General features: G+C 41.1%; 1 protein-coding gene across 2 annotated transcripts; it reads right to left on the bottom strand.

Annotated features, from left to right (window-relative positions):
• Positions 1-20893: 20893 nt before the first annotated feature.
• LOC147889560 (uncharacterized) lies at positions 20894-22140 on the bottom strand. 2 transcript variants are annotated; one of them, XM_087391983.1, is made up of 3 exons: positions 22032-22140; positions 21189-21603; positions 20894-21086 (listed from the first exon to the last, which is right to left on the bottom strand). In XM_087391983.1, the coding sequence occupies exons 1-3, from the start codon at positions 22032-22034 to the stop codon at positions 21034-21036; spliced, it is 471 nt and encodes a 156-aa protein (XP_087248109.1). In that variant the 5' UTR covers positions 22035-22140; the 3' UTR covers positions 20894-21033. The 2 variants fall into 2 exon arrangements, with proteins under 2 accessions (XP_087248109.1, XP_087248110.1); XM_087391984.1 differs by having other exon boundaries at positions 21189-21606; positions 22044-22140.
• Positions 22141-72089: the final 49949 nt, after the last annotated feature.

Genomic DNA, 72089 nt, shown 5'->3' with positions numbered 1-72089 from the left:
TGGAGGCGGTGGATACATCCCTGATGGGGGGTGGGGGTATGCCCTTGAGTTAGACCCCCTAGGTTGTTGTTGCAAGAATTGAGGGGGTTGTGGAGGGACAATCATCTTCTTTGAAGCGGGGTCAGACTAAACTTTATCAAACTTTTGAGTAATCTCATGTGCTAGCACCATAGTTTCTAGATTCTCCCATTTAAGCTTGAGGTGGAATTCGTCACTTGCTCTTGCTACAAGGTAGCCCAACACATGCTAAGTCATTCCAGCTCAAAATCCGGCATTGTCCTCCTATGTGGCAAGTAAGCAGTCCAGGAGCATGGCCGCTCGATCCACATATCGACGTGCCATCTCACCTTCTGACTGCTTCGAGTTTGCCACCTACAGGTACACATTCTTCGGCTCCTCTTCTTTGCCGAAATACTCAATCATCGCTGCTGTCAACCTTGGCCAGCTTTGGCAAATGTCTTCGGCCTGCTTCTCATACCACACTTGAGCCAAACCCTCTAGAACCAATAGCAATCTGTCTTCAGTGAGAAAGTTGAGAGAAACACGATGACGCTTGAAGGCCACAAGTTACCCATTTGGATTTTCTTCAACCCATCCACAAAACACAGGAATGTCAGCCATGCTTGGAAAATGGAAAAGAGAGAGGTGAAATGAGGCTTATCTATGGGCAAACAATGGAAAGAGGTAGCTTGAACTGAAAATCAGGTGAAGATACATCCACAAAGCACACATAGGCAAGGTAGGGTGTGACTGGTGTATTGTGGAATACTACCCGAGAATAATTTTTAGCATAGACTAGCTCATAGACAATCTTAAAAGGACCAACCCTCATGATATCACAGCCATCTTTACAAGTGAGGGTTAGAGACACGGTGCTGCATGAGGTTGTTCATCAAGGCAAACAAGAATGCCATGACAAATGTCAATAGTTGGAGAGCTTGCACATCACCTTCCTTCTAGTTCTTGTAGTCACCATGCTATTTCTTCAAGGGGTGTGCAGTCTGGCATCCTTCTTTTGAGCAATGTCCTTGAGGACCTTTCTGATGATCTGTAAACTCGTATCAAAATATGCCCAAAACTTAGTTTCATGATGATGACAACCTTTGCATTCCTTACAAATGATCACCCTCCTTGAACGTGGCTTGTAGCTCTGTTGGGGTGGTGCTTCCACTCGCGTCATGCGTGATTGAAGTAGAAGCTTCACGTGCCAAGAAATCAGCAACTATATTTTGAGCTTGAGGGATATGTTGAATTTTCACCTCTTCAAATTGTTGGCACAGTTCCAATGCTTGTTGATGTTGTGGAACCAAGCCTTTGCTCCGCACCTTCCACCTTCCACTAACTTGTTCACACACTAGTTGAGAATCTCCTTGCACCTCAAGTTTCTTGACGTGATATTCTTGTGCCTTTTGTAGCCCAAAAATGAGTGCCGAGTACTAAGCTTGGTTGCCAGTACTTGCAGGTACAGACTCGCTATAACAATACTCCTCACCACCCGATGTAGTGAGCTCCACACCCATGCCAGTAGCCTTGGTTGAAGGTTTGTAAGCTCCATAAAATTGAAGGATCCAAGATGTCATCACACCAAGACTAAAATCCGGACATCCCAAGTTTCTCGGTAGTCCAAGATAGGTAGAAGGAGAGGGTGGGGAGAATTCAATACTTGAGCCAAACATTCAACATCAAATAAACTTGCAATCCTTTGTTGATAGTTTATCTTTAGACTAAAAAGAATTACAACTTAAGCTCAAAATGAGGCACAAAAGGTTGATTATGTACAAATGGATTCCTTGGTCGAAACATTCCCAATCATAGCCGAGCCCTAGAAACCTTTGTAGTGAGATTGAGAATAAACCATTCAAGACGAGCTTATCCATAGGAATTAATAAGCAGATGCGCCAAATCTCCCCCCAAGCTTGGGGAGCATCCCACCCTTCGAAGAAGGACACCCTTTTCATTACCTCTGAAGCAGCAAATAGCTCGATCACTGCACAATGAGTAGAATTAAAATCAAAGTTCTCCCAGTGTATCACTAGTTCTTCACCTTGAATCACCCACGGCATATCATCCCACCCGTCGTCTCCTTGAACAATGCACTGGACAATCAGCCGTTGAAGTTTGACATGAAGATCAAGAAAGAGATCTCGCCCATTGGTAGTCGTAAGACGCAGAGGACCAGGCACCAAATCCTTAAACTCGTCGAGAAGTGACATAAATATCCACCCTCCTCATGTGGCTTGCATCCGTGAAGTGGACTTGGAAAAGTTCCAAATCGGCGGTCTAGTAGAAGATGTGAATAGAGCACATGAAATGAAGTACTTTTGCTTTTTATAGCAAGAGTAAACTCCCCACGGTTAGAGAGTTACTGTTCCCGAGATTTCAATATATAAACAAAAATCATTACATTTTCATCACTTCCAACTTGTTGGCCCAATGATAAGTCTCCCTTTTGTGAAGGGGGAGGTCTTCCTACTCTTTAATAAAAAGAGAGGAGAGGAGAGGAGAAAGAGAAGAAGAAGAAGAGAAGAGAGAGGGGGGCGCGGGATCTGTTACAGTTTTGCAGAAACCCAAAAAAACTGTCCGTGACCATCCGCGACCAGAAGATGCAGGAGCCCAGAAAACTGTTGCAATCTGTTCGCGATGCGTGCGGGTGTACACAGTGGACACGCGAATGCACACGCAGGAGCTCAGAGGGAGCACCGATGTTGTAGTTCTGCAGATGCAACCGGTATGAGCATAAGATTCGCCAGCCAGAATACACGTAGGAACCGTAAGCAGAAAAAGCAAGCCGACTGGAAGCGCAAAAGCAGGGAGGTTTTGCAACCGTAGAGACAGGGAAGGCACACAGTTTGGAGGTGCAAAAGTAGAGAACTGCACACGGAAGAGGCCGCAGAGCTGCACCCAATCATAGGAGTAACAGATTTTACAACACTAGCCATGGAGATTTCGATCCCAGCAGCCACACCATTTCTGCTAGCTGGAAAAGAAATCAAGACGAGAGGCTAGAGGATAGGTATGGCGACGCTCGAGGGCCATAGAGAAATAGGGAATGTGAGGGGAGGAGCGTTAACCTGGGTGGGGAAAAGAGACTAAGAGGGGAGGGAATGAAGAGGGAGACTATGGCACAAGGGGAGAGAGAGAGAGGGGAAAGAAGAGCATGTACATGATGGGAGGAGGAATGTAGAGATGGAGACATCAAGGGAAGAGGGTATTGCTTTATTTGAAAGGAAGGGAAGGGGGAAATCAAAATACTAGCTAGGTGGCTTTACAAGAATGAGCGTGTCTCATCAAGGAATAGCCCCCTCCTTTTATAGCCAAGAGAGAGGGTCTCTCCCAATAAATGCATCCTCTTACATGCATGGTGTGTGTGGGAGATTCTCCCATGTGGGCTAGGTGGTTACGCACTCTCAATTGTATGCGATAATGCTTGGCCACATTTCTCCACATATATCAACTCCCATATCCCAAGTCTATGATACTTCCTTGGTCTCTTCCCAATTTTATAATACGTTCAAACATCTAGGAGGACAAGTGGAGGGTTGGCACAAGGAACCTTCCCACCTCATCCTACTTTCCCCATTATTTAACTTGCACTCTTGGACTATCTACACCTCCCCCACATGGGCCTATCCTACATGGAGGGAATAATCCAACATAATATCCATCTCCACCTATCTGCATCGACTACCGAGCCCTCAACAAGCTCACTTTAAAAAACAAGTATCCATTGCCTCGCATCGATGACCTCTTCGATCAACTTCTACACGCAACACAGTTCTCAAAGATTGATCTTGGTTCAGGTTATCATCAAATTCGCATACAAGAAGGTGATGAGTACAAGACAGCTTTTTGAACAAAGTATGGACACTATGAATGTTTTGTCATGGCTTTTGAGTTTACACATTGCCCCGGCCACATTCATGACACTAATGAACGACATCTTTAGGCCTTTCCTCGATAAGTTCATCATCGTTTACCTCGATGACATCCTCGTTTTCAGTAGAACCCTACATGAGCACAAACAACAACTTCACCAAGTTTTTGAAGTTCTTCGTGCAAATTCTCTCTACATCAACGTTGAGAAGAGAGTTCTTCAAGACCCAACTCGAATATTTGGGACATGTTATTTCAGCTCAAGGCATCTATGTGGATCCCAAGAAGGTCGAGGTAATTCGAAACTAGCCTACTCCTAAGAATGTTCATGATGTCCACTCTTTTCTCGGATTGGCAAACTTCTACCATACAAAGGTCTATTAGTTTTCCGAGATCGCAACTCCTATGTCCGAATTATTGAAAAGCACAGTTGTTTTTCACTGGCTTCCCGAAACAGAGTATAGTTTCCAACAACTCAAGCACACACTCACTACCACACCAGTTTTGGCAATTGCTGACCCAAACCTTCCATTTAAGGTCATGACCGACACTTCTGACATCGCTACAGGAGCACTCTTGATGCAAGAAGGCAGAGTTATTGCTTTTGATAGCCATAAACATTCTGATATCCAAACCCAATACCCGGTTTATGATAAGGAGTTTCTTGCCATTGTACATGCTTATCGCTCTTGGAAACATTACCCCATGGGAGCCGACTCAGTGGTCAAGACAGACCATCATTCTCTAAAGTATATCTTTACTCATCCAGTCATCAATGCTCGACAAGCACGCTGGGTTGAGTTTCTGGCCAACTTTCACATGAACATTGAGTACATTCCAGGACTACGCAATGTAGTTGCAGATGCTCTCAGTAGGTTAACTCTAGCATCAGCTATGGTAATCTCTACATTGTATGTGGATGTTTCGAATTCATTCAAAGGTAAGTATCTCAATGATAAAGACTTTGGCACAGTAGTACAAGTTCTTTCGAAAGATCAACCTTTGACTTCTGAACAGAAGATTTTCTCATCCTATTCTTATACGGACAACCTTCTGTATTATCAAGATCACGTCTGTGTACCACATGACAAGGATGTTCAATGTCTTTTGTTAAAAGAGCATCATGTAGTTCCTTATGCTGCCCTTCCAGGCATCAACAAGACTTACAAGTTACTTAGTGCAACATACTACTCGCCTCAGATGAAAAGAGACGTCATCAAAATGGTTACATCTTGCTTATCTTGTCAACAAATGAAAGTAAGCCGATGACTTCTAGCAGGACTTCTTCAACCTCTTCCAGTTCCAACTAAAAGGTCGGAAAGTATTTCCATGGATTTCATTACAACACTACCACGATCCTCTAGAGGTAACACTCAGATTATGGTAATTGTTGATCGATTGTCCAAAATGGCACACTTTGTTGCTTGCAAAAGAAGTGCATAGGCTCCAGACATCGCCAAACTCTTCGTACAACACATCTTCCGACACCATGGATTGCCCAAGAATATCGTATCTGACAGAGATCCTAAGTTTAATTGTTGATCGATTGTCCAAAATGGCACACTTTGTTGCTTGCAAAAGAAGTGCATAGGCTCCAGACATCGCCAAACTCTTGGTACAACACATCTTCCGACACCATGGATTGCCCAAGAATATCGTATCTGACAGAGATCCTAAGTTTACCAGTCACTTTTGGATTTCACTGTTCGAATCTTTGGGTACAAGTCTACTGTTCAGTTCAGACTACCACCCAGAATCAGATGAACAGACTGAAAGAGTCAACCAAGTTCTAGAAGAAATGCTCCGACATTATATTCAGTCATGCCTAGCAGCTTGGGAAGAGTATCTACCACTCCTTGAGTTTGCTTATAATAACTCTTTCCATAGTGCCATAAGCATGACTCCATTCCAAGCAGCTTATAGACACACTCCAATTGTACCAACGAATTTTGTACTTCAACATCGAGTGGCCCTAGCTGATCAACCGGTTCAAGAAATGCAAGACATTCTACTCCAAGTCAGGGATCATATGTGAAAAGCACAAGAGCGGTATCAACGGTCTGCTAACAAACATAGCCGTCACCTGGAATTTGAAACCGGTGACATGGTGCTCTTATTTGTAGCCCCACATCGCTACAAGATGGTTAAGTCTGTGTTTCCTAAGTTGCCACCAAGATACTATGGACCTTTTCGGATCGTCAAGAAAAATTCACCTTTAAGTTATAAATTGGAATTACCACACGATTATGTTCTCCTTATTCCTGAGCGTATTCTGGACCATCGATAGCGAGAGACTCGACATCAACTTATCATAGAATTCCTTGTTCTTTGGCAAGATCTAGACGACTCCAACGCTACTTGGTAATTTGATGAAGACTTACAGTAGTACCCTGACATTTTACAGTAGTATTTTCAGAATTTACCATGATATTTTCTACATCAATTCATTATCTCCACTAGGGTCTTATTTTGAGTGGGAGGGGATCTCACGATATGTGACGTATTCCTTTATCTATACCTTAGACTTATGGATGGTTTAATGAATGGACACTTGTGGAAGGGTATGCCCTTTCGACGGGACACTTCCTATGAGGCACAACCCTTCACAAGAGACATTCTATTGAAGAGACACTACCATTGTAATGTACCCTCTCATCAAGGGTCACACCCTTCACAAGGGGTACACACCTCTTCATGCACATACACTTTGGAGTAAACACCTTTTCATGTGTCTTCACTCTCTATATAAGAGAGGCCCAACTGTATGGATGACACACTACAGACACTCAAGCAATAGAAATATTCCTTGTTCTCTGCTATTTCAGTCTGTTTTCTGTTCCTTAGCACATTTCTAAATATAGTAAATCTAGGATTTCTAACATAACATAAGCATGAGCTTCTTGCAAAAGGACATCATTGCTAGATATATATAGAGAGAATATATTACAGTTAAGGTTTTGTGTTTGTTTTCGAGAATCATTTTAGTGAGAACAAGTGGTATATTGACACTTGTACACAAATGTGAATTTGTTCATCCTTTATTGAAGATATTTATTACTCTCACTTGTGTATAGATATCCAAGCTCTTTGAGCTCACATTAGTTTGAGTGGATTCTTGTGTGGATAGATCTTCTTTTTACATATATGTGTACGTGGGTGTGGTAATAGAGTATAAATTGAGTGGATGATGATCTTCCAAGGCCAAAGGATTGACCTTGGTCTTCATTCTTGCATCTGAATTTGAGCAACAAGCTTCCTTCCTCCTCTTGCCTCCTTGAGTTCTTGATTCTTGGTTACCTGCTTGTTATGGAGTTTCGTCTATACATGCCATGCCTACGTTCCCCTTCCAATTCACGATTGGCGTAGCAACACCATTTATCTTAGAAAGGATAAGAGCATCATTAGAGTGGATCTCCACAATTGGAAATCTAAACCTATGACTAGACACTTGTTTGCACAGAGTCAGGCACAACAAATAGAACATGATGTGGAACGCCTTGGCCATTTTCTTGAAGAATTTGTTTCTTTTTGGACCCCTTCTAGGAGTCTGTCGGTCTTGAAACCTATGATTCTTCCTGAGTTTCTTCATCTGTTAGACAACACAAATAGTGCATGCAAAGTCATATGAAAACACATGTATGCACACATATAACATTCTTTAGATGACGATGGCACCTACCAAAGAGCCACGCAGTTGCATTTTGTTGAACGAAGGACGATGCACTTCCCTGTAATGCATCCTTGTGTTTGATTTGATCGATCTGGATTGTGCTAATCATTGCTGGGAAATTTCAAGGTCTCCCAAAGGGTGCTTCGAAGGGACTAATGCTGAAGGATACATCTTATTGGCATATCCTCATGAAGCAATAGAGTATGAGGATCTTGGAAGTGATCATCTTGGAATTAGTATCTCTAAAATTTTCGCAGACCTTTCAATACATCAAATGGACAATGTGGCCCATGAAGTCAATGAAATGGAAAATTTTAATGTTCAGCTCATAAAATGGCCAATCATGCAAAGTGACCTTGCAGGATGGTAGTAGACTCATAGAGGATGACATCTTTTTTGAGTTACATGAACAAGATATGTTATCATCTATTTACAAAGATCCTACTAAACCTATGGAAGGCATGAGAAAAAGAAAATATTGAATGATAAAAAGAAAGCCATTGCTCAAGGATAATCTCTTGGAGTTGTCAAAATTTCCATGCCTTTTAATGTCTGAAAGCATCCATGCAGTTTCTACTATTGATTGTTATAATAAAAATTGTTGCCAGCATGTCGAGAGGAAAAAGATTGAAAAAGCTCGACAACAATATTGGGTACAAAGCTCATTTGATAGAGTTACCTATGTTTACGACATGATTCAAGCCTCACAAAAGCTAGAAGGAAAAGAAAGGCACATATTGTATGTGGGAAAGCATGGTACACAATAGATGGGATATCCAAGGCATCCTTTTATAGGTACAAAGATACCTACGAGCAAGGGGTTAGGAAAGCAATGCATGGAAACAAGAGGATAATACGTAGATCATGGGAACATGTGGATATGGCCAAAGCAATTATCCAAGAGTATGTGGACAACAATGTAGAGATTATATTATGCCTCATAGAACCTGAACAGCATTTGAGGGAGATAAAGACACTCAACATGATTTGGCAGGAGTTTATAAGCAACAAGATATTTTGCGTGAAGCCAACTTCACACTCTCAATGTTGGAGTACAAAAGAATTTCACACTCTACACTTAGTACAGTTTGGAGAACAGATTTTAAGCGTGTCAATTTGCAAATCGAGCTCACTTTTAAAATGTGACATTTGTACTTCAATACAGATGAAGTTGGCATCAACCAAGGTGGTACAAGATTGTGCAATTTTATTCAAGGAAAAGAGGAAACACATGCTAGCACAAATGACATGTCGTAATTTGTACTATTGTTGGAAGCAAAAATCACTTTGTGAACCTGGTAAGTATGTGTGCATTATCCATGACAAAATGGACCAAGTTAAGACATGCATACCTCAGCTAGAGCCCCATCCAAAACATTTGAGTCATGTAGCGCAACTTCCAATTTCCCTGACAATGCTAGTTTACACTTGCAAGATGCTTAAGGCATCTAGAGCTTCTAGATGAGGATATTAAGGGAGATCTTAATTTGAAAAGGAGGCCACAAAAAAACGTTTTTGGCAATCTTCTATGCAAGGATGCATTTGATAATCATCAAAAGCTACAAAAGAACCAAAAAATGGAGGAAACATTGAAGTAGCCATGAGTGTAGAAAAAAATTACTTACTTGATGGTAGGGATGTAACCACACATGCAGAGTGTTCCTCTCAAGTTGAAAGGGATAATATACCAAAAATTTCTCAAGGATGCTCTCCACTGCAAATTGATAATGCAGTTGGGAGTGGACACGTTGTCTTTTCCATGGTAGCATTGCATTGACTTCCTTACAGGTGATCTTGCCTAGAGAGTGTGTGTGCCACCCCATGTTTTCGTGCCTTGCCACTGCTTTGTATATTGCTCCAACTCATATTGTTGTGTCACTGTGAGCATGTTGGTCGGCCATCCCTCTTTAGTGTAAATCTTGACTGACCGGTATCATCTTCGGGAGCGTCGAGCATGTTGGTGACGGTTGTACCTATACTTGTGTCGATAGGCTCAGCTGGCAATTGCACCATGTATGTGGAAGCTTGTGAGATGGTGGGTGTTGTGGTGTGTTGTGTTATGCCAATGTGGCATGGTGGGGGTGGTGGTGGGGGGTTAGGAGAACCTAGGGAAGGGGATGGGGGATTGGGTGGGTTATCAGGTTGGGACGGGGGTCAGTTAGTGGGGCTAGTGGATTGGAAAGAGTTTGATTGCCTCACGCCATTCATCATTTGTTAAATTTTTCGGGTATTCGACATGGATAGTCGAAGATGAGATTACCTGTGAGAGTTGGGATTGGCGGAGGTTTTCGATTATTCGATTGTAGAGTACATAGATGCCTGCAGGGTGGTACATTTGTGCATAATAGCAGAGAGGATATTATATGTAACTGTTGCCTCCTCTCGACCTATTTTGTTCATCCACTATAGGGCATCTTGGACTATAGCTCCTATTGTTGGGTAGTCGGGGAGATCCAGAAGTTTAAATAGGTCAAGGCGATCATCGTCGTCAGGCATTGTTGACTCATTCAAAACACGGTTCCACATCGCAAAATTGAGCATGAGGAGAAGGCAGAAGAAGCACTACTCTTCGTCCGCTTGTTGTTGAGCCAGAGACACCAATTTGGCTCAGCAACAAGCAGACGGAGAGTAGTTAGTAGTGCTACACTATCACAAGGATGCTGATTGATGACCCCACAATGGTGTTGGATTGCGACGTGACTTGACACAATCTACTAGTCATCGTTGTGCTAGTAGGATTGTGGATTCATTCTTCGGTGACCTATGTTCCCTTCCCTCCCATCTCCCTTTCTGATATCTCCTCCCATCCACCACATAATAACCTACGAGAAGGGAGAGAAGGAGCAAAACAAGAGCCAGTGGTTTGGTGGGTGCAAGATCACCCTATATCTTCTAAATTGAGTCCTTGTGGCAGCAGGAGCATTCAAGGTGCAAGGTTTTTTAAATTATGCATAGAGCGGGTGATCTTATTTAGCATAAGGTATATACCTTAAATCTACTACAAACTACACATACGGGCTGAATCCTGATTTTGGGCTGATATCCACCCAATCATTACTCGCTGAATTTATATCTTGTGGTACTAACATCTCGCTATTCCCATTCATGCTTGCTTCAAATTTCTCGCTTGCATCTCTTGCGTTTTCTTCCAACGTAGTTTAGAAGATATGTGAAAAACCTCGCAACTAACCAACAAGCCCGCCTCTTCTCCACAAACACTTGACACCATTTCGTAGTGAGAAACATACATAGAGAGAGAGAAATAGACAGAACCAAGATGTTAGATTCAATTTGATGAAGCCTCTATATGCTTGCATTGATGCCCACATCGTTGCATTTTCTGAGTGCTCTGTGTGAAGCTTGTTGGGCGAGCGCAGGCGAACATGAGGATCGACCAATCCACCACCAAAATGCAGCACGTGGCTACCCACACACACATCAAGGGCCTGGGCCTAAAGGTGCCATCTTTGCTGTCTATTAGGACAAGGCATTGTCTCGTCCCTCTTTAAAGCTAGTGGTATGCCAACCCCTCATAACTGTGCAGGATCCCTTGCAAAGACTTCGTACTAAGCAGAGTCCCATTTTATTAAAAATTTTGGAAAAATGGTTAGTGATTAGCCTTGTAGTGAATTGTTTCTCAAAGAAAGGGCATGCACGATTTCTGCCATCAACAAATTATCTCTTTCTTTTCTTGCGAGAAAAAGGAGTTTCTTACTTATCAAAAAAGGGGGGGCCCCGGGGGCGGGGGGGGAGAAGGTAAAAAAGGGAGGAAATACAACCTTAAACATGCAACAGACCGGTGATTGCTTTAGCAACAATTCCTACAGCAAGTGACTTCTTAGCAATGTTAATTAAAACTAACACTAGTTCCGTGTATACATATCTTTCAAGGCTATTCGAACTCAACACTTTGTTGAAGGCTAACCTGTTCTTGTGGCTCCAGATTTGTTGAAAGATGACTGCTCTTATGAGGCTCTGCACTTCATTAAGCTTCCCCTTGTCTCCTAGGTAGCAATGAGTGTTTCCACATAGATCCCAAGAGTATTTGGCATTCACAACGTGTAGCATTATCTTCTTCCATATCGAGTTCACTATGGGGCAATCCCAGAGGGCATGTAAGACTGTCTCTATCTTGAACTTACATCATGGACAGAAGGAGGAATTGACATAAATCGGGATAAACCATCATGGGTGGGAAGCTTTCCACGTAGTACTCGCCATAGCAAAAAGTTGAGCTTATTTGAACTCGTTGCTTTCCAAATCTTTTTGAATCTATGCTTCCAAACCTGAGTGCTATCGTAAGGGGCTACTTGGGGCCATGCTTTACGAGCGATATCAAATGCTTCAGTCTAAGGTGCTATGTCGAGTAACTAGATGCTTGAGTCTAAGTAGTTGTCACCTATTATCCACGTGCAATTCTAAAATATTGTTTTCCATAGGTTTATTAGCTTAGCTAGAAACTTTGATTGCTGAATTTTAACCTTACATTCGATCATCAGGGCATCCTGCCAACATATTGGTCCCTTGAGATGCACCATTAATCTTGAGCTAGAAGTGGGTTATGATAGCCCATGGTTGGCTATTTCCAATCTTTAGCATCCACTTAGCACATACTTGTTGATTTTTAGATTTGAGCGATTTTAACCCCAATCCCCGCTGATCCTTCCGGGTGGTAAGGGTTCGCCAACCTATTGCATGCTGCTGGTTGCCCCAGAAGTAATCTCTGATGTCTGCCTCGCAACTAGCTATACCCTGTTTAGAAAAGGGGATGATCATCATTGTGAACACTAGCATGGAGGAAAGCACATGCTTAGTGACCGGGCATCTGTCCACCAGCGAAGTCTTCTTGTTCTTCCAGTTTTTGAATTTATATGCCTTTACGAAATGTCGAGCTTTATGGCAGAGGTAGAGTAGAAGCGATCTTCTCGAGTTCGCTGAGCAGCAACTACTCATTGATATTAAGGAAAGAACACCCAAACTGGGCATTCCTATTGCAAGACTTCCCAAGACTTCGTCTGGGGAAAAGGTGGCGCTCCATGCAGGGATTGTGTGCCACAGTCTCTTTCTGCCAGTGAGGTGCGTGTTGCCTTGGAAGAAGCCTCTTCCAATGAAACGAAAAACACGAAGTTTACATTGTATGGACGACTTTAAGTTTCAAATTTTGCTAGTTGGGCCACGATTTAGCAATTAAAACACAGTTAGGTAGCGAGCTGCTTGAGTGTGAGCTCCTTGGGCTCTGTGCTTTTCGGAATGCCTGCTGATAGGCGCAGACAGCTGGAAGCAGACAGGTCCGAGACAGGCGCAGGCAGCTGGAAGCAGACAAGTCCCAGACCGCTGGTGAGGATGGGTCCCGCAAGGTGCAGCGCTGAGCGAACTTGCTTAGCTTCTTTGAGCGATGAAGAGAAGAGAAGAGATGTCAGGAGCCTCAGGCTCCTTTGCTGAAGTAGCTAAGGTGGGAAGACGGTGTGCGTGCAGATCGACGGTAGTATTGAAGGCCATAGCGATGAAAAGATTTGTCAGAATGCGATTCCTAAGAAGGGCGAAGAAGAAACCATGCATGCTGAAGAAGTTGACAAAGGCCAGGTGTTGGTCCAAGAAAAGAGCCCGGACGTGCTGCAAATGGACCCAGGCCCTAGGCTAAGTCTGGCTCGAAAGCTCAGCAGAGACCTGCGAAGGAGGGCGAAGGGACGGCGGTCGTGCGCAAGACGAATGGTAAGTCGTTTACGAGGAAGATTGACTCTTTCAGATCTATTAAGGGTAGAGCTCGGAAGGGGCTCCCTTTTGTTAACATCTATGCGCCTCTGTCAGAAGATATGGAGCAGGAAGTTGAGGAGGAGGACGATGAACAGTAGGAGGGAAGAAATGTTTGATATGAGTGTGATGACATGGAACGTCAGGGGTATATGTGCAAAACGGAAAAAGGCTTCGGTGAAGAAAGTGTTACTTTCTCTCCAAGAGCTGAAGCTTGGAGCGCACAACCTTGAAGGTTTGCAGATGCATGAATAATTGCCCGTTTGCAGGCAAGGGCGAGTCTGCCCTGGTAGTCATCGTTCGCACCCTGGACCTAAAATGTCTGGACCAGAAAAGAATGCCTGGGATGACATGATTGCAGAGTGTGGGCTCCTTGATCTAGCCAATTTTGACGACTTGAAGGAATTGCAGGTCTTTACCTGGCATAATAAGCACGCAGACAACACACGGAGGGCTGCAGTTTTGACAGAATATATGTCTCGCAGGATGGATGGTGGTTGATGCCTCATCTGAAAGGAAAGGTTCTAACGGAACGCTTTGATTCTAATCATTTCCCTTTGTATGTAGACATGAGCTTTGCTTCGGTGAATCCCACAAAGAAAGGGCCAATCCCCTTTAAACTGAATATCTCTTTGCTGGAGTCAAAACCTTTCAATGAACTGGTGGCTCAGAGGTAGAGAGAGATTGCAAGGGGTCAAACCCATCTGCTAAGAAAGTGGTATGCTTGTACAGATGTAGTTATCAACACAGCAAAGGAGTTTGGCCTGTTGCAGCGCGTATTAGTCTTATACAGGGACTCCAGGAAGGACCCCGTTCTAGCAGCTCTATTAAGTGAAACCGAAGCCTTTTTGAGAAGGCAAGAGCATAGAAGACTGCCCACAGCCCGAGTACAGTCAGGGCTGAAATGGTTGGATGAAGGCGACCGCCCTTCAGCCTTCTTTTTCGGGGCTGTTAGAGAGAAAGTAAATAAAGGAGATTCGGGATGAAGAACGGGTGATGTGAATATAGCTCAAGTATTTGTAAGACACTTGGCTAGCCATGCAGAAAACAAACCTAATGTCCCGGTGGATTACAAGGGTAGAATGAGGGAGTTACTTTCCAAAATGCAAAGAAGGGTGTTGCCCCACGAAGCTATGCTGCTGCAGAGACCCTTTTCTGAAGACGAGGTGAAGTACACTGTTATGAGCATGGCCAAATGCACATCTTGCGTATCCACAGGCTTAGCATCTGCACTTGTACCTGCTGCTGCAAATTTAGGATTTGAGCAGGCATATCAGCCCCTGCATCCAAGGCTCTTGCATATTTTGTGATGACGTCGTCAAAGAAGATGTCAGTGCTATCTGGCTGCACCAACTCTAGTTGTGCCATGTGCTTTAGTAGGAGTGTCTTGTCTTCAATTGGATTTGTGTTTATGTATATGAATTCTCTTATCGCGTTAGTGAGTGGGAGCGAAAGGCATAGGTAAACTGCTTGTTGTGCACTGATATGTTGCGTATTCAAAATTGTGTTGCCGACTTCATGGATACATTCCTCTATAGCTCCATGTCTTTGAAACTTTGGGCCATCGTTGTCTTCATAGCGTTGTTTGTTTCTTTGTTAATGTTTGTTATCTTCGACGTGCAGTAAGATGTTGCTCCGTGAGGATTTAAAATGAAATGAATATCAATGTTTGCTCCCCAAAGTCTCGTCAAAGTTGGGTTGACATTGCTTGTGTAGACATCCTTTGGGTCTCTTTTCATGAAATTTTTTGCTTGCAAACTGCGAGTTCGTATTCTTCCTCAGACATTGAAATTGTGTGAAGGAACACATTGAATGTCAATGTAGGAATTAATGTCTTGCAAAGTTTCCTTTATGTATGGTCTTGATCATTTCATCCGGCAAAGGCCTTAAAACACGTGTTTGTCGCACGGGTGGTTTTGGAAATCCAAATTTGCAGTCTGTTTGTTTTTTTTTGCATGTTTGTCTATGTTTTTGGGTTTTGCAAATCACTTTGTTTGATGTCGAGTTTGGCGCTGTTGTGATGCATTTGTCAATGAATTGTTCACAGCCGTCATCACAATTGTTGCAAATGGGCGCTTCGTCAATCCATATTAGCCCATGATCATGTTGGTTGCCTTTTGTTTTGGAATTCTGTCACGAAGTAGAAATCCATTATTGGTTCCAAAATGCTATCATCTTGTCGTAGCAACATCTTCAAAGCTCTAAATTTGTGTACATAATATTGCACGGTTGTGATAGGATCAGACTTGGTTAGCTCTTGGTTGTCGGTGTCTGTTATTAGTGTTGTGTGGAAAGCTTGCTTTTTACAATTCGTGAAGGCATCACAATAGTGGTTCCCACCGTTTCTCAGTCGCAAATAAGGTGATGAAGAATATGGGTGTCCCAAGTTGTCTCACCATGGCAAAAACATCTCCTTCCAATGTTGATAATCAGTTGATGTTCTTAGGCAAATGAAGTCATGGAAGCCAATTTTGGATTGTAATAGCCTCTCAATGTTTGTCCCCACAATTGCTGCTCTTGCATCAAGCATTCTTCCTTGTAGTTGACCTTTTCTCATGCGTATCCAAGTGGACGACATTACTTGCCACACCATGCAAGCCTTCTGTCCTCATTACACAACTCTCATTTGACTATGTCTTAGTAGCTCATTCGGGTTGGTATGTCGTATGCATGAGTGTGTCCATAAAACAAACTTCGAAAAGCCAACTCTTCGTAGTGCTCGTCCTTGAAGAGACTCAAAGGGTATAACTCTTTCGAAGGTGTGACGACAATTGGTCCGGCCTCAAAGTCAATAACTCATTGGCTTGCGTAAATGCCATGGAACAAGGTGTTTGTTTCTTCGCTAATTTGTGGAGACGTGCCCTTAAAGCTTCCAAGGATTGTTGGGGGATCATCCTCATCACATTGGAGACTGCAGCATGACACACGAGGCATTGAGGGGACACACAAATCACTATGAGGGACGTCTTGTCATTGTTTAAACTCGGGACACGTCCCACGAGAGTCACGGTGGCTTTGGTCTTGCGTCAAGCCTTCTCCAAGAGACTGAGACGCACGACATCCCTTGACGGACGCCAACGTCCCATCACCGGCTACGCACCAACCAGGGCGACATGACATACGGAGGATTCCGCTCCACTCCAATCTTTTTTCTTTTCATTGTTACACCCAGATGTATTTGACTATGTATGATCAGACTTAGGACTCAGCACGGGTGATGATACTAGTTTAGTAGCTCCACCCTTACTGTGGTTTGTATCAGGTTTTCTTTCAGTCTATAGACCCATCAGTCTTCTGAAGACTCTAATAAAATTTCTTTCCTTCTTTCTTTCTTATGTAGGGTTACATTCCTTTTTCGGTTATTATACCTACATAGGGGGTGTATATTCACACACTCATGTGGGCACACATGTACACGGGATGTACACACATACACATGCACTCACTACATATATGCATGCACACGCTTATGCAACACATACACATATATATACATGCAAGACAAACATATACAGATGCTTGAGAGAGTCTTTTTTGCATGCAATATGTGACATTCCACGTAAATCAAGCATGAGTGGCTGTGAGATATACATATGGCCATGTGTAAGATAACAATACAAATATAGAATTTTTGTGAGTAGGAAAACTTATAGACAGTGTGCATACATATGCTTAATAAGCATGCATGCGTTTGAATATTAGAGAGAGAGAGAGAGATTTTGTTTGAGTGGTTGTGCATGTACACAAGAAAGAGGAGGAGAAGACACCTTTAACCTCATAAAGACATTCACTTTGGGGCAATCAGCTAAACTATATAACTAGGTGTGGGTCCCCAGTCATCTCATCTTATTATCTTACTATATCTTAACAAAGGGTGGACACAACGAGGTTCTTTCTAGAACAACAAGCTCAAAATCTGAAATGGCGTAACATCTATCTCATGGATCTGCCACGCCGTGTGTAGCAGCTGGCTGCAAGCATGAGAGTGAAGGCTGCAAAGTCGAAACTTGAGGGGGAATTTAGAAATCAATATTGCCGCCCATGCAAAGTGTCTATCGGTCGATGCGAAGGCTTTGAAGAAGTTATGGTGATCATCGTTGTCTCTTGGTAGATCAAAGTGTTGATCAACTTAGTTCCCAGGGTGAGTGTTTGCTTGCTCCAAGTGTGCTTACTATGGAAGGTGATTTGTTTGGACTCCATTTCTCAAGACTTGACTTGGAGTGAACTCTCCTCACTGTGTTGGAATTCTTACACTTGGATGGAATCTTTTTTGTCCCTGCACATGATTTCAATACTCCTTTCCGCAAGTTAACACAAAAGTTGCTGGTTTTTGAGGTTTTTTCTTACAAGCATGAACAAGTTAATCTAGGAAACTTTCTTGGAGGATAGCAAAAGAGAGGTGAGGAATTTCTTAGAGGATAACAGAAGAGGGTTGAGGAGTTCTCCATCGAGGTATTTCAACTCCCAGGAGCAACGTCTACATTGGTTATGCTCTTACTTTCACCCATTGAATCAAATCGTGAATGTGCAAAAGACACAATCAAGGTGTCGTTTCGACTTTGAATAAGGTTCTCTAATCCGTTGCTGTCTGACAAGAAAATTCAACCCAAAATTCAAAAGCGCCAAAGTGGGGTTGGACATCTTGCTTGGGAGGAGCTTGCGGCTCTTGGCATCGCAACTCATAACCCTGCTTCCGATTGTGGATGGCTTCGGAACTCTTGACCTTAAAAGCTTTGCAAATGTATTGCTATGGGTAGATTGATACTCCAATCACAACCTTGGAAAGCATATGCTAGATTGTTGCGCTTCCTTCCCTCAATCCAAACCAAACCATTTTCCGCGCAGATGACACCTATGCAGATGATTCAGCCAATCTATACAACTCATCGGGTGAAATAAAAGCACTTTGGTATGTCTCCATAGATGGCCAATATTGTTGGAATGGTAGAGCTACAAAGAGGACATTTCACTAGCCGTGTTGGACATGGACAAAGTGCGTTTGTGGGATGTAGTTGCAAGGGAAGGTTCAGCTCTGCACGAAGCATGGGCTGTGCCTTATTGGCTGGTCCAAACTCTCCAGAAGAGTAGGTTTCTGCTCCTTTATTTGGCAGGACTCGCAGAGATACAGCTGAGGCAGAGGGGTCACAGTTTTTAGAGTCAGCTAGGATGGGTACCCTCATCGATGAGGAAGAGTATGAGTGCTTTGAGAATGCATGTGATAATGTGCATTGGATGCAGGCCATGCAGGATGAGTTGAGCTCCATTCAGAAAATAATATATGTACATTTGTAAGACTAGAATATATCTGCTCTTACAAATTCAGATTTTTGTTTCTAAAAACCAAAGTTCTACAAAGCAAAAAGAAAACTAAAAAGGAGAAAAATGAGCTAACAAAAAACAAAAGGTAGACATACTTAGTAAGCAAAGCAAGGCTTATGTCGTCATCAGTGCCCAAGAATAAGCAGCTATATTAGGTTTCTAAAGACTCGCGAAGATAATACCTGAGATGTGGTAAACTTGCCTCCAGAGAAGAGCGCTATTGGAACAAAATGGGTCTACAAGCTGAAAAAGAAGCCTGATGATACTATTGATAGGTACACCGCTAGGCTGGCAGCAGGCAGTTCCCCTGCAGTTCCTCATGGAGCATTTAGCCATCCTTTGCTAGACAACTGAAAACCTAAATGAAGTGGAAGTACAACCTATATAGAAAATTCTCAAGATCACCCAAAATTGAAGGTGTCCTGAACTGGCCCATTGCAGGCACAGACCCTTCTAACCTATTTTACATATCATTGGGATCCTAACCTCCCAACACCATCATGGGATAGCATTCAAAAGATTGCTTTTATATATGATTTTCCAAGGTTAATGCCCTCTCATGATGCAAACTTGAAGTAGTGGTGTGCATAGGTGACCCCTCAACCTAGGTGTGATGAGTCCTGCAGAATCCTTTGCAAATTTCCTGATGTAAAAATCTGCCAGACCAACTCCATCACATCTAGAATGTAAGGTCTACAATCACACGTCTGCGCTTTACTCAAAAATATCTACTACAAGAATTGTCACGCATCCTAACTAAGCGTCTAAGCGTCTCAATGTAATGTGCAATTTATCACCAAAATTAAGCAAGTCATCGGCAGCTTCTGCTGCTGCTGTGACCATGGTGCCTTTACTCACCTTTTGTTACACGTCCATACAGTCCTCTGCTTCTGCCTGCTTACACAACAGAAGATTAACTACAAGAATTGTGACACATCCTAACTAAGCATCCTAACTAAGCGGTCTGTGCAACTTATCACCAAAATCAAGCAAGTCATCAGCAGCTTCTGCTGCTGCAATGACCATGATGCCTTTACTCCTCTTAGTTACACGTCCGTAGAGTCCTCTGCTTCTGCCTGTTCACACAACACAAAAAGTCTCACCCAACAACGTTTCTTTTACAAAAAAAAGAGTAACCCAATGTTTTCGTGATATCGTCAAAATAAAACATAAGTAGTGTCTACCTCGGTCCACTTGTCTGCCCACCACCAATCATGGTCCTGCTGTAAGGGCTTCCCGGTTCCCACATATTTATGCCAGAGCAGATCCGTATTTATGAAGGAAGGATATATTGTAGATTGAACAGCGCCAGCCCAATCAAAATCCAAAAACTTGATCTCAAAAGAATCTTCCACTGATCTCGCCATGATGTTGGGAGCCCGCACGTCACCATGCGCCACTTCCATCCCCTCACATGTACAAGTATGTGCCTCCTTCAATGCATTGTGAACTGCTGATCGCAATTCAGACTTTTTAGTTTCATCCAAATGCTTGGCCCACTCATGTACAGTTTTCCAATCTGGACGAGGCAGGTATTCCATCTCAATGGCGACCCAGCCACCTGCAATTTTTTCAGATTTGAAGAGCTTAGGAGCGAGGCCATTACCTGCCCATGTGGCATGCACGGTGTCCCCGTACCTCTTGCAATACTTGACCAACATCAAATCCTTAGACTGGTCCACCTCCACCACAAAGAGAAGTTTGGTGCCAATCCTCTCGACAAATTGAACTGGCTTTGCCTGTAGAGGTAAGGAATTCTCTTGTCAACTTGTGGAGGACTTGATCCATAGAACTGCTTCAATTCAGAAATACCTTGTCTTAAGGCCCAGAATGCTCTGCAAAGGCAGTCCATGTCTGTCTTGTCGTAGGTATTGGTATAACAATGCATAAAGGTAGTGAATGGTTGGCATGCCACCTTGTTCAAGTAAGCGAGTCCACTTATCCTGATGTGGACACCGACCAGCTCTACAAGAAAACATGGACAAACAGTACTTGCTCTCAATCTCTGTTCCATACTAGAGAGGAACAAGCCATAATAATGAATCCCCTGAAATAAGGAATTCCCCTCTTCTTTCTTTCCTTGTGACGTGTAAATCAGGTGCGTGCCCTGCACATGAGATCCATCTGTAGGGTAGCCGAGAATTGTTATTGGATTGATGGCCAACCCCAGATATTTGCTAAACAAGCGGTTAATGTCCTCCATTTTGTCGGTCTCACGAGAATAATGCTCTGCCACCAATGAGCATAGATCAAAAGCCAGTTGGCACTCGACATCACCGAACTCGACTGTTGAGGTGTTGTTGAATCTGTCAACGAATGTTGCAAATGCAGGGTGCACTAAGGTGAGGGGAAGAGGGGGCTCTGCTTCTGGAGGGCAGTGACATAAATATACAGGCACTTCTTGTGCTTTTCGCCAGTTCCTAGCCTTCTGCAAAGGAGGGTGGCCCGAGCTTTCTGGTCAGAGTGAAGTAATCTGCAATGTGGAAATCCGTTATAAATTGCAGGGATAAAAAGAGTGGAAATCCATTAAAAAGATTCGATAAACACTACATGCTAGAAAGATAGGTGTTGAAACCTGCTTCATTCAAGTCCGGCAATGTTTCGATCTCTGCTTCTGTCGCTAAAATCTGTGCGTTGAGAACTGCTACATCGGCTTTAAGTTGAGAGATATCGGCTTCAAGCTTAGAGATGTCGGCTTCAAGCTGAGAGATGTAGGCTTCAAGCTTAGAGATGCGGGTGTTGAGTTCTTGCAATTGCTCACGGTGCAGTGACGTCTCAGCACTGTTTAGTTCGGACAGCAAATCTGATTTCTTAATTTGCCGACGCAGGTCAGAAATCAATCCCAGGCATAAATTTCTTTCCTCTTGCAGTGTAGCTTCTTTGCTGCGAAGAAGGGTGCAGACCTCCGTCCGCTGTTGACTCAGGGCCTCCAGCCGCCTCTGACGCTCTTTCCGTTTCCTTGAAGAGACCATGTCGAAAGCCCTTGCACGCTCCTTGCTTCATAGAAGCACAACTATGAGCATGCAAATGCTGCATGTTTTGCGTTCAAGTTTTCGAGTTTTCTTAATGTTAAAGGTGGGCTATTAGTACTCAGATTAGTCTATTCAAGTTACGAAATGTCGAGTCAGAAGATTCTCTCTGAAATAGATTCTATGTAGTTGTAGTTTTTATGACTTTGGTTGGGACAAGTTTGTTTGTACTTTTGCATGACTGTTGTGAAGTTATGTATTAAAGGTGGCTCGGCCACCCGTTCCAGAGTAGTGAGCGCGTCGACTAAGCTAAGCATCTTCAAGCTGCTTTGAGTACCTTTACTTGTACTACAGACGAAAAGCGGCCTTCATAATTTGACCAGGCCTGACGATGGTGTGTGAACTTAAAAGAGTATAGTCTGACGCTCTTTCCGTTTCCTTGAAGAGACCATGTCGAAAGCTCTCTTATTATTCGGTTGTTTGTGCAGGAATTCTATTACGTTTCTTGCTTCATAGAAGCACAACTACTCCAGCCCTGAAATTTGAAGGCCTATTCAAAAGTAAGTAAATACATGGTACATACATATATTTAAACATCTCAAATGTTTTCCAATTGTTGGCCTTCATTTGCAGCGTGAATTTTTGGCCCTCCAAAGGGTCTTAGAGTAGTGTCATCTTTTTTGGGTTGGGTTAGCAAAAGGGTGCGTTAGGGCATTCTCCACGAAAGTTTGTGCAAGTCCTTTGCTATTTTCGAGTCATAGAGAGAGAGAGAGAGAGAGAGAGAGAGAGAGAGAGAGAGAAAGAGAGAGAGAGAGAGAGAGTGGGAGAGCGAGAGAGAGAGAAGAGAGAGAGGAGAGAAAGAGAGGAGAGAGATAGAGAGAGAGAGAGAGGAGAGAGAGAGAGAGGTGAAGCGAGAGAGTAGGCGATACGAGAGAGAGGAAACGGAGAGGAGGGGAGAGAGAGAGAGAGAGAGAGAGAGAGAGAGAGAGAGAGAGGAAATGAAGAAGAGGGGAGAGAGTAAATAAAGATAGAGGAAACGGAGAGGAGAGGGGAGAAAATAAAAAGGAGAGGAAAGAGAGAGAGAGAGAGAGAGAGAGAGAGAGAGAGAGAGAGAGAGAGAAGGAGAGGGAGAGAGGAGACGAGAGATGAAAATTTAGAGAGGGAGGGAGCAAGAGAAAGTATGAGAGACAGGGATAGAGAGAGTAAGAATGAAAGAGATAGAAAATCTTACCAATGAGGAGGAGAAAGGAGTGGGCGACGATCAAGGAGGGATAAAGGAGAGATGTTTTGATGGAGGAATTTGGAAGCTACGATCAATGAGGGATATTAGAGGAGAGATAGTGAAGGAGAATGTAAACGTGTGGAAACTTGCAAACAAAACTATCTACCTTGGTGTGTGATTTAGTCGAAACTTAAACAAACAAAACTATAAACCTTGGTGTTTGAAAAGAGATACGTGTGGAAACTTGAATTTCAAATTTCACGCCTTTTTTTAAACTATGAACCCTTGTGTTTGTAAAGACAAATGTGTGGAAACTTGAAAATTGTGTGAAAAGACAACCTTGTGTTTGAAAAGACAAATGTGTGAAAACTTGAAAAGTGTGAAAAGACAAATGTATGCGAAAAGGAAAACTTGTAGAAACTTGAATTTTAAATTTTTCTTTTTTTTAAAATTTAAAATGAGTTTCGCTTTCATTTTCAATTTACTAGTTTAATTTCTCAATTAAAATTTTTGGAATATAGTAGAAAAAAATGCATTTTGTGTTGGAATATAGAAAGTATAATTTCAAATTTATCACATTTTTGAAAATTTTAAAAGTAGTTTAACTTACATTCGTATATTATTAGTTTAATTTATTTCTTTTTAGTGAGAATTAATATATTTTTCTACGTAAATATTAATTTTTTTATTTTAAGTCTTATTTTCTTAATTTTATGTTTAAATTTTTATATTTTTTCATAAACTTTAAGTTAAATTAAATTTATTTATATTTTAAGTTTTATGATTCAAACTAATAAGAATTTACTTTGTCAAAATTTAAACTTCTTATGAATGTGAATTTGAAATTCTTATTAGTCTTAAGTTAAATTAATTTGAATTAAAAAAGGGTTTGGGGGTTTGGGTTTAAGGTTTGAGGATTGGGGGTTTAGGGTTTGGGAGTTAGGGTTTAGGGTTTGGGGTTTGGGGTTAGGGGTTTAGGGTTTAGGGTTTGGGTTTGGGGCTAGTGTTTAGGGTGTTAGTATTTGGGGGTTAGGGTTTTGGGTTTGAGTTTACGGTTTGGGGGTTAGGGTTTAAGGTTTGGAAGTTTGGGCTTTAGGGTTTAGGGTTTGGGGGTTTGGGTTTACGGTTTAGGGTTTGGAGGTTTGGGTTTAGGGTTTAGGTTTGGAGGTTAGGTTTTAGGGTTTTAGGGTTTGGGTTTAGGGTTTGGGGGTTAGGGTTTAGGATTTGGGAGTTTGGGTTTAGGGTTTAGGGTTTGGGAGTTTGGGTTTAGGGTTTAGGGTTTAGGGTTTAGGGTTTGGGTTTCGGGTTTGGGGGTTAGGTATTAGGATTTGAGGGTTTGGGTTTTGGGTTTGGGAGTTAAGGATTAGGGTTTAATGTTTAGGGTTTAGGGATTAGGGTTTGGAGTTAATTTAAATTTTTAGTTTTTATTATTTTTCATAAAGTCAAATTTAAATTTATTAAGATTTTAACTTCTTATTAATGTGAATGTTAAATTCTTATGAGTTGTAAGTAAATTAGTTTTTGTAAATAAAAATTTTATCTTTTTTAGACTCGCAACCTGAGTATATTAAAAAGAACAATGGAAAATAGATTATTTCTTGCTTTTAACTTGCAACCTAAGTATATTAAAAAGAACAATGGAAAAGAAATTATTTCTTGCTTTTCTTCGCTTCAACGGTTGGTGTAGTCTAGATTAGCATAGATTAATTTGTCCTTAGAGGAGAGAACTCTAAAAGAACCAATCAAAGCCATGCTCAAAATTTCCCGACTAGTTGCTAATCGGAGTCAGTCCATTCGTTCACATTCAATTTCACACTCACAACAACCCTACCATTTAAGCAACGATCAAGGTTCTAAAACTTTCAAGATAATTGTAAGTTGTATCAGTGGGAGACAGGACAGATTATAGTTGAATCAGTTATGGGACCGGACAGAGTAGATTATATTTGTACCAGTTCTGAGAGTTGACATAGCATATTGTAATTATATCAAACAGACTTCAGATTTGTATTCAATTGTACTTTATTTCATAGATTTCAATGTACTCACTGTCTTACATGTCTCTAATGTCTCGCATTACGGTCTTGCATCTATTACTTCATATAATCTAGTTATCTCAGCCTCTACCAATTCTTTATTCTAAATCTTTCATCTCACATTATGAGTCTGTGGTTCTATAAATCCCTTAGTAGTCATTCGTCTTCTATATCTCGCCCATAGCAAACACTTCTTCCACTTTGCTCTTCTTACCTTACTCCTCTCCTCAAGCTTACTCCTTTCATCTCACATTATGAGTCTGTAGTTCCATAAACCCCTTAGTAGTCGTTAGTCTTCTATATCTCGCCTGCAGCAAACACTTCTTCCACTTTGCTCTTCTTACCTTATTTTATGGACAAATACGGATAGAGAGGTAGGAATCCTTTGAGCTCTATTAGGAAAGGATAGAAAGATTTGTGAGGTCCATGCAGGGAACTCCATGAATGCCACTTAATTTGTACCCTCACCCTAAAGGCTAGAGCAACTATGTCGAAAATTGCTAAGCAACTCTCCTTCTCTATTAAAATATAGGTTGGGAGACATAATTCACCTCTGAGTACCACCGAAAGAGTAGATTGATTGCCTTATACTAACAGATTTAGCTTCCTTGAATCTATGGCAACCACTGAAATGTTTGCTCTTACTAGAGTGTGATAGTTCCTACATATACACGAGGTCAATGACAGAAGTACAATACAGTGTCATGCAAAAGCCAAAATAAAAGTTTATTTCTATGCTCATATAATGTTAGGGTAGATGGATAAAAGGTTAGGAAAATAATCCAAAAATTGAAGCTTCTTATGCTCCTTTTATTTGTTGTAAATAAGAAATAGATACATATATAGACAGATTTTGTTCATCCATGTGAGAGGTAATACATATATAGACAGATTTCGTTCATCTATGTGAGAGGTAATGGATCTTTAGAGGTGCCGATAATGAGAAATAGGATGCTTAGAGTCTATAGAAATGAGTAGCAACTTTCCCTACACCACACTTCTGGCCCTTTCATGTTTTCAGTTGCATTTGATGGTTACAATATTCTTTCCCCAATACAATAAATGAATGATTTGGATGGTCTGCTCGCTTTTTTATGCTCGGTGTAATAGCTCTGCTCGGTTTTTCTTGCTCGCTTTTTGGTAATCCTCTAGCTATATAAAGGTCTTAAGGGCAGAGAAACAATTCACCGCACCCAAGAAAATCCCTCCCCTACCCCCCCTTCCATGCTCTCCAAGCCCCCTTCCACCCCTGTGATGAATCTTTTGTTGCAAGCTCGATGCCCCTTCATAATGCTACCCAAGTCACGGGATCCATTGTTTGCCTTGGCTCTCCATCCTACAACACTCCACCAGCCATAGCCATGACCAAGGGAGTTGCAGGATGGGGAACCAAGGGAAATGGGTCTTAAAGGGGGGATTGCAGAATGAATTTTAGGCCCGTTGCATTTGATCTTGTTCTCAGCTTACGAATGTCCATCGTCCATTGTTCCGTCGGGCACTGGGAGAGAACTCAACCTGGTCGAGAGCCACTCGTAATAACTGAGCACAACCTTTGGCATTGGGAGAGGAGAACTCAACTTGGTGGGGAGTTCCCACACACTGAGAGCATCGGTGTGCTGGAGCTCACCACCAGATTGAGTTCTCCTGCCCACTGTCAAAGGTTGTGCTCGATTATAGGGAGGTCACCACCAGGTTGAGTTCTCTCTCCCAGTTCCTTGAATGAAGTTGCTATGAGGAAGGTTATGTGTTGGGATATCTCAAGGTGTATGCCTCAGGCACACCTTATGTTTCTATGTGTGAGTGCTAGAGGCACAGTTAGGTGCCCACAAGCACAGTTAGGTGGTGGAAAAGCCACATAGGATGATTGAGTGAATCTAGGAGCAGATTGAGGAGATGATTGTGGAGCTTTGAAGTCATTAGTGATGTCAGTGAGCTTGTATGAGGTGCCTACTTAAGGACCTCACTTTTCTTCAGTCCATAAGCAAGTATTCTGATTTTGTGTCCACTCTACTCTTTCCTTTCAGTGTTCCAACATGGTATCAGAGCCATTTGATCCCCCTTGAGCCCATTTTTGCCACATCATCATCATCTTCTTCTTCTTCTTCTTCACCATCTCTCCCTCTTCTTCCAAAAACTTGCTTAAGCTTGTTCTCCTCCAATTCTCACTCATTTCCCACGCCCTTCCAGCTGAAGATCCACCTAGTTGGGGCGCACTCCTGGCTGCAAGGAATCGACGAATCATTGCGTCTGCTCGTCGTCATTACATGAAGATCGTCGAAGTTCTCTGCTGCAAGTTCTCTGCGCCTGCTCTGTCTTTGTCTAATTCCTTCTAGGGCAAGCTTCTCCATACCTAGAGCTACCTTGTGCTGAAATCTGAGCAGCAATGGCTGCATATTGAAGGAGAAAACAGAGAAAAACCAGTCGACTTTGTTCAAGAAGGTGAAGGCGACCTGACGCATATTTTCGCCTCTTCTTCCCCTGCTCTGTCTTTGTCTAATTCCTTCCAGGGCAAACTTCTCCATACCTAGAGCTACCTTGTGCTGAAATCTGAGCAGCAATGGCTGCATATTGAAGGAGAAAACAGAGAAAAACCAGTCGACTTTGTTCAAGAAGGTGAAGGCGACCTGACGCATATTTTCGCCTCTTCTTCCCAGAGGATCTACTATGGTATACCAGCTTTCTTTTGCCTCAGAAAGCCCCCTTTCTTTTGCTTTGAAGAGTGTGATATGAGCCCTCCAAGTTCAGCTCTCTAGTTTTGACAGTTTTGACATACTTTTGAAAATGATGCTACATAAAATGCTACTCTAGCATTTCTGGTCTTTTGAAGTTTTCAATAACTTCACTACAAGTGTTGCTTCAGTTTTGTTTTGACTTGCTAGACCTGGTTGTGATTGGAAAGTGTTTATTTCAGTCACTTCTATGAAGCATGCAAAAAGTAGCATCATTGTTTGAAAACTAGTCACTACTATTTGCTACATCAAGTGCCTATACTTTGGAAGTATTTCAGTTCTTTTTGCCTTGTAAGAGAGATAGACACTGCCCAATATCTGGGTTAGACCCTCTCATGGCTACTTTATATAATCTTGAGAAGTTCAATGGAAAGGGCTTCCATACATGGCAAATGAAGGTAAAATTTGCATTGATGCGGGAGAAATTATGGGGACTTGTCAAACCTACTCCTACCGCTTCTTCTACGGCCTCAAATGCTGGAGAATCTTCAGCTCCGACACGACCGGCAAGGGATCCAGCAAGAGAAGAAAAAGCATATGGTATAATTGCTTTAGCTTTGGGTGATGATTACATACATCATATATCTGACTTGGAGTCTCCATCGGAAGCATGGCAGAAGCTAGATTTGATTTTTGGTGCAAGCTCTCACATATCTAAACTATCACTTAAAATCTCTTTCTTTGAATTAAAGATGGCAAGTGATACTACTTTAGCTGCTCATGTCAACTATATGCGGAGTCTTATGACTCAGTTAGCTTCTATCAACTCTCCTATCACCCCTGATGATGCTATGGCAGTACTACTTAAGAGTATGCCTGAAAGTTTTGATCACATTGTAAGCACTTTGAAGAATCTTCCCAATCCAAACCTTGAAGGCATTATCTCAGCTCTCCAAGAAGAAGAAAGACATATGGAGTTAAGGAAAGGCAATGACACTGCTTATGTTATGAAATTCCAGAAGGGCAAGTATTCTCCTTGCAATCACTGTGGAAAGACAAATCACCTTTCAAAGGACTGCTTCAAAGTTAATCCATGCAAGCACTATGGCAAAAACAACCATAGTGAGAAGTTTTGCAGAGACAAAGCAAAGACAGAAAATGCAAATCTACTTATAGTGAATGAGCCTCCACAAGATGAGGCATCCTTTGAAGATTATGCATTTTAACTCATCTCTATGTATGCTCCAGATCTCTCTTTTTATGTCAAGGTACTCAGCCTGGATAGTCCTCCAAAATGAATGCAAATAAACTATTGTGTTTTGTAAACACCTCTGGTCACCTTATGATGTAGGCCATGTGTATGTTTTGTTCCATGGTACCTCCTGCACACATTGTGTGCATGTACATGCAGGGGAGATAACCATTTTTGTATCCCTTTTGTTTACCTTACACCCAAGGGAACCCTTGCTAGCATGAGAACCTAGCCATAGATTAATCCTTGACCACCATGAGATGGCATGAGAAACTATGAGACTAGATGTATCCTTGACATAGCCTGAGGCATTTCCTTGAGGGGGGGTTTGTTGGGATATCTCAAGGTGTATGCCTCAGGCGCACCTTATGTTTCTATGTGTGAGTGCTAGAGGCACAGTTAGGTGCCCACAAGCACAGTTAGGTGGTGGAAAAGCCACATAGGATGATTGAGTGAATCTAGGAGCAGATTGAGGAGATGATTGTGGAGCTTTGAAGTCATCAGTGATGTCAGTGAGCTTGTATGAGGTGCCTACTTAAGGACCTCACTTTTCTTCATTCCATAAGCAAGTATTCTGATTTTGTGTCCACTCTACTCTTTCCTTTCAGTGTTCCAACATTATGTTCAATTACGAGGTGCTCTTATTGTCCCCTACATACGAGGAGTTCTAGGTTAAAAGTGTAAGAAAGTGCTAGCTACGACATGCTCGTATTGTCCCTTGCATATGAGGCACTAGGTCAAAAGTGTAAGAAAGTGCTAACAAGGGCCAAAAGTGACACCAAGTCTCGCCACATTGGTGGTGTTGACCAGTGCTAAAAGTGTTTAAAGAGGTGTCACAAAGACAAAGTGCTAGCATCTTTGGATATAAACTCTTTTGTTAAATGTTTACTTCAGATGTAAATTTTTTTTTTCAATTTCGATGTAATACTATTATCACAAAAACTATCGCATGTAATTTCTTTTGTTTCAATTTCAATGTAGTACCATTATCGCAAAAACTATTGTTGCTGTTGCTTCGGTAGTGAAAGTGGCTCTAAAGAAGCACAAATGGCATATTATGCGCTCATTTACATTTTACTACAACCATAGGGATCGTTTCACAAGAAAGTGTTGAAAAAACTATTATTACTGTAGTGAAAATGGTTCACAAATGCCCTCATTTAGGATTTCCTGCAACCAATGCAAATAGTGGGATTGATGCACAAGCAATTGTTGGAGAAGGACTAAAATAGCTCTAAAATAGGACTGCGTTTTCCTTATCTTGGAGCTAAATTAGCTCCAAGAACTATAAAAATTTGTTACACAAGGACTAGTAGGACTAAAATAGCTTCCAAATAGGAGTATATTTTCCTTGGTTTAGAACTATAATAACTCAATTAACTAGCACGGTGGTAAAAGGAAACTATCATAAATTGCAAATTCTACATTTTCCTTAGCTTAGAACTAAAATAGCTCCAAGAACCAGTGGGGTGGTTGAGAAATTGTTGCACAAGGACTAATAAGACTAAAATAGCTCTAAAATAAGACTAACACTTATTTCATTAATTTTGGACTTGTCAACGTACAAATTCATTTTTACATATACTTTAGGACTAGTTTTCAGATAAAAAATTTAAGAAAAACCTAATCTTCAAAGCACATATAAAAACATAAAAACAAGCATTTTTAAAGGAGATGAAACTAAAATTATAAAATAACGCAGCCTACTTTAGGACTAGTTTTCAGATAAAAAATTTAAGAAAAACCTAATCTTCAAAGCACATATAAAAACATAAAAACAAGCATTTTTAAAGGAGATGAAACTAAAATTATAAAATAACGCAGCCTAGATAAGTTACAAGAAAAAATAAGATTCAGCAGTTGTAAACTCTCTTAATATTTAATGGTGTTAATAGACACCTTCAAACTTTACAGTATTAAGGAAACTCTCACCATATTTATAAAGGTGTTGACAAACACCAAAAGTTACAATAAGCCAGAGATAAGTTACACAAAAAAATAAGATTCAGCAATTGTAAACTCTCTTAATATTTATAATAGTGTTTAGGAAACACTTTCAAAAGTTACAAGTGGAAGTAGCAAACTCTCACAATTTTTATAAAGGTGTTGAAAAACACCAAAAGTTACAATAAGCCTCTCATTGGAAGGCAAATCTCTATCCTAAACTCAACCCATTCAAGAGCTGAGCTCTCATCTCATCCTCATCGATGTAGTTAAAATTACAAAAGAGAAGTAAGGATTGATGAATTTTCTCCTTCATAACACTTTGTTTATTCCGAATGGCTTGCGCTTACCGGGGTCGAAATCTTCCATAACAAGCCACACACGAAGATATGTCACTTTGAAAGTCTGTTAGCTCTCTCCTATATGACTGCAATTTATCTATTTCACTAGTAGCCATACTTTTTTTTGTTTTCTCCTCCCTCTCTAAGCCCTTCTGACAAGCAAAATCATCCTTCTAGTACTGGGTTAACGGAGTTGGATTCTCTTTCTCTCCTCTCTCTTTCCCTGGTTCTCAGCAATCCATAGTTTGGTGCTGCTAATGGCTTCCTCGACGGAATCGATTACTTCAACAAGATCCATGGAAATGAGAGGAGGAAGGTAACGAGAGTGAGGAAGGTAACTAGAGGAGGTAAGGCAAGATGGAAGGAGTATGCTTAAGGAGAGGGGGTAAGGCTATTGACTATGCTGTGACATTAAATGAGAGGTTTGTGATGCTGAACATTGATACGGAAAAGGTTTATGATAGAGTAAGCTAGGACTGTGCTACAAACAATGGAAGCTCTAGGATTCGGTGCCAGATTTTGCAGACTAACAGGAATTTTGTTTTCGAATGCGTGGGCTACTGTATCTCTAAATGGGTATCACTATCAGAAGTTTTAGCAGAAGAAATCCATACGCTAGGGTTGTCCACTTGCCCCTCTGCTTTTCTCAATTGTAACAGAGCACTTGTTGTTCCAGCTAGATTATCATGTGAATGTGGAAAGCATTAGAGGATTGAGTCTGCCGGACGGGAATACTTTTTGCTCCCAATTCTTTGTTGATGACAATACCAGTTTTTTGATCGGGGAAGAGGACAATGTGAGGAGCCTTCTTCAAGTAGTTAAGGAGTTTCCTGAATTGTCTGATTCAAGAGTTAACACTTCAAAGACTATCGCATTATGTTCCAATGGGACTTAAGACTAGAGTGGACTGCCAATTTTGAGTTCCAGTGGATTTCAGTTGGCCAGATATACAGGTACCTTAGATGCCCGGTGGGAGTGGGAGTATCTCTTAAGGGTAGATTTTTGTGGTCCTTCCAAAGAATAAGTTGGGAAGAATTGGTAGCTTCTGATTTTCTCTTTCGTATTCCACAGTCAGAAACCCTTTCTAAGCTAGTGCAGATTTGGAAGGGTAAATTGCAAGGAGCCCACTGGGCAAGCCTGAGGGCGCTCTATGGAGATGAATCTCTGGGTAGATCATTATGGTTGACAGGCTGGACTCTTAGACAAGGACCGACGTTCTTAAGAAGCCATCCAAGAGTGGCAGCCAGGCTGTTCAGAAAGGGATTGAGAACTTATTGTGATGTGTGGGATCCAGGGAGAGCTGAGTGGCATACCATTGGCCACTCCTTAGTGGAAAAATACGGTTTATCCATGGCTGAAAGGAGGGTAGTACAAGCATTGATGAATACAATCAAGATTGATTGGCCACCAACTTGAGCCGTTCATTGCAGGACTGGCTCATCAAAAATGGAAGTGTATGGCTCCTTCCATACTTGTGAGGTGTGGAAACAAAGGTTAATAAGGAGGCTAAAGGCAACCCCTTCCCATAAACTGAATTTGCTGATGTGGAGGGTTGTTGTTTGTAAGTTGTTAGTGAGGGGAAGGACTGTCTAAATGGAGCTTGAGAGTGTCTCTCTTCTGCCCCCTATGCCGTGTTAATATAGAAACTCACAAGCACATCATGTGGGACTGCACGATAGTGCGAAAAGTATGGTGTGCATTGACCCTTTGGTTGGAAGGAATGCAGATTTATGTGAGAACGACTTCGAAGGTTGCTATTTTAGGAGATAAAGGTTCTCTTAACGATACACTCTATGAAGTGTGGCAGTTAATTAGATGCTTGGTCATGTGGTTGCTATTTTAGGAGATAAAGGTTCTCTTAACGATACACTCTATGAAGTGTGGTAGTTAATTACCTGCAAAAACAAAGTGGCTTTCCGAAAAGCTTCTCCTAAAATTGTGAATACTCACGAGGTTACCAAGGATGTGAGGGAGACTCTGCTGTATTTTGGTAGGAAGCATGAACTGTATAGGTTAATAGCTTTGCTAGCTGAGTAGGTCTTGCCTCTACTTGGAGAGACAGAACCTTTCCTTTTATGTATATTATCACTCTTATAAATACAATTTTGTCAGAATTCCTCACCAAAAGAAAAAAAAAGTTGTCCATATATGTGTAAGTTTGTACTTTTGAAAGTCTCTTGATAAATATGTAAGAATTCCAATAGTCCAAAAGTTTGGTAAGTTTGATAGTTCAAAATTCTCGAAGTCTATGATTTTGAGAGAGAGAGAGAGAGAAAGTTTATTAAAGTCCGCGGTGGACCGAACAAGTCTATGGGACAATAGGAAACAAACTAAGGCCGGGTTCAAACGAGGACAGCGGCCAAATGCTTGCTGAGAGGTTGGTTGCCATTGTGTGTTGTTCACACACACTGGTTGAACTGAGTCTTCATTTAATGTAGTTGATGTGTCATGATCATGATGTGGGGCCTTGTGGTTATCACGCCCACATTATTGGGACACAGAAGAATTGCAAACAAGGTGGTGAGCAAGCTTTCCTTGCCAAGCATAAGGGTGAGGGTAAGGTTAGTGGCTATTAGTCTAGGGCTTATCATACAACCATCTAACAAAGACGAAGAAGGTGTAAATAAGCCTAAGAAGAAAAGAAAATGCCACTATTGTAAGAAGCCAGGACTCTACATAGATGAGTGCAAGAAAAGGTTACCCAAGGAAAAGAAGAGTATGGCTATCAGGACTTCTCTGATTCACATGGTACAAAGTATGATGCCTCAACAAACCTCGTGGAGGTGATTAGACATTTTTCACTTGCAGCTATGATCCTTCTAAGGAGTTGCATGCTCTCAATGTGAGAAATAGTGTTGACACATGGTTTTTTAACAGTGGTGCTTCAAGGCACATCTTGTCCAAGAGGGAGATGTTTGGTAGGTTGACACCTGCACGTATTGACAGAAGAGTTTTTTGTGCCAATTATTCTTCTTTTCAATATAGGGAGTGGCAGAGATTACGTTGACAACCATTGATGACAAAAATCTACTCCTTCAAGATGTTTTGTGTGTCCCTGGTATTAAGAAGAATCTTCTTTTTGTTTCCTCATTTGCTATTGGAGGATCAGCCCTTACTTTTGAGGCACTAGATGCATGATATGAGGTAGAGAACATGGCTATGCCTTAGTCACTATGGGGTCTGTGTTGTGGATTGTACCGTCTCGATGCATACGAGAGGCAGTCTCATGATGCAATGGTCGCAACTATTACTACCTCTACCATGTAAAATGCAAAGTAATCAACCATGGCGATCCTTTTGCCTTGCAAAATATTTAAGATGGTGGATGCATTGCTTGATTTGGAGGCTCCCCCTTCACATGTTTGTGAGGGTTACATTTTTGGGAAGATGCACCAGCATGCTTTCAAGAAAGACGGGGCAGTTACACTTGTACGAAAATTCCAGTTGTTCACAATGACGTATGTAGTCCTAAGAGGACACAATCTTTGAATGCTCATTGGTCATTTGTCACATTTATTGATGACTATTCCACGTATGCATGGGTGTCACCTCAAAGGCAAAGTTTGATCTATTTGCCAATTTTTGACATTTTGTCTCCACGATTGAGAATGAGGTAGACTTAAGGTGCAGACTCTTACAATGGATTGATGGGGGGGAGTATTTACAAAAGGCATTTGCTGATTGGAAAGAGGCATTATTCACCAGTGCACTACACTGTACACTCCTAAGCAAAATGGAGTGGTTGAGTAGAAGAATAGAACTCTCATGGACGATTTTCGCATGTTTGGATGCTTGGCCTATGCATATGTACCATAGGAGCTATGTGGTAAGCTTGATGATAAGGCAGTGAAATACATTTTTGTTGGATACAACAAGAAGAACAAGGGCTACTGGCTCTAAAATCCTACCACACGGAGGATTTTTGTGAGTAGAGATGTATTTGCAAAGAATTCAGCACAACCCATCGTTGAATTTAGTACACAACAGGCCAAAGAAAATTTTGATGTCTTTGAGGGTTCGATAACCATTGCCTTGGATGCAGGGGCTGATATGCCTACTCAAATCCAAAATTTGCAGCAGTAGGTACAAGTGCAGATGCTAAGCCTGTGGATATGCAAGATGTGCATGATGTAGTTGCACGGGAAGGTTTAGCTATGCACGAAGCATGGGCCGTGCCTTCTTGGCTGGTCCAAACTCTCTAGGAGGTACACATCTCTCTCTCTCTCTCTCTCTCTCTCTCTCTCTCTCTCTCTCTCTCTCTCTCTCTCTCTCTCTCTCTCTCTCCTCCCTCCCTCCCTCCCTCCCTCCCTCCCTCCCTCTCTCCACTTGTTTCCACATGGAGATCAAGTATGGTGTGAGGTTTGTAGACGAAACCATAGCCCCTATGAGTGCCCCTATCTCCATACACGAGTACAACCCAAGTGTTGCACAGGTTGTAGATCATGGGGTTACCATGATATTAATGAATGCTGGTACTACTCGCAACTTGATCCAAGGCACAAGCTTGCTTGTCAACCCCTAATTAGGTCAAGAACCCCCATACCCCCATGCCCCATACCCACCAAGAGGCAATTTTAGGGCATCAGGTATGCCCCTACCCCCTGTTGAGATATCGAGCTCCACTCGTGATATGCCAGGGTGACCGTTGCGCATTTATGTCACCGACTTGTTAGCTGCAGATGCGGTTGGTACACCACCCATGAATAATAGCTAGATGACAGCTATCTTTATGTACTCTAGTTAGTGGCTCAGTTAGTATGCCACCTAGGTTAGCTGAGTTTGGTTTGAGACCCACATATAGGTTTCATCTATTCCTTTTGTACTAGAGAGAGAGTTTTTTGGCTTTCACAACTAAGAAGAGGAAAATTGTTTTCAGCCTCCACCTTTTGTGCGTATTCCCCCATTGTGTATGTGAGAAAGCTGCAAGTGAGACTCCTTACCTCTCTCCCACTCTCTTCACATGGTATCAGAGCCAGTTCATGGTAAGGAGCTCAAGGAAGCAAACCAAGTTCGCAGTGTCTTGGTAAGAGGATAAGTGTTACTTTCCTTTTTTGAGTTTGGGAGCAAATCTCTGCAGGTAGCACAATCGGAAAGTGCAAGAGTGCACTGTCTCAGATTGAGACGTCTTTCGCGGTGCAGTGAGAGGGTAGTATATGCTACGGGAGTAGGCAAAGCCCTTGGTGACATTATTTTTTTGATTTGAGGCCGATTCGGGGCCTATTTTGGTGGCGGAAGTTTTCCACAGGCACTCAGGAAAGTGGCCTATTTTGGCTGTGTGACCATTGTTCTGCAGGTCGGTGAAAAGTTGCCGCAGAAATTGCATCGTATGCCTATGCGTAGAGATATTGGGAGTGATAGTATCATTCTTATTGCCTGTTGATGAAAATTTGTCACTAGGAAGTGACTGTGTGGTCAAATACCACTTTCGTCAGTTTTGCAGATTTGCCTTGTGAGGTAGAAGTTGTGCTTTTTTTAGTGACAGAATAATTTGTAGTGTTCTGTAATGGCATCTGACTCTCTTTCACAGATTGTCACTGAAAAGCTTGACAAGAACAACTTCCAAGCATGGAAGTTTAGAATGACGAATTTCCTTATGGGAAAAGGCTATTGGGAGTTCATTACAGGAAATGGAGAAGAACTAGTTCTTCCTAATGTTCCCAATCAACAGGAAATACACGCATCTAAAGGCTGGCATGAGAGAGCCTTAAAAGTTATGTACTGGCTATCTATCAGTATTTCAGATTCTATGATTGTGCATATTCAGGATGCAAGCATGCCAAAGGAGGCATGGGATACTTTGGCAAAAATGTACAGCACAAATACGCAAGCCAGGAAAATGCAGCTCAAGCAGGAGTTGCACAATGTGCAGAGAGAAAATATGAGCATCAATGACTACCACATGAAGGTGAAGAAGATTGCAGATGCACTTGCTTCCATTGGGTCGCCAGTGGAAGATGATGATTTAGTTTCTATGACCTTGAATGGTCTAGGAAAGGATTATGCACAATTCCAGATATCCATTGCCGTCCATGAAAAATTTCCTGATTTTGAGGAGTTGATTGCTCTTCTAATTTCTAAAGAGCAGAGAAATGGTGGTGCATCTTCTTCAGGAGGAACTTCAAAAGAAACTGTCGTCTACTCAAATGCTGGAAGACGTAGAGGCAGAGGTAGAGTAGGCCGATCTGGCCATGGAAGAAATCAGAATATACAGCAAATTCAAGAAAACCAGTCCTATGGAGGAGGACATGGTAACCTTAGAGGCAGGGGGAGCCAAAGAGGTCGTGGTGGATGGCAGAGAGGCCAAAATGCAAAAAGCAATGTCGAATGCTACTATTGTGGTAAAATGGGTCATATGCCCAAAGACTCCTACAAAAAGCAGAATGACATTATCAATGGAAAATTGCAGCAAGGCAATTATGCATCCTCTTGTTGATAGGGTGATGACAGAAATGAGCATTTGTTTATGGTGGAGCACATGACCAATTTTGTGACAAGTGCAAAAGAAAGCAATGATGTGTGGTATGTTGACTCAGGTGCGTCAAACCACATGACAGGTCATGCAGAATGGATGCAGGATGCAAGGAAAATGGAAAAACCAAGATTTGTGGAGACTGGTGATGATACTGCACATCCTATTGTGCAGATTGGTAAAATTCCTTTGTCTATGCAGGATGGGAAAAAGAAATACCTGTCTGACGTATTTCATGTTCTGAACATCACCAAGAACCTGGTTTTTATTCGTCAAATGGTTGAGCAGGGCAGGTCAGATTTAATCCTCATCCAGATGCTTTGCTGAGGATATGAAAAATAAAGGTCGCTTAATAGCAAAAGGAAGAAGCAGGGTAGGATGTTTACATTGGATGTGGACATGCCTGAATTGAGTGCAGCAATGTTTGCACATGGGATCGGTGTAGTTGTAGATATTGATATCTGGCATAAATGCATTGGTCATGTTAATGTACAACGACTTAAATTAATGCAGGCCCAAAATATTGTTGCAAGATTGCCCAAGTTCAAGGTTGCAGAAATGCATAAGATATGTGAAGCTTGTCAATTTAGAAAACAGGCAAGGAAACCATTTCCTAGACATGTTCAAGAGAGTAAGAGGCCATTGGAATTAATCCACTTTGATGTGTGGACTACTAAAGCTGCATCTATTGGAGATTGTCATTATTTTGTCACTTTTATTGATGACTATAGCAGAAAAGTTTGGGTGTATTTTATGAAAAAGAAAAGTGAAGTGCTTGGGCATTTCAAAGCGTTTAAAGCTATGGTTGAAAAAGAAACAGGCTTGCAAATAAAATGCCTAAGGTCAGATAGAGGAGGAGAGTACCTCTCAAAATGAAACTACAAGGTTCCTGCAGGAGCATGGCATAAAGCAACAATATTCATGTAGTCATACCCCATAGCAAAATGGACTTGCAGAAAGGAAAAACAGGCATATTGGAGAGGTATCTCGTAACATGCTCAACGAAAAAGACCTGCCAGATTTTTATTGGGCTGAAGCACTTGCTATAGTAGTCTACATAATGAACAGGACTCCCACTACAGCAATACATGGCATGACGCTAGAGGAGAGGTATACTGGTAGGAAACCAAATATTTCTCATTTGAAAGTTTTTGGTTGCATTGCCTATGTTCATGTGCTAGATGAGTTGAGATCCAAGTTGGATCCAAAAGCTGAGAAGCGCATCTTTATTGGTTATTCTCTGCAACAGAAAGGGTATAGATGCTATAATCCTTCTACTCATAAGATTACAGTGAGCAAAGATGTTGTTTTTGATGAGGTGAGTAGCTGGTATAAACCACTAAATGTGGCTAATGATGTAGATGCACAAAATGGTAATGCTGCACAGAATTCACAGTAGCAATCACAAAATATTAGTGGACTTGTAGTGTCCTCTAGCAGTGGTTCACATACTTTACCATGGACAGGTAGAGTGAGATCAAGAGAATCTCCTCAAAGCAATGCAGATAGTGGCATGCAAGTATCACGGAAAGGAAAAGAGAAAGTAGATCAGCCCATGGTTGATGTAAATGTAGGTCACTCTTTTGTGGATGGTGAATCGAGTGGCTCAGAACAGAGCCTTGATCATGAGTTGGGTATTCCTTCTGTTGTTACACCTGGAGTAAGGAAGACCAGGGATGTTTTGAGAGCACCTGGAAGTGAGCCTATTTTGCGCAAGTCTACCAGAGTCAAGTATCCTGTGGATAGGCTGAAATATGATGGATTTACAGCCATTCACTATGCCTATATGGTCAAAGTGAGCAAGCCATGGGAAAAAAAAAATGGGAGAAAGCCATGGATGAAGAAATGGATGCCTTGGAAGCAAATGCTACATGGGAATTGGTGCCTTTGCCTAAAGACAAGAATGTAATTGGTTGCAAGTGGGTCTATAAGGTGAAGCACAATGCAGATGGTTCTATGAGTAGATACAAGGCAAGATTAGTTGTCAAGGGGTATGCATAGGCATATGGCACTGATTATGAAGAAACATTCAGTCTAGTTGCAAGGATGGCAACTGTAAGAGCAGTCATTGTTATGGCTGCATCGAAGGGATGGTCTTTACATCAGATGGATGTAAAGAATGCCTTCTTGCATGGTGATTTGCAAGAAGAGGTCTTTATGGAGTAGCAACCTCGGGGGGGTCACTATGTATAAACCCTCTATATCACGTGCGTTCAAGGCCTATTTCTAAAATCCCTTATCTGTAAATTTTTAATTAATAAAATGTACCCCTTTTCTATACAAATCTGTAAATTTTTTTCAAAACTATTTTAAATAGTCGCCTGTGTATATTTATTTCTGTAAATTTTGGAAATTAAAAAAATCCTTCTGTTGAACTCACGTGATAGGGTTACATATGATGAGTGACCCCCCCAAGGTAGCAACCAGGTTATGTGCATGCTGTTCATCCTGAGTTTGTTTGTAGGTTGAAGAAAGCCTTGTATGGCTTGAAACAAGCAGCCAGAGCATGGTCTGACAAGATAGGACAGTATCTTGTCACTATTGGCTTTCAAATTTCCACGGCAGATTTCTCACTTTGAGGAAAACAGAGAAAGGTATTTTGCTACTTGTCATTTATGTTGATGATTTGATCATCACAAGTGATAGTGATGAAGATATCCTTCATGTGAAAATGCTATTGAAGCCGAAGTTTGAGATGAAGGATTTGGGAGAGCTGCGTTACCTCTTGGGCATTGAGGTGATTAGATCCACAAGTGGGATATGGCTCTTGCAGAGGTAGTATGGATTGGACATGCTGTCCAAATATGGGATGATAAGCTGTAAGCCTATTTCAGTTCCTTTGGAGCAGAATGTGAAGTTGAGTGCAGATGTAGGTGAGCTTCTGGAAGATCCTACTATGTACAGACGCATAGTAGGAAGTTTGATTTATATGACTATTACTAGGCCAGATTTGAGCTATGTTGTTGGGTTGGTAAGTCAGTTTATGCAGGCTCCAAGGAAACAGCATTTAGATGTGGCTAGATGCATACTGAGGTATGTGAAGTCCACATTGCAGTATGGACTATTTTATGAGACTGGGGTTCAGATACAGTTGCATGGATACACTGATGTTGATTGGGCTGGTAGTATTTCTGATAGACGATCTACTAGTGGATATGTGTTCTCTTTTGGGAGTGCTGCAGTCACTTGGAGCAGCAAGAAACAACCTACAGTTTCCTTGTCAAGCACAAAGGCTGAATACAGGGGTGCAGCAATGGCTGCATGTGAGGCAGCTTGGTTGCATAAGCTGCTTTATGATATGCATCAGTCTATAGATGGGCCAGTTGTCATTTATTGTGACAACATGAGCAGTATACACTTGGCAAATAACCCAGTCTATCATGCTAGAACAAAGCACATTGAGGTGCATTACCACTATGTGCAGGAGAAGGTTCTAGTAGGTCTTAGTGATCTAGTTTATGTCAGCACAGAGGATCAGGTAGCTGACATATTCACAAAGGCATTGGGCACATAGAAGCTGCGCAAGTTTAGAGACCTGCTTGATGTGCAGGAATTGGGATTGAGCTTGAGGGGGAGTGTTGAGATATCGAGCTCCACTCGTGATATGCCAGGGTGACCGTTGTGCATTTATGTCACCAAATTGTTAGCTACAGATGTGGTTGGTACACTGCCCATGAATAATAGCTGGATTACAGCTATCTTTATCTACTCTAGTTAGTGGCTCAGTTAGTATGCCACCTAGGTTAGCTGAGTTTGGTTTGAGACCCACATATAGGGTCCATCTATTCCTTTTGTACTAGAGAGAGAGTTTTTTGGCTTTCACAACTAAGAAGAGAAAAACTGTTTTCAGCCTTCACCTTTTGTGCGTATTCCCCCATTGTGTATGTGAGAAAGCTGCAAGTGAGACTCCTTACCTCTCTCCCACTCTCTTCACACCCCCACCAGTCCTCCTTCCACAACGACCCCCACCCATGGTGACCCCGGTCAATCAGGTAGTGATTGAGGAGATCTAGGATTGGTCAGAATTACTGCTAGAGCCTATAGGTTATGATTACCCACCATCCCCAGTCGATGAGTCAAATACCCCACCGGTGTATTATTTATTGGATGAGGGACAACTAGTCACCATCTACCAGACTATGGCATACCCTCCCAGAGGCATGACTCGCTTAGTGGGAAGACCCCCTATTATCTGTTTCACTTGCTCAAGTAACCACAAGCAGTCGGAGTGCATGCATTGTAACCAATCTCCTCCTACGATTCAATGTTTCCACTGTTTAGAGAACTGTAAGGTGGCCTATTTACCAAATAGGCATCTCTTACAAGTGTGTCTATTACTTGCTCATACACCCGCATGCGAAAAGTGTGATATATGGATCAATTATATAAGGACTGTCCAAACAAGAGTGTCCAAGACCCCTCCTAGCCATCGGTTGCGGGCGTGCACCTCTTGGGAGTTCAAAGAGGAGCAATTGTAATTGAGGTCCCCCTTAATGTGCTCACACATATGCAAGCCAAGGCAATGAATGAGGGTAGCTCTCCGGATGCTGTGGGTTGATATTTTTGTACCTAGGGGAAAAGGTCATAAATGCTCCAAGACAAAGAAAAATGCCACAGTGGTTGGGGCCAGTAACGATAGGGTTGTGATCCAAGAAGGATCCAACGAAGGCACTGAGTTTGGATCAACAAAAATCAGCCAGTGGAAAGTCAGGGGATGACCCCATCATTCCCAATAGCCACACAGTCATTGCGTCTGACAATCATAGACCATTAACACCCAAGTGCTTGGGTGAATATCCAAACCCTATAGCCCCATTATTGAGAAACAAAGATTGAGCGAAGCAGGGCATACCCCCACCTCCCATCAGGTATGTATCCACCGCCTCCACCTCAAATTTATGGCCCTCCCTTAGATGCTTACCCTCAACAAGGAGTATATCCTCAACCTCTGCCTCGAAGATTTCCCCAGCCTCGCCCACGAGCCCCCCTCTTTTCTACTCCCTCGGCCCCTCCTGCTAAAGAGGCCCCTCCCGCAAAAGAACCCGGAGTCAATGACCTAGCCAAGGCCCTGAATGATCTGCGGCTTGAGATGGTGGGCATCAGAAATCAATCCAATCTCCCTCCAAGAGAACATGCTAATGTTGTGTGCTACGAGTGCCACTAGAAGGGTCATTATTGCACGGAATGTCCCAACATTCCAAGGGTGAATCTTCTGAGTGGATTAGGCTCTGAGGATTCTGATGTAGAGATCCTCCTCAGGAAAAGAAGTCGTACCACCTTAGACCCCTCTCTAAACCGTGGACCGGGCCGCCCCAAGAAGAAGGTGTCCTTCTCAGAGCCCTCAAATGCTGAGATGCCAGACCCACCAACAGAGAAGACTAAAAGATCTCGCAGGAGTAAGTGGTCACCCTTGGATTTTCCCATCGGCTCGGGGCAAGAGGACTATTCAGTCGTTCAAGACCTTGCTCATCGGTCTTTGAGCATCACGCTCCCTCAACTAATAGCATTAAGCCCCAAGGTGAGACGTGAGCTGTAGCAAGGGCTCTCAACAAGGAGGAGCAAGAAAAAGGGAAAGGTACGAGAGGTATCTTCTATCTCTGAAGAAATTGATCGGCACCCACATACAGTAGATGTCATCATAGATAATTGCCACATCAAAAGTGTGTGTGTTGATGGGGGAGCTGCATGTAATATTATGGTGCCCTGAATCATGAAGAAATTGAATTTGAAATGCACAAGGCATTCCTCCACTCGAATCAAGGTAGGAGATGGTCGACGACTCGCCACCCTGGGAGTCATTGAGGATTTGCCCATCACTGTCAATGGGTTGACCACCACCGTCAATTTCTATGTAGTGGACATTGAAGATATAGGTAGGCATTACCCAGCCATACTTGGGAGACCATGGTTGAGAAAGAGTGATGCAGTCAGCTATTGGAAGACAAGACACATGTCTTTTGGTGCTTCTAAGGAGAAGATCGTGGTGCAACCAAGTGCCATGGAACCAGAAGAAGAAGAGGAGCAAGACACTCTCTCATCCTCGGTGTCTGAATCAATGGAAGAATCAGACGGGGGGGAGGAGTTCTCAGAGAAGGACGTTTACATGATGGGGGTGTCTCCGACCTTGCCACCTGCAGAAAAGGTAACAGCTAGTCCTCAACAGCTTGAATCTATGCTTTCCCTAGACCTCACTCCAAGTGAGAAAGACAAGTTCCTAGAAATGTTCAAAGATTTCCCTGACCTCTCTGCAACTAGCTACCTCCACCTTTGCCATGTGACTGCCATAGAGCACAAGATAGAGTTGAAGCCTGATGCAAAGCCTGTGGCTCAGAAGTATCAGAGACTACAAACCGATGCTTTGCACTCAGAGTTGCAGAAACTTGTAGAAGCTGGGTTTATTGTTCCAGTTCACAATACTGAATGGGTTTCACCAGTGGTAGTCACCCCAAAGAAAAACAAGTGGTGGGTCTGCATCGACTATAAGAAACTCAATGCGGCCACCAAGAGGGATCATCATCCTCTACTCTTTCAAGACCTCATTCTTGAGAAGATAAGAGGTCATGAGATGTGTACTTTCTGTGATGGTTACTCCGGGTTTTATCAAATCAGAATTGCCGAAGAAGATGTGCTTAAAACCACATTTGCCCTACCCTGGGGGACATTTGCATTCAAAGTAATGCCATTTGGCCTCACCAATGCTCCTGCTACCTTTCAAAGATTTATGCAGATGCTGTTTGCTCCTTATTTGGGGGATTTCTTGGAGGTGTTTTTAGATGATTTTTGTATATTCTTGTCACGTAAGGAGCACATCATGACGGTTAGGTTGGCCTTCCAAAGGGTCAATGATGCGAATGGTAGTCTCAACCCTGAGAAATGCACCATTGGAGCCACTCAAGGGAGGTTACTTGGACATATTGTCTCATCTGAGGGTGTCAAGCCTGACCCTGAGAAGGTAGAAGCCATCCTCAAGCTCTTCCCACCAACAACCAAACGTCAGGTACGCTCATTTGTCAATCTAGCAGGATACTATCGCCGCTTCATTGATCAATATGCTACTTTGACACGACCCATGACTATGCTATTAAAAGATGGGGTTGATTTCTCTTGGGATGAGGATTGTGATCATGGGTTTGCACAAATGAAGAATGCTCTTGCTTCAGAACCCATTCCATGCAATCCAGATTGGTCAAAGACTTTCTATATCAATCCTGGGTTTGGTGAGCACACTCTGGCAGGTATTCTTTTCCAGCAAGGGGAGGATTGGTTCATGTAACCCGTTTGATTTGCTTCTCGACAATTACTCGACACTGAGCGATGCTATTTAGAGGCTGACAAGCATGCCTTTTCTTTGGTGTTTTGCATTGAGAAATTTAAGCATTCCTTCATTATACTCACTAGCACTGGTCTTGCAAAGCAGGTTCTTCAATTACCAAATCCCACAGGCCGATTGGCTAAATGGCTGGCAGTTCTACAAGAATATGATTTTTCTTTCAAAATTGTAAAAGGGGGTTGTTCCAACTTAAAGAATGCTTTGATTGATTTAGAGGAGTGCCTTGATGTAACCCTTGTAGCGGCCATAGAAGTTGGGGATCCATGTTATGGCGGTATCTACATGTTTCTGACTGCTTTCTCCTTTCCTCTAGAAAGTACTAGCTATGAGAGAAAGAAGATCTGCAAAGATAGTAGGCACTACACCCTCTTTGATGGGGTGTTGTACTGCCAAGGCATGGATGGGGTACTAAGACGGGCCATTGATGCAGATGAAGTACCTAAGGTATTGAAGCATTATCATGATGGATTTTGTGGAGGCCACTATGCCAGTGACTATATAGCTAAGAAGATTTTACATGCTGGGTACTATTGGCCGACCTTGTTCAAGGATGTCACTATGCATTGCAAAACTTGTGAACCATGCCAATTCTTTGGTAGGAAGGATTTGCGTGCTGGGCAACATCACCCAGTGATGTCCATCCATCCGTTTCATAAGTGGGGAATAGATTTTGTCGGGCCCTTGCCCATGATTGCCCGCAAAAAGAAGTATCTTTTGGTAGCCACTCACCACTCAGTATGTCACTAAGTGGGCTGAAGCTATCGCCTTCCCTACTGCAAATGGTAAGGCAGTTTCAAATTTCATATTTGAACGTATCTGCACAAGGTTTGGGACACCCATGGAAATAGTATCTGACCATGGGAGTCCATTCTTAAATGAAGCAGTGGAATTGCTCATGGGTCGCATGGGTATTGATCACCGTGACTTCTAGCATCTATTATCCAGCATCCATGGGTCAAATGGAGCGGACCAATGGTCTTCTTTGTAAAACCATGGGAAAAATGGCCACAGGGAACAGGAGCCAGTGGGATCAGAAGGTCGCTGAAGCCGTGTGGGGCTTACAACATCACTCATAAAATGTCTACAGGTCACACTCCTTTTGAGTTGGTGTACGGTACTGAGGCAGTTCTACCACTAGAGATAGAGATTCCGGCCTTGAGATTGGCACAAGAACAGAGGATGACAGAAGATGAACATGTAGAGGCCAGATTGGTAAAACTTGAGAAGTTAGATGAAACCCGACGCCTTGCACTACACCAAACAGAGATCGAAAAGAATCGACAAAAGGCCCGTTTGGATGCTAAGATTCGCAAGGGATGGGAAAGACACTTTGATGAGGGGGATGTTGTGCTATGCTTTGATAACAGATTGGACCGCCAAATGGATAAGAAGTTTCTGCCACTATGGACCGGTCCATACAAAGTCATCAGGGAATGTAGCAATGGGTCTGTACAAGTTCAGGAGCTGCATGAGCCATATGGCAAGAAGGTGATCAACAAGCGTTATCTCAAGCCCTTCTTTGTGCGTGATGGTCCCAGGCATGGAGATGCTTTGCATTCCCTGCCTGGGGGGGGGAATTGTTATGGATAAATTTGTCTAAGTTAAAAGGCATTAATATGTGTGTGTGTTTGTATGTGTGGCAATAGTATAATAAAATATGGAGTACATAGGGCCCAGGGTTGAGGTGGTAGGGCATGACCATGTGCCACCTTTCCACATAAGAGGACCCATAATGTGTGATGTACATAATCCATGGTAGTAATATTATAAAATGTAAGGTGGCATGGCTCCTCCATATGCCACCCCTCCACCTAGGCTGTATTTAGTGAGATATAGCCCAAAGTCCATGGGAGAAGTGTTGAATGCACTCCAAAATTAGGTGCAATGTAAGGGGCTCATCATACCGTACAAGCATCAAGCAATAATCCTAGCATAAATATAGCTCTAATTGCCCATGTTAAAATCATATTATGGCTCATTGCTATTTTGTTCCAACTTATGACATAATTTGATAACATAATCAACTTCTATCATGACCTACGAGTCGTAATAGCATCAACTTTCCTGATGACCAACAGATGCGTTTGTCATAGGACGGAGATCCAAATTTAAAACTTCACAAATAGATGAGGATGCAATACATGTTGGCATCATCCAGGAATTACAAAATATGTGCTTGATGACGAAAGGAAAATATGCAGAAAGTATGATGGGTAGCTTCTTCTGTTATTTTGATATGATAAATTGCAAGCATGTTAACTTTCTTCCTTATGTGTACATCGGTTTAATGGAGAACATGCTCAATTTAATGTATTCATGCAAATCCAGTCAAGTCAAGAACTCATTTTTCAAGTATTTTTTTTCTTGGGATGTATGATAGGAAGCTAGTTTTTCAAAAATGAGTAAAAAATGCCAATTTTTTATGGTATAAAAAAGAATATTCCATTTAGTTCTTGTTTCTCTGCCAATAGTTCTCACTTCATCTGCAATAGTGTTGAAAACCCAAGTATCGTTTGAAAATAGGGGATTGCATCATACATAAAACAATATTACCACATTTAAAATGGGTCTTTGTGTCATAGCTATTACCAAATTATGGACAAAATGGTGTTTCTCTTGACATTCATCCATCAACAAAGTAGTTGTGAGCTTGTGGCCTATCTAATTGCAATCTCCAGAAAACTCTTGAAAAAATTTAGAATCACTTTGATTTTTCTCTCTCTTGCCAAATGTGCAAGGTATCTATGAGTCAACAAAAACAAATTATTTGGAAGTCCTACACCAAAAAAAGGCTCACAAAATAAATGGAATAACCAGTAATGATTGTCAAGTTCTATGCAATAAAAACCTAAACAAAAGAAATGAAAAATTGAACATCATTAAAACTATACGAAACCAAACTTGTAAACAAATCTATGAGCAACCATGTCCAACTCAAAGAGATCATATCCTTTTTTTCCACCCTTACCCTCAATCTTTGTCACTTTTTATATTAATGCCATAAATATATGCTTACCCCCTTCCAATTTTATGCCCTCCATGTACTATTGTATTGTGTGATCCTTTGGGGTCTCTAATGGGATGCCCATGGTTGTTACAATGCTCAAGTCATTAAGAACTTTCATTGCCTGCTACTTTCTCAAGAAATATCTATCTATTAATCCATTTATACAACAAATTATTCTCACAACCAAGAATTATTGCACTTCTAGAATGTAAACAAACACAACAAAAGAATTTTACTTATGAAAGCTCTTATCTCACATTTTATACTCATAGGCATGAAATGCATATCCCTCATTGGTTTGGTGGTGTCCAACAATGAAAGAAAATGTTTTTTTTCTCAAATCTCAAATCAAAATCTCCTATGGGTTGCAATTTCTCCAAAGTCACATAGGAGTCCACACCTTCAAATCACAAGGAAAATAACTTCTTTAACCAGGCCTTACGTAGACATGGATCTATACAAATATATCTAAGCATTGCATGCCAGTAACACAACATGAAAATAAATGTAATGAAGTAGAGGAATTCAACCCTCAGCTTTCCCATCCTATTAGCAATTTTCTTTTGAATCAGGACACATTGCTTTCCCTCAGCTTCTCTCCTTTGATCTATAGGAAATTTTATCTTATCAAATTCTTTTTTAAGCTCTATATTGTATTCAAGCTACACAAATGTAATCTTATTAGACAACCAAAGGAATGGAAGATAAACAAGCACCAACAAAAGTATAACGCTATACTCGGAAGACTAGTCTTGCAAGATCCCCTCTTGTTAGCAAAAAGCTTTTTTCCCTTGCTCCCTTGAGCCATCCAATCCTCTATTGATTTCACTTCAATAGGTGACAATGATCTCATATACATCAGAGTATCACAGTCACAAATGTTGTGTGCATTTATGAGTATGTCCCTTAGACTATATGATGGCATGCTCATTCATACTACAAGACACAACATAAGGTTAATTCATTTGTATGCAACACACATAATGAAAGGCAAGGAAGTATCCAACAAAAAATAAGAATGAGTGCAAGTACTTCATGCCCTATAGGCCAGCCAAGAGAGCAATCTCATTGATTTTTCTAGAATAGATTATTATGCAAACCACTCTAATGTGACATTTTCTATTTGTAGGAAAGATATCCTTTATAACACTCATCCAAGTAGTAGTCCTGTGATTTACCTCCCAAACAAAAAACATCTTTCCTAACATAGATTTAAAGTCTTGGCTTGCTAGCAATTCCTTCTCAATGTTTATATCAACCTCTCTCCAAGTGGGTGATCAACTCTCCCTCATATAATTTGTCACAATCACCTCGTCTCCATCACTCTTGCAAAGAGACACAATGAAAGATCCTTTCTCTAGTGGGTATCCCTCTACTTAGAATGGAATTTTCAATGAGGACACATTATCATGAAGTCCTCATACCCTTGCATAGAGGATTAGCCTACACAATAGAATATGAGGACACTGGTCTAAATCAAGGACCCTATATTTGCCAACAATCGCATCACCTCCACCTTTCATTTGCACTTTTGCTTCCTCCAACTCAACTCCCTTTACTCTTGCCTCTTCATATCTCAAAGCAAAGGATGCATCAAGCTCAGAACGTATTGCACTCCCTGGCTCCTTAGTCCCACCTACTAAAGATCGGGTAGGGGGATCCAATTTCTTTCCTCTTATTGCCTCTGAAGGCTGGTTGTCTTGAGATTTTAGACCTTTTCTTCCTATCATCTTGAAATGACATTCATAAAAATTACACATTTTCTTACAGTGGTCACATATGAAATAGGATTTGAATTACAATTGAAATTTTTATACACATGTCTATATACGGTTATGGATAAATTTGTCTAAGGAAAAAGGCATTAATATGTGTGTGTGTTTGTATGTGTGGCAATAGTATAATAAAATATGGTGTGCATAGGGCCCAGGGTTGAGGTGGCAGGGCATGACCATGTGCCACCCTTCCACGTAAGAGGACCCATAAGGTGTGATGTACATAATCCATGGTAGTAATATTATAAAATGTAAGGTGGCATGGCTCCTCCATGTGCCTCCCCTCCACCTAGGCTGCATTTAGTGAGATATGGCCCAAAGTCCATGGGAGAAGTAATATAAAATAGGTGGAGATGGATATTATATTGGATTATTCCCTCCATGTAGGATAGGCCCATGTGGGGGAGGTATAGAAGGTCCAAGAATGCAAGTTAAATAATGGGGAAAGTAGGATGAGGTGGGAAGATTCCTTGTGCCAACCCTCCACTTGTCCTCCTACATGTTTGAACGTATTATAAAATCCAAGGGAGTATCATAGACTTGGGGTATGGGAGTTGATATATGTGGAAAAATGTGGCCAAGTGTTATCGCACACAATTGAGAGTGCATAACCGCGTAGCCCACATGGGAGAATCTTCCACACACACCATGCATGTGGGAGGATGCATTTATTGGGAGAGACCCTCTCTCTTGGTGATAAAAGGAGGGGGCTATTCGTTGATGAGATACGCTCATTCTTGTAAAGCCACCTAGCTAGTACTTTGATTTCCCCTTTCCCTTCCTTTCAAATAAAGCATGGCCCTCTTCCCTTGATGTCTTCATCTTTAGATTCCTCCTCCCATCATGTACATGCTTCTCTTTCCCCTCTCCCTTTCTCCTTCTTCCATAGTCTCCCTCTATATTCCCTCCCCTTCTAATCCCTTTTCCCTGTTGAGATATCGAGCTCCACTCGCGATATGCCAGGGTGACCGTTGTGTATTTATGTCACCGACTTGTTAGCTAGAGATGCGGTTGGTACACTGCCCACAAATAATAGCTGGATGACAGCTATCCTTATCTACTCTAGTTTGTGGCTCAGTTAGTATGCCACCTTAGTTAGTTGAGTTTGGTTTGAGACCCACATATAGGGTTCTTCTATTTTCTTTGTACTAGAGTTCTTTTGGCTTTCACAACTAAGAAGCGGAAAACTGTTTTCAGCCTCCACCTTTGTGTGTATTCCCCCATTGTGCATGTGAGAAAGCTGCAAGTGAGACTCCTTCCCTCTCTCCCACTATCTTCACATGGTATCAAAGCCTTGTTCGTGGTAAGGAGCTCAAGAAAGCAAACCAAGTTCGCGGTGTCCTGGTAAGAGGACCAGTGTTGCTTTCCTATTTTGAGTTTGGGAGCAAATCTCTGCAGGTAGCACAGCCAGAAGTGCAAGAGTGCACTGTCTCAGATTGAGACGCCCTTTGTGGTGTGGCGAGAGCGCAATATATGATGCGGGAAAGGGCCAAGCCCTTAGTGACTTTGTTTTTCTGATTCGAGGCCATTTCGGGGCCCGTTTTGAAGGTGGAAGTTCTTCGCAGGCACTCAGAAAAAGGCCCTGTTTTTGTTGTGCGACCACTGCTCGGCTAGTCGGTGAAAAGTTGCCACAGAAATTGCATCGTATGCCAGTGTGCAGAGATATTGGGAGTTGCAGAATCATGATTGTTGCCTGTTGATGCAAAATCGTCACTAGGAAGTGACTGTGTGGTGAAATACCACTTTCGTCAGTTTTGCAGATCTGCCCGTGTGAGGCAGAAGCTGTGTTTTTTGCAGTGATAGAATATTTTGCGATGTTCTGAAATGGCATCTGATTCTCTTTCACAGATTGTCACTGAAAAGCTTGACAAGAACAACTTCCAGGCATGGAAGTTTAGAATGATGAATTTCCTTATGGGAAAAGGCTATTGGGAGTTCATTATAGGAAATGAAGAAGAACCTATTCTTCCTAATGTTCCCAATCAATAGGAAATGCAGGCATTTAAAGGATGGCATGAGAGAGCCAGGAAAGTTATGTACTGGCTGTCTATCAATATTTCCGACTCTATGATTGTGCATATTCAAGATGCAAGTATGCCAAAGGAGGCATGGGATACTTTGGCAAAAATGTACAGCACAAATACGCAAGCCAGGAAAATGCAGCTCAAACAAGAGTTGCACAATGTGCAGAGAGAAAATTTATGTTGATGATTTGATCATCATAGGTGATAGTGATGAAGATATCCTTCATGTGAAAATGCTATTGAGGCAGAAGTTTGAGATGAAGGATTTGGGAGAGCTGCGTTATTTCTTGGGCATTGAGGTGATTAGATCACCAAGTGGGATACAGCTCTTGCAGAGGCAGTATGGTTTGGACATGCTGTCCAAATATGGGATGACAGGCTGTAAGCCTATTTCAGTTCCTTTGGAGCAGAATGTGAAGCTGAGCACAGATGCAGGTGAGCTTTTGGAAGACCCTACTATGTACAGACGCATAGTAGGAAGTTTGATTTATATGACTATTACCAAGCCAAATTTAAGCTATGTAGGTGGATTGGTAAGTCAGTTTATGCAGGCTCCAAGGAAACCGCATTTGGATGCGGCTAGATGCATACTCAGGTATGTGAAGTCCACATTGCAGTATGGACTATTTTATGAGGCTGGGGTTCAAATACAGTTGCATGGATACACTGATGCTGATTGGGCTGGTAGCATTTCTGATAGACGATCTACCAGTGGATATGTGTTCTCTTTTGGGAGTGCTGCAGTCACTTGGAGCAGCAAGAAACAGCCTACAGTTGCCTTGTTGAGCACAGAGGCTGAGTGCAGGGGTGCAGCAATGGCTGCATGTGAGGTAGCTTGGTTGCATAAGCTACTTTATGATATGCATCTGGGCCAGTTGTCATTTATTGTGACAATATGAGCAGTATACACTTGGCAAAGAACCCAGTCTTTCATGCTAGAACAAAGCACATTGAGGTGCATTATCACTATGTGCGGGAGAAGGTTTTACTAGGTCTTATTGATCTAGTTTATGTCAGCATAGAGGATCAGGTAGCTGACATATTCACGAAAGCATTGGGCACAGAGAAGCTGTGCAAGTTCAGAGACCTGCTTGGTGTGCAGGAATTGGGATTGAGTTGGAGGGGGAGTGTTGAGATATCGAGCTCCACTCACGATATGCCAGGGTGACCGTTGTGTATTTATGTCACCGACTTGTTAGCTGGAGATGCGGTTGGTACACCGCCCACGAATAATAGTTGGATGACAGCTATCCTTAGATACTCTAGTTTGTGGCTCACTTAGTATGCCACCTTAGTTAGTTGAGTTTGGTTTGAGACCCACATATAGGGTTCTTCTATTTTCTTTGTACTTGTACTAGAGTTCTTTTGGCTTTCACAACTAAGAAGAGGAAAACTATTTTCAGCCTCCACCTTTGTGTGTATTCCCCCATTGTGCATGTGAGAAAGCTGCAAGTGAGACTCCTTCCCTCTCTCCCACTATCTTCACATTCCCCACCCATGACAACGTTTTGCCCTCACGTTCTCCTTTCCTCTATGGCCCTTGAGCATCACCATACCTATCCTCTAGCCTCTTGTCTTGATTTCTTTTCCAGCTAACAATACATAGATATATATATATATATATATATATATATACATATCTATGTATATACATATGTGTATATCTATATACACATTTATGCATATATAAGTATTTACATGTATGAATATACACATATGTGTATATGTATATGTATATGCATGCATATATATATATATATATATATATATATATATGGCTATTGGGATCGAAATCTCCACATCTAATGGTGTAAAATCTATTATTCCTACGATTGGGTGCGGCTTTGCATCCTCCTCTGTCTGTAGTTCTCTACTTTTGGACCTCCAAACTGCGTGCATTCCCTATCTCTATGGCTGCAAAACCTCCCTGCTTCTGCAATTCCAATCGGCTTGCTTTCTGCTTGCGGTTCCTATGTGTATTCTGGCTAGCGAATCTTTTGCTCGTACCGATCGCATCTGCAGAACTGCAACATCGGTGCTCGCTCTGAGCTCTTGCATTCGCATTCATGCATCCACTGTGTACACCTGCACGCATCGCAAACAGATCGCGATGATTTTCTGGGCTCCTGCGTCTTCTGGTTGTGGACAATTTTTTTGGGTTTCTGCAAAACTGTAACAGATCCTGCGCCCTCCTCTCTCTTCTCTTCTTCTTCTTCTCTTTCTCCTCTCCTCTCCTCTGTTTTTATTAAAGAGTAGGAAGACCTCCCCCTTCAGAAAAGGGAGACTTATCATTGGGCCAACAAATTGGAAGTGATGAAAATGTAATGATTTTTGTTTATATATTGAAATCTCGGGAACAGTAACTCTCTAACCGTGGGGAGTTTACTCTTGCTGTAAAAAGCAAAAGTACTTCATTTCATGTGCTCTATTCACATCTCCTACTAGATCACCGATTTGGAACTTTTCTGAGTCCACTTCACGGATGCATGCCACACGAGGAGGGTGGATATTTATGTCACTTCTCGACGAGTTTAAGGATTTGGTGCCTGGCCCTCTGCGCCTTATGGCTACCAATGGGCGAGATCTCTTTCTTGATCTTCATGTCAAACTTCAACGGCTGATTGTCCAGTGCATTGTTCAAGGAGATGACGGGTAGGATGATACGCCGTGGATGATTCAAGGTGAAGAACTAGTGATACATTGGGAGAACTTTGATTTTCATTCTACTCATTGTGTGGTGATCAAGCTACTTGCTGCTTTGGAGGTAATTAAAAGGGTGTCCTTCTTCGAAGGGTGGGATGCTCCCCAAGCTTGGGGGGAGATTTGGCTCATCTGCTTATTAATTCCTGTGGATAAGCTCATCTTGAATGGTTTATTCTCAATCTCACTACAAAGGTTTCTAGGGCTCAGCTATGGTTGGGAATGTTTCGACCAAGGAATCCATTTGTACATAATAAATCTTTTGTGCCTCATTTTGAGCTTCAAGTTGTAATTCTTTTTGGTCTAAAGATAAACTATCAACAAAGGATTGCAAGTTCATTTGGTGCTGAACGTTTGGATCAAGTATTGAATTCTCCCCACCCTCTCCTTCTACCGATCTTGGACTACCGAGAAACTTGGGATGTCTGGATTTTAGTCTTGGTGTGATGACATCTTGGATCCTTCAATTTTATGGAGCTTACAAACCTTCATCCAAGGCTGCTGGAATGGGTGTGAAGCTCACTTCACCCGGTGGTGAGGAGTATTGTTATAGCAAGTCTGAACCTGCAAGTACTTGCAACCAAGCTGAGTACTTGGCACTCATTTTTGGGCTACAAAAGGCACAAGAACATCACATCAAGCGACTTGAGGTGCATCCTCAAGCTCTCCCCACCAACAACCAAATGTTAGGTACGCTCATCTGTCAATCTAGCAGGATACTATCATTGCTTCATTGATCAATATGCTGCTTTGACACGACCCATGACTATGCTATTGAAAGATGGGGCTGATTTCTCTTGGAATGAGGATTGTGATCATGGATTTACACAAATCAAGAATGCTCTGGCTTTAGAACCCATTCTACGCAATCCAGATTGGTCAAAGACTTTCTATATCAATCCTGGGTTTGGTGAGCACACTCTGGCAGGTATTCTTCTCCAGCAAGGGGAGGATCGATTCATGTATCCTATTCGATTTGCTTCTCGACAATTGCTCAAAACTGAACGATGCTACTCTGAGGCTGACAAGCATGCCTTTTCTTTGGTGTCCTGCATTGAGAAATTTAAGCATTATGTGGCTGGAAAGTCCTTCATTATAATCTGTAGCAATGGTCTTGCAAAGCAGGTTCTTCAATCACCAAATTCCACGAGCCGGTTGGCTAAATGGCTGGCAGTTCTACAAGAATATGATTTTTCTTTCAAAATTGTAAAAGGGGGTTGTTCTAACTTGAAGAATGCTTTGATTGATTTAGAGGAGTGCCTTGTTGTAACCCTTGTAGCAGCCATAGAAGTTGGGGATCCTTGGTATGGTGGTATCTACAAGTTTTTGACCGCTTTCTCCTTTCCTTCAGAAAGTACTAGCTATGAGAGAAAGAAGATCTGCAGAGATAGTAGGTGCTATACCCTCCTTGATGGGGTGTTGTACCGTCAAGGCATGGATGGGGTACTCAGACGGGCCATTGATGCAAATGAAGTGCCTAAGGTATTGAAGCATTATCATGATGGATTTTGTGGAGGCCACTATGCCAGTGACTATACAGCTACTATACAGCTAAGAAGATCTCCATCACTCTTGCAAAGAGACACAATGAAAGATCCTTTCTCTAGTGGGTATCCCTCTACTTAGAATGGACTTTTCAATGAGGACACATTATCATGAAGTCCTCATACCCTTGCATAGAGGATTAGCCTACACAATAGAATATGAGGACACTGGTCTAAATCAAGGACCCTATATTTTCCAGCAATCGCATCACCTCCACCTTTCATTTGCACTTTTGCTTCCTCCAACTCAACCTTCTTTACTCTTGCCTCTTCATATCTCAAAGCAAAGGATGCATCAAGCTCAGAACATATTGCACTCCCTGGCTCCTTAGTCCCACCTACAAAAGATCATGTAGGGGGATCCAATTTCTTTCCTCTTATTGCCTCTGAAGGCTGGTTATCTTGAGATTTTAGACCTTTTCTTCCTATCATCTTGAAATGACATTCATAAAAATTACACATTTTCTTACAGTGGTCACATATGAAATAGAATTTGAATTACAATTGAAATTTTTATACACATGTATATACTGTTATGGATAAATTTGTCTAAGGAAAAAGGCATTAATACGTGTGTGTGTTTGTATGTGTGGTAATAGTATAATAAAATATGGTGTGCATGGGGCCCAAGGTTGAGGTGGCAGGGCATGACCATGTGCCACCCTTCCACGTAAGAGGACCCATAAGGTGTGATGTACATAATCCATGGTAGTAATATTATAAAATGTAAGGTGGCATGGCTCCTCCATGTGCCACCCCTCCACCTAGGCTGCATTTAGTGAGATATGGCCCAAAGTGCATGGCAGAAGTAATATAAAATAGGTGGAGATGGATATTATATTGGATTATTCCCTCCATGTAGGGTAGGCCCATGTGGGGGAGGTATAGAAGGTCCAAGAATGCAAGTTAAATAATGGGGAAGTAGGATGAGGTGGGAAGATTCCTTGTGCCAACCCTCCACTTGTCCTCCTAGATGTTTGAATGTATTATAAAATTGGGAAGAGACCAAGGGAGTATCATAGACTTGGGATATGGGAGTTGCTATATGTGGAAAAATGTGGCCAAGTGTTATCGCACACAATTGAGAGTGCATAACCGCCTAGCCCACATGGGAGAATCTTCCACACACACCATGCATGTGGGAGGATGCATTTATTGGGAGAGACCCTCTCTCTTGGCGATAAAAGGAGGGGGCTATTCCTTGATGAGATATGCTCATTCTTGTAAAACCACCTAGCTAGTACTTTGATTTCCCCCTTCCCTTCCTTTCAAATAAAGCATGGCCCTCTTCCCTTGATGTCTTCATCTTTACATTCCTCCTCCCATCATGTACATGCTTCTCTTTCCCCTCTCCCTTTCCACTTGTGCCATAGTCTCCCTCTTCATTCCCTCCCCTTCTAATCCCTTTTCCCCACCCATGACAACGTTTCGCCCTCATGTTCTCCTTTCCTCTATGGCCCTTGAGCATCGCCATACCTATCGTCTAGCCTCTTGTCTTGATTCTTTTCCAGCTAACAATACATACATATATATATATATACACATATCTATGTATATACATATGTGTATATCTATATACACATTTATGCATATATAAGTATTTACATGTATGAATATACACATATGTGTATATGTATATGTATATGTATATGCATGCATATATATATATATGTGTGTGTGTGTGTGTATGTATGTATGTATGTATGTATGTATGTATATATGTGTGTGTGTGTGTGTGTGTGAGAGAGAGATAGATAATATAGTGTTGTGGACAAATACCACTTTGATGTACTCGTGGACTATGTCTCTTTTCATAAGTAATAGAAGGCATATACTAAACATTAGTAGGGTAGTTATGAGCATCCATTTTTGAAGCATGTGTGCTAGTAGTTAGAACCATCATATAGACGAGATGGGTGTTCTATGTTGTTGTTCAGGAGTTCCAAATGTGGAAGTGTTTCTACATATAGAACTATACTTTGTCTACCTTTGTCTACATTTTCTCTATGCTGTATTGAATTCTCAATAGTAATGGAGTGAATATCTATCAGTATTACTCATTATGATCTTTATTTGATATGAATTCTAAAATGGGATGTTAGTTTTTGGAAGGTCTTACTATGTTTTCAATGATACTTTGTTTATTTTAGTAGGTAGATTTCCAGATAAATCTCAACCTATTACACTAGCAATTCTACAAACAAATTGGGCACTTGGATTGTGAGAGATGCGTGAAGAGTGCACATGGCTTCTCTATGCAAGCATTGTTGAGATAATGTGCATGTTGTGAAGCATATGGAGGCACCGCCCAAATCAAAGAAGGAGAGTGTTCAACATCTACAGTGACAAATCCAAATCTTGTGAGGTGATGTTCAAGCGCTGAAGTCAGCAGTCTAGCAAATGTCTGGTGTCAAGAGTGCACATGGGAGAGTTCAGCCAACCAATTAAAATTTTCAAGAGTTGATTTATAACTTTTAGTAGAGGATACATGAAATTGTCGAAGGCAAAATTGTGGATTGAGTTGCATTCAATCCATTGCTGAAGATTGCAATGTTTTGGGAGCAGTGAAATCATATAGAATGTTCATGGAGGCATAGATAGCAGATGGTAGATGCAGAGGAACCTGAGTCATTTGCTCATTGAATTGGCCATCCATACTTCACTAGGGCTTGGGCTAGAGGTCGAACAAGTGCCTCTGAAGAGGTTCCTAGGGAGCTAACGCAAGGTCATAAAGAGGTAGAAGAAGCATCCATACTTCACCAGGGCTCGAGCTAGAGGTCAAACAAGGAGAAGCATAAAAATTCCAACAAAGTGTGAATACAACCATTGGAAGTTCACAGGATGAAGATTGGGTTCCTAACAACACATCATCAGGGGAAGAGCCCTTTACTAATTCAAGTCACATTTCCCACGATGCAGAGAATCTCGGAGGCCTTCATAATCCATGGTCTCCATTAGAAGCTTCCATTCGTGCAACCTATGGTTATCATGGAGCATTTTGATTGTATGTAGGAGCCTGAAGGTGGTTGTATGGCCCACTTCCACCCCAACCCCATCCAACGAGAGTACTCCAATCATCCTTGTAGTCAACATGTAGAACCCCAGAGTCCGCTCCACTAAATTCAGTGGCAAAACAAAACAATACCTTGATGATAGCCACATTGGGAAATTTGAGACCCGATGGGTAGCGAATGGTTTCAAAGGACATCTTGATGACACGATGAAGAAGGAACAGTTGGTATCCACTTTGGTGGGCAAGGCGATGAGTTGGTTCATTCAATATGCCATCAATTATTTTCTAGATTATGAGGCTTTAAAGAAAATTTTCTTGCAAAACACCAAAAGCAATTCTCAAGAAGCTCCGACAAATGAAATAGAAGGATTTGGTAGAACACTACGCCCATAAGTTTAATAATTTGAAGTAGAGGCTAGCCGCCCCTCAGAGAGTGACTCAAGAGCAATTGGGAGATTACTTTTTCAAGGGACTAAATACCGAATTGAGAAGTGTTGTTGCCTCGGTTGTTGCTAGTTTGGACACCCTTGCATGAGCCAATGACTTTGACAATATGGTAGTAGCACTCTAATATAGACAGGGAAGATGAAGATACAAATTCCGAGTTCGATGATGATGATTCAAATGTTTTTGATAATGAAGACAAGAAGACAAAACAAAAATGAAAGAAGCAAGCAAAGAAAGGAAAATCCAAGGAGAGCCTTAACTCAAAGAAAATGGTGAAATTAGGAGATGAGAAGTTTAGAGAAGAAGAACCTAAGCTACAAGGAAAATATTTTTTAAAGACACATCTATGTGGAGTGTTAGTGCATGGATTTAATTTTTTGGCAGACATATGGATTGATTCCTTGCATCTACATGATAGCAATGAAGCTTAACAACAACTTTGAGAGTACAAGCAGACAATTGCGGATGAGAGAATAAGAATGTACTCTTCTTTGCATTCTGCTCAATGCTAATCGCTCATAGAATCTTCAATGAGATTAAAGTTGGGTTTTTGTTGGTTGGGCACACACATGAGGATATCAATCAGGTATTTAGCACAATTTCAAGAGAACTAAAACACAAGGACATGGAGATGATGGATGACTTGATAAGAAAATGTGGGAGGCAAGTTGTGGCCGTAACGAAGGAATAGTATGCTCAATGGTTGAGAGGATGTATAATTGGAAGAGCTTTATTCTATCTTTCATACAAAAAGGTGGTGATGCCCTGATAGGTCATAACGCTCCACACTATTTTTGCCTTTTCTGAAAGGATAAAAAACCAGTGATGCAGTGGAAACACTATTCTCTTGATACAAAATGGGAACCTGAAGAACCTTACTCTCTCTTATCTTCAATCTCAAGAAAAGAAATGCATCCAAGATGGGCTCCTGTAAAAGAATTCACCGAGAAATCCAAAGGTGAAATAGAAGGCTTAAAAGCTTTTATTACATACAAAGAGGAAATGCTCCGGAGATTTCCTGATTGGAAGCCCTCTTGGAAGGAACACACTACTATTGTAATTAGCAAGACCTACCAATTGATAAAGGACCTTGCAAAAATGCGAGAAGATGATATTTTGGCAAAATGTTGGTAATGACTTGTGCCCAGCATGTGGTCTCTTTGAAAATGAGTTTGAATTGCTGCTCCCACATCCATATTGTGGACCCAAGAAGATAGAGTTTATGCCACAAATAGACATAGACGTCCATTGTTTTGTTGCAGTTCGACCATCGGATGATGAACATGAGAACATGAAGTTTTGGGTTGCGAAAGTAGTTGACGTGAGCATGGATGACTGGGGAGAGCTACAACATTTACAGTGGTATGTTATGAGCCAAGGGGTAGGAAGGAGAACCAGGATAACAATACATTGTATAGTAGTTTTCTGAAAAAGTAATGGGTCCCAAACCATGATGCAATTTCAAAACTTTCCACAGAGACAGTCATAGTATCTTGGAAATCAAGGTCAAAGAAAACAAAGAAGGACATGGGGTATGATGTAGAAGACAAAATAAAATTATTGTAACCAATTATTTCACACATTACAAAGTTCATAAAAATGCTCACCCAGGAGGAAGTAGAAGGAGATAGCGCAAATGAAGAATGCCCATGATAACACCATTCAAATATTGAGAAAGAGTGAAGGTGGTGGTGGTAGTCAGATGAGAGTGAATGAAGATGGCACCCAAGCGACAAGTGACGACAAAAAGGACATTCTGAACAAGCAAATGTTTGGATCACTCATTTCTGTGATGATAGAAAAGGACATTAAAACAAGAGAATGTTTGGATCGCCCATTTGTACTAAACTCACTATAAAGGAAAAAATAAATTATTGAAAAGGCTACAGGAGATCCTTTGTACAAAGACTCATCTAGAGCAATATTCCTTGTAAAACTTATGATAATGTAAAATTGCAAGCATAGCTATTGCTATTTTTTGGAGTACAAAAGAGGCTTCCATCATGTTTTATGTTTAGATAAACCTTTTAATTTCTTGAATATTCAAGAGTGTTATAGTTTTCTGCATTGAAAGTAAAAAGAGTCTTGCAGGTCTCTTGTGTATACATTTTTAAAATTTTGTGAATCCTCAATAGCATGGTTTTTCATGGATTTAAACTAATAACTCGAATTTTTTAATTTAAGAATACGATTCTTATAAACAAGAAATACAAATTTAGGATTTAACAGTAGTTTTTGCATTATTAATGCAACATTGTAGAGAGATATTTTGAAATGTATTATGTGGATATGACAGTGCTAGAATGTAAAATTTTGATTCTCCAATGACATTTTCATAAAGTAAAGTTTTCATTTGGGAAGGATTTTAAGGAATAGTCCAAAAGTAGACATATGAGTCCAAAATTGAAATAAGTGTTGACTATATTTTGCTTGGTTTAGAGCTAAAATAGCTCCAACAACTAGCATGGTGGTTATGGATATGGACCTTGAGAGGTCCCCTTTAGAGATTGACGTGCCACGATGGTCTTCATGCCAACGTGATTGTCTCTCCATGCCAACATCATTGCTTGAACTAGCACGATGGTCAGTGCAACAAAAGATTGTGTTGTGTAGTGATAGATGGTGAAGCTATGCAATGACACGTGACAAGGTAAAAGTTGTGTGATGTAGTCAAGCCAACGTGGCGGTCAGTATATGCCAATGTCATTACTCAAACCAACACGGTGGTCAACGCAGCAAAATATTGTGTTGCATAGTGAGAGATGGCAAAGCTGTGCAATGACATCTGGCAAGGCAAAAGCTGTATGATTTAGTGAAGCCAAGACTACGCTATGCGAAGGAGGGCAGAGCAACAATCTCTGTGCTCATGAGTAAATGCATGTAGTGCCATGTGTTGAGCTTTGCGCTATTGGCAATGATAAGAATGTGTCTCATTATTACACTAGTGTGGCAATCATGATGTCGAAAAAACTTTCGATGAGAGCACAGGTCCATGCAAAATTCAACATTTCGCCCACCAATGCATCGCGTCACGGTCCCAAAAGTAGTTTCATGTTTGGCTATACCCAAGTAAACGTTGACCCAAACCCAATGACTAAAATAGAAGGTGATGCGTTCCTAGGACATGTAACATTTTAAATACAACACTCAAAATTCAATTCTAGAAAAATAACACAAAACAGGTTATAAATTTGCAAATATACAATACAAGATGGGAATTTATTATAATTTCTCGCAACATCTATAAAATCCATTAACAAAATTGATATATGTCATAACAATATACGTCCAAAGTGCAACATCATATTTAATGGGTATAGGAGTTCCATGATGTTATAGTCTCCGCAACTGAGGATCTGCTCAAAATGTTTGTCCAATGCCAAGAACGTCATGCAATTGATGGGTTTGAGGAGCATTATAGGTTGGACATGAATTCCTAACCTTTAAAGTACTTACTAGGCATGCCAAGTGAAACCAATGGTGACATCGAGGAGCATAATAACCAATCATTGTATCAAAATGGTCTTAGCATATTGGACATAAAGGACCATGATCATCCACATAAGTAATACATGCCGGAATGGGAGAGGGTTTTTTTACAACGAGGCCCATAGAATTTGGATTCAAGTTATAAACACGATGTCCTTCTTCAATATGTTGAGGTGCGGCTGCATCTCGTGCCTATTGACAATATGATGTGAAAACGTGCCATTGTTCTCGTAGGCATTTTGGATGTGTTTCCTATGTCTAGATTGTTAGAGCAATTCATTTAGGCAATTCATTAGCAAGGAGCCATTCGTTCTCACCAAGGAATTAAAAAGTATATTAAAAATAAATAATTATGCATTTTTTGATTAAAAAACGCAGCCTAACACCCTAAACGCCAAAAAACACCATTTTTCCCACTGGTTGTCAATCGAGAACATACTGAGCGATTTGTCATAATATCATGCAGTATGTGCCTTCACACACCACACGGTATAGAACCATACCGAGAAATAAGAGAAACTACGCACGGTGCCACACCCATATTGCACGGTTTTTTTTTGGGTGCCATGAGACACCATTGGTTGACACACCCATACCACGTAGTGTTGTATAGGATGGCATGTGTGCCGTCAAGAACCATCCAATTCACAAGGATCTACAATCATGTCTGTTTAGACAACGTGCAGTTGGGAGAGTTACCATGGGGTGTCGTTGCTGCGAAATCTTATAAAAAGACCATGCCTACAGCTGTTGCTTTCTTCCGCTTATCTCTTTTGTTTCATCTTTGGGTGATTTTATTTTCTTTAGGCTGCTTTAGTGTTAGTCAGTCGAGCCAGGTGATGGCCTGCATCAGTCAGTCGGAATCGCCTAGGAAGCATGGACACTTGAGACAAATGCTTGGAATACCAAAGTAGACTCAACACAATGCCCCAAAGAGTGTGGGCTTCATTACATTATGGAGTATTTATACAAGTTGGAGAGCTTCTCTCTCTGCATGTAGGAATTGTAACACAAAGCTGTAACACATTCTCTTTCTACATGTAGAAATCGTATGTAGAAGTTAGAAATCGTATGTAGAAGTTGTAACACATTCTCTTTCTACATGTAGAAGTTGTAACACAAAGTAGTATCACAAAGTTGTAACACAAAGTTATGGCTCCGGAAGACGTAGACAAAATTGTTTTCGTCACAAAGTGGGGAGCCTTTGCTAGTAATGTTATGACCTTTGGTCTCAAGAATTCGCCTCCCACATTTTAGAAGTGGCTTTAGGAAGTCTTTGCTCCATACTTGACTACTTTTATCAAGGTTTTTCTTGACGATTTCTCTATGTTTGGGAAGAAGGAGGAACATTTGCAACATCTTAGATTATGCCTCGAGAGATGAAGAATTGCACGGCTTAGTCTTCATCCAGAGAAGTGTGCTTTTATAGTTAAGAGGGGTGTCCAGTTAGGCCATATAATTTCTAAAGAAGACATGGCCATAAACCCATGGAAGGTGGAAGTTATTTAGAATGCTACTATACCAAGAACTCTTAAGTAATTGTCATGCTTATTCTCTTTCTACATGTAGAAGTCGTATGTAGAAGTTGTAACACAAAGTTGTAACACATTCTCTTTCTACATGTAGAAGTCGTATGTAGAAGTTGTAACACAAAGTTGTATCACAAAGTTGTAACACAAAGTTGTAACACATTCTCTTTCTACATGTAGAAGTCGTATGTAGAAGTTGTATCACAAAGTTGTAACACATTCTCTTTCTACATAAGTTCATGTTGGCACAGAGTCAACAATCTTTCAAGTGTCCATAGTAGGGCACATGACATCCCAGATGTCCTCCATCTTGTTCGAGAACTACAATCCATGCTCACATTATTACATACTTTAGATAGCACACCAGGCCTAAAGAATTGGATACATATCCACCATCACCTTGCTCCCATATCACAAGGCCTTTTATACAATGAGCTTATGAGGTTTCTAGGGATTACGATGTTGCTCTAGACATCTACTTGGGTAGGCATGGCAATAGGCTAGTGATCAGGAAACCCTTGATAATATCTGGGTGTTCTCACCCATTGGTAGTAGCACATATCTATAGTCGATATGTGGCTGCTAACAATGGAAGAATGCCTAATAATCATTAGATCCCATTATACTTATGCAGTGTATGCCAAATTCAACGCATTCAAGAGTTGAGCTCATCTCATCCTCATCGATGTAGTTAAAATTACAGAAGAGAAGTAAGGATTGATGATTTTTCTCCTTCATAACACTTTGTTTATTCCGAATGGCTTGCGCTTCTTGGGGTGGAAATCTTCCATAATGAGCCACACGTGAAGATATCTCACTTTGAAAGTCTGTCAGCTCTCTCCTATATGACTGCAATTTATCGATTTCACTAGTAGCCATACTTATTTTTGTTTTCTCCTCCTTCTCTAAGCCCTTCTGACAAGCAAAGTCATCCTTCTAGTATTGGGTTAGCGAAGCTAGATTTTGCTTTCTCTTCTCTCTCTTTCCCTGGTTCTCGGCAATCCATAGTTTGGTGCTGCCAATGGCTTCCTCGGCAGAATCGGTTACTTCAAAAAGATCCATGGAAACAAGAGGAGGAAGGTAACGAGAGCGAGGAAGGTAATTAGAGGAGGTAAGGAAAAATGGAAGGAGTATGCTTGAGGAGAGGAGGTAAGGCTGCGGGCAAGATGGAAGCAGTAAGCTTGAGGAGAGGAGTAGGGTAAGAAGAGCAAAGTGGAAGAAGTGTTTGCTGTAGGCAAGATATAGAAGACTAGCAACTACTAAGGGCTTTATAGAACTACAAACTCATAATGTGAGATGAAAGGAGTAAGCTTGAGGAGAGGAGTAAGGTAAGAAGAGCAAAGTGGAAGAAGTGTTTGCTGCGGGTGAGATATAGAAGATGAACAACTACTAAGGGATTTATAGAACTGCAGACTCATAATGTGAGATGAAAGATTTAGAATAAAGAATTGGTAGAGGCTGAGATAACTAGATTATCTGAAGTAATAGATGCAAGACCAGAGTACATTGAAATCTATGAAATAAAGTACAATCGAATACAAATTTGAAGTCTGTTTGATATAACTGCAATATGCTCTGTCAACTCTCATAACTGGTACAAATATGATCTGCTTTGTCCAATCCCATAACTGATTCAATTGTAATCTATCCTGCTACAACTTACAATCATCTTAAAAGATTTAAAACCTTGATCGTTGCTTATATGGTAGGGTTATTGTGAGTGTGAAACCGAATATGAACGAATGGACTGACTTCGATTAGGAACTAGTTGGGAAATTCTGAGCATGGCTTTGATTGGTTTTTTTGGAGTTCTCTTCTCTAAGGACAAACTAATCTATGCTAATCTAGACTACACCACCCATCGAAGCGAAGAAAAGCAAGAAATAATCTCTTTTCCATTGTTCTTTTTAATATGCTTAGGTTGCGAGTTAAAACCAGGAAATAATCTATTTTCGATTGTTCTTTTAATATACTCAGGTTGCGAGTTCAAAAAAGATAAAATTTTTATTTACAAAAACTAATTTACTTACAACTCATAAGAATTTAACATTCACATTAATAAGAAGTTAAAATCTTAATGAATTTAAATTTGACTTTATGAGAAATAATAAAAACTAAATATTTAAATTAACTCCAAACCCTAAACCCTAACCCCTAACTCCCAAACCCTTAAATCCTAAAACCTAACCCCCAAACCCTAAACCCTAAACCCTAAACTCTAAACCGGGGGTTTCCATTTTCTGAGCAAAAACCCCCGAGCAACGAGTGGACAAAAGGTAGGAGGGGTCTAAATATATAGGCTCAAGTCATTTTTGGGGAGTAAAAAAATCCAAATTATTTCAAGGAATATGTAATTAAATATGAAATACTAATAAATAGATATAGATATAAACATACCTTTATATAATATACATATATAATGTCCAAGTGGTGACTTATTTTATCACTTTCAAAAATCCTTTCTTTTCCTTTCACCATTGGTTGGATCGTGAAATTTTGAGCAAATATCCTCTTTATAGTTCCTCAAGATGACCTAAGAAAATAATATAATACTTTTTTAATAGACCCTCTAAGTGTATTTTTCCAGAGGAATATGGTTTGAAGAGCTTGCCCCCCAACCCTATTCTACCGGCGGAATACCCTTGGAGAGCCTACGCAGAAGGGGTCATAACTTTTGCTCCTTATCTCAGATTGAGGACCTGTAAAAAGGAAAAATGTTCAAAATTTCATGATCTATGCAATGATAGGCTTAAAATTATACTTTTGATAGTTATAAAAGATAAAAATTAAAAATTTCAAGATGTATATGAGAGTTACAACTTCTCCCTAATTCATATTATGGTAGGAAGGAGTTCAATAGAGACCCTCGGGGGGTTCACTATGTATAAACCCTCTATACCACGTGCGTTCAAGGCATATTTCTAAAATCCCTTATCTGTAAATTTTTCATTAATAAAATATACCCCTTTTCTATACAAATCTGTAAATTTTTTCCAAAACTATTTTAAATAGTCCCTTATGTATATTTATTTCTGTAAATTTTAGAAATAAAAAATATCCTTCTGTTGAACTCACGTGATAAGGTTACATATGATGAGTGATCCCCCCGAGTAGAGACCACATTTCCTTAAAAGTACTTAGGTTTGGAGAATTGGGAATATTTTGAAAATTCATTCCTTGCCTTCCCATATTTGATAATGTATTAGAGATTGATTTATGATCGATTATAATGGCCTCAAGTATGAGGTTTCCAATATCTTTTTCCTACTCATCCAAGAAATATGGTATACATTGTTATATGAGAGCTTCAAATATGGGATTGCTAAAGATTAGGGAAACTCTTTTAAATTGATTTAATTACCATAATCCTCAAAAGAGAGTATTGTAGGGAGGTATTTATAGAAGTTTCTAAAGTGTTCACTATTTGTTCATATATAGATGATGTTCTCTAAAATGAGGGTTATAATGAAAAATAAGTAAGTATATGGTTCCATAAATGAGAAATTAAGAAAGAATTGTATATTCCTTTGAGAAATATACAAGCATGGTTGGTGTCAAAAATTATCGATCGGACTTTTCTGCTCGTAGGTTTTATATTCTCTATAATAGTGGATTATGTAGTGAGATGCGATAGTATTGGGTTATACAGTGAGCTGCAAATTACTTGACATAATATTCTATTGCCTTAGGAAGCAATACGTATTTAATAGTTTACTATTCTAAGGATCGAAACTTCTGTGAAAGCTATTTTGGAACATGACAATTACTTGTGTTGCATGTCGCTTGTGAGTGGTTTAATTTACATTAGCATCGCAAATTTGCATGTGTAATGCACGCGTTCTTTATGTTGAAGTATTATGAGTGCTTACAAAACAATTGTTGCATACACCCATCCTTGATGGCAACACAAGAGTAGTTGAAGACTGAGGTTCTGATGCTTGTCCATAAGTTAACGTGAACACTTGATAGGATTGAATGATGAAGAAATTAGGGCCCATGCGACCTCAAAATATTTACACGTTCAAATGCTAACCCGAGTATTTGACCTTCTATACATGAGCTGGCCCAGACGTGGCCGAATGATGTTAAATTGATAGTTAATCAATATTTCCCTTGAGTGTTGGGAGATCCTATAGGTCAATGGGAAATATATGCAAAAATGAAAAAGCTGCCATGCATGTCAATGGAGAGGAGAAGCTTGCACTTTGGACATCTGAATGGAAGGAATCACAGATTTCTACTCGAAGAAAAAACATGGAGGAGGGGTTGTCGGAAAGGAAATAACCAATGCCCTGGTCCATATGACCAAGATGGCTAGAGGGCTAGAATCAAATGTTGATCTAGCCAAGCTAAAGGGAGAGCACATATAGAGCTATGTATAGCATTTACCGACATGTGCTCTCACACAATGCACTTTCCATTGCAAGCGCTAACATTGCATGAACCAGTGGGCAAGGGAGGATAAGGAAGTTATTCCAGATACAGGTTGTGGGTGTCCCAGATCTTAGGCCAACATCATGGTATGCTAGAAAGAGGAGTGATAGAGGTGATGCCCATGCTCATCTAGCACTAAAGAATGAGCTAGCGATGATAGTGATCCATAGAGCTATTTTTTGGGTATTGGGGTACTCACATACCCAAGAGCTTTGGGTTGTCACTCCATTATTCAATGATGTAAGTGTGCACGATATGAGTGTCTCCCATAGTGTTGAGGAGCATATGTGAGATGGGTTAAGACCATAGATCCGAGAGAAGAGCCTCACTATGGAACTCTCCAATCACCAGGTTGCAAGCATAGTTATTTTATCACCATTCTTTGTCCATTGTTGCTTCTATTGCTAGTGGTTTGAGAGCACTCCACAAATAGAGATATGCGCATACCAATCTACAAGCAACTAGCTACAAGTTAGACTTCATAGGGGATGACGAGTCTATCTGAGTAGGGATTGCTGATTGGGGAAGAAGCCTCCACTGCTCCAAAAGTAGGTATCCACAAGACCTGGCTTATGCTCCTCCAAACGCATTTCCATGGTTAGCACCAGAATTGTATGCATGGACAAATACACATACAAATACTAGGGGCACATGGGCACTAGAGTCAGATTGTTTTGTTATTGGTTGGCTATTTAAAGAAATTGCCAACTTTCTCACATAGATGCTGTAGGAGCTCTAGATGATAACTTGGTGAAAGGAGACATTGCAGTAAAACTCTTGGTTGATTGTGGAAACTTGCTATGCAAGATTGAACCAAAGGAGCGAGCTACCATGGAAGAAATTTTGACAAAAATGCATAGTTTCAATGTAAACAAGGATGTGGTAATGCGACCCATTGAGGAAATGAAGACATGTTGTGGAACATAGGCTACATATTTTTTGAGCTTGACCCATATGACCACAATTTTCATTGCCAAATTTGTAGTGTCCTTGGATTGTACATATGGATTTAAAAATGTTCCTATAACATGTATCTTCAACTCGATTGTAGCAAATTGTAAGAGTTTTTTTGTTTTATTAGTTCAATTTAATTGATCATGGTCAATCCACAATTAAAATAGTTAGATAAATTCTCACATCTTGTAATTTGAATAAGTCTGTTACAATTAAATGTTTCAACAACATGTCACTCATTCGTCAACATGGCCATCAATGCTCATAGTGCCTTCAACTAGCACAGCAGCAACTCAAAACAATGTCAAGCAGCTCATAGTCTCTCAATGCCATGCCATCCATGATTAGCTTCCACACAGCCACCATCAACAAAGGCAAATAGCCTTTGCACATGAAGATGATGACATATTTTTTGACCGTCATTGAAATCTTCAAAGATTCTGATGGCATCTCACAGATTCTTGTAGTCCCCAAGATGACACATGGCTGATAGGGGTTCACACTAACCCGGGTACTCTCAACCCTGGGTTAGAACTAGATTGTGTTGTTTGAGGTTAAAGGTTGGTTACATTACATCACCATGCACACATACACACATACTACTTTGATATCTTTTCGGTTTTATTTTTAGTTTTAGATGCTATCATATGCACCAAACGAAATCCACAAACAGGTCTTGTACATGCACCCTTACTTACCCACTGCAAATTTAAGAAGGGATGTTAAAGATAGTGTAAATTGCACTATCCACGTAGGGCATAGGGGCAAGGGTCATTGTTAGCTTGGGTGCAGCTATTTTTGGTGAGGTTCAGGGACTTTTCTATATATAGGTATCTTGCATGACCCATAACTTATGCATTGCTCAATGGAATTCAACAAACTTTGTCTTCAACTTGTAGTACACATTCCAAACTTGAACATGAGAGCAAAAAATTGTGGACTAAGGATCTGGAACAAGACTGTTAAAGCATTACAAGTGCTATGTTGCATATGAAGCATGCATCTTGAAGACTATAGGATATAGCAATTTATTAGAAAACATCAAAATTTTATTCTATACATACATGCAACCAAGCAATAATTCTTTAGACCAAAGGTCATAACATTACTAGCAAAAGCTCCCCACTCTATGATGAAAGCAGTTTTGTCTCCATCTTCCGGAGCCATCCTTATTTGATTATAACCACTAAAACCATCAAGAAATCTATACATCTCATGACTAGCCCCAACATCAAGCATTGTGTCATAGAAAGGTAATGGAAAAGGGTCTGTTATTGTTGCTGCATTTGGTTTTTTGTAAATCAACACATACTCTGAGTTTACCATTCTTCTTGGGCACTATGAGTCTGGGTGAAAGCAATGTTACCTTATCCACTGGGTAAATAAACCTCACCTTGAGCAACTTATCAATTCCTCCCTTCACCTTCTGAGCATAATTTGGGTTCGTTCTGTTCTTTGCTAGACCATTGGGACATCATCCTTCTTTAAGTTGATCATATGTTGACATAAATATGGATCAACCCCCTTCATATCTATATAATGCTAGGCAAATACATTTTTGAATTCAAGCAACAATTGTTTCAAATTTTCATGAAAAATTCCATCCACCAAAGCACTAACATGCACCATCTTCGAATCTTGTTCTATTCGGAGATTCATCTCTTTAAGGTCATTCTCCTAAGCTCTTGCACACCTTTTGAAGTGGTCTTCAAATGATATTTATGCTTCAATGATTGCTTGAATATCTATTTTGATATAAAGTTCTCCTTTTTCTTCATCATCATTCCACTGTTCTAAAGTTACTTCATCTTACTTCTATTCTTTGTGTTTTTTATGTTTTTCGTTCGGACTGTCTCCTTCCACATTCGGAACTATAGTAACCTTCATTGATGAAGAACTGCTCACTTCATTTTTCTTTTATTGGTCCAATATGGCCTGCGCATCCACTTCAAAAATTGGAACGAAGGAGGGATTTCTTCTGTGAAAACACTCTTCTTCATCGCCTTCAACTTTGGCCATCATGTTAATTCCTTGAGCTATGAAGGGTTGAACACTTTTGGAACACTCCTTGTTGGAACCATGGCCCTTTTAAATTTCTTCTTTCCCTTTCCAACAGTTACCCTATCAGCTCCCCAATCTACCCTTTCGAACATGTTAACTCCTTCAGCTACCAAGGGTTGAACACTTTTGGAACACTTATTGGAACCATGACCATTTTAAATTTCTTATTTCCCTTTCAAATAATTACCCTATCAACTCCCCAATCTTGCTTAGTCTTGGCTACCCAAAACCATGGCCTGCCAAGTAGCATGGAATAAGATTTATAAT

This window comes from Dipteris shenzhenensis, chromosome 20 (assembly GCF_047967505.1).
Source record: "Dipteris shenzhenensis isolate YYH24624 ecotype China chromosome 20, Dip_SZ_1.0, whole genome shotgun sequence".
NCBI lineage: Eukaryota > Viridiplantae > Streptophyta > Polypodiopsida > Gleicheniales > Dipteridaceae > Dipteris > Dipteris shenzhenensis.
The sequence above is the reverse complement of the archived record's forward strand: the minus strand, read 5'-3'. Positions and strand labels throughout refer to the sequence as shown.

What these genes read in the sequence shown, in the direction of transcription:
- LOC147889560 (XM_087391983.1), bottom strand. An exon ending in GCCGGACTTGAATGAAGCAG is followed by an intron (nt 21,087 to 21,188) that starts GTTTCAACACCT and finishes TCCACATTGCAG; the next exon opens with ATTACTTCACTCTGACCAGA.